General features: G+C 29.0%; 6 protein-coding genes across 12 annotated transcripts in view; 2 read left to right on the forward strand and 4 right to left on the reverse strand.

Annotated features, from left to right (window-relative positions):
* Nucleotides 1-12,046: 12,046 nt before the first annotated feature.
* LOC108766265 (uncharacterized) lies at nucleotides 12,047-14,507 on the forward strand. Its single transcript, XM_018515445.1, has 4 exons — nucleotides 12,047-12,150; nucleotides 12,386-12,517; nucleotides 13,499-13,738; nucleotides 14,259-14,507. The coding sequence occupies exons 1-4, from the start codon at nucleotides 12,106-12,108 to the stop codon at nucleotides 14,439-14,441; spliced, it is 600 nt and encodes a 199-aa protein (XP_018370947.1). The 5' UTR covers nucleotides 12,047-12,105; the 3' UTR covers nucleotides 14,442-14,507.
* A 23,498-nt stretch (nucleotides 14,508-38,005) lies between these two features.
* LOC108766279 (cytoplasmic dynein 2 light intermediate chain 1) lies at nucleotides 38,006-40,480 on the reverse strand. The gene is made up of 7 exons (XM_018515461.1): nucleotides 40,295-40,480; nucleotides 39,844-39,961; nucleotides 39,674-39,775; nucleotides 39,091-39,417; nucleotides 38,596-38,753; nucleotides 38,229-38,472; nucleotides 38,006-38,114 (listed from the first exon to the last, which is right to left on the reverse strand). The coding sequence occupies exons 1-7, from the start codon at nucleotides 40,309-40,311 to the stop codon at nucleotides 38,043-38,045; spliced, it is 1,038 nt and encodes a 345-aa protein (XP_018370963.1). The 5' UTR covers nucleotides 40,312-40,480; the 3' UTR covers nucleotides 38,006-38,042.
* A 1,732-nt stretch (nucleotides 40,481-42,212) lies between these two features.
* On the reverse strand, nucleotides 42,213-47,814 carry scat (VPS54 subunit of GARP complex scat). Its single transcript, XM_018515415.1, has 13 exons — nucleotides 47,297-47,814; nucleotides 46,642-47,020; nucleotides 46,445-46,547; nucleotides 45,807-45,970; nucleotides 45,424-45,623; nucleotides 44,992-45,177; nucleotides 44,756-44,882; nucleotides 44,395-44,649; nucleotides 43,671-44,096; nucleotides 43,305-43,585; nucleotides 43,024-43,241; nucleotides 42,677-42,893; nucleotides 42,213-42,582 (listed from the first exon to the last, which is right to left on the reverse strand). The coding sequence occupies exons 1-13, from the start codon at nucleotides 47,392-47,394 to the stop codon at nucleotides 42,321-42,323; spliced, it is 2,916 nt and encodes a 971-aa protein (XP_018370917.1). The 5' UTR covers nucleotides 47,395-47,814; the 3' UTR covers nucleotides 42,213-42,320.
* Nucleotides 47,815-48,793: 979 nt separating this feature from the next.
* klhl10 (kelch-like protein 10) lies at nucleotides 48,794-54,451 on the reverse strand. 5 transcript variants are annotated; one of them, XM_018515642.1, is made up of 9 exons: nucleotides 53,898-54,451; nucleotides 53,244-53,460; nucleotides 52,671-52,986; nucleotides 52,151-52,603; nucleotides 51,487-51,656; nucleotides 50,989-51,158; nucleotides 50,412-50,570; nucleotides 49,943-50,147; nucleotides 48,794-49,728 (listed from the first exon to the last, which is right to left on the reverse strand). In XM_018515642.1, the coding sequence occupies exons 2-9, from the start codon at nucleotides 53,378-53,380 to the stop codon at nucleotides 49,482-49,484; spliced, it is 1,857 nt and encodes a 618-aa protein (XP_018371144.1). In that variant the 5' UTR covers nucleotides 53,381-53,460; nucleotides 53,898-54,451; the 3' UTR covers nucleotides 48,794-49,481. The 5 variants fall into 5 exon arrangements, with proteins under 5 accessions (XP_018371144.1, XP_018371146.1, XP_018371143.1 ...); XM_018515644.1 differs by having other exon boundaries at nucleotides 52,818-52,986; nucleotides 53,244-53,577; XM_018515641.1 differs by having other exon boundaries at nucleotides 52,689-52,986; nucleotides 53,244-53,577.
* Nucleotides 54,452-56,027: 1,576 nt separating this feature from the next.
* LOC108766256 (mitochondrial basic amino acids transporter) lies at nucleotides 56,028-60,469 on the reverse strand. Of its 3 annotated transcripts, none has more exons than XM_018515437.1 (4): nucleotides 60,257-60,469; nucleotides 59,220-59,443; nucleotides 57,422-57,549; nucleotides 56,028-57,327 (listed from the first exon to the last, which is right to left on the reverse strand). In XM_018515437.1, the coding sequence occupies exons 2-4, from the start codon at nucleotides 59,257-59,259 to the stop codon at nucleotides 56,233-56,235; spliced, it is 1,263 nt and encodes a 420-aa protein (XP_018370939.1). In that variant the 5' UTR covers nucleotides 59,260-59,443; nucleotides 60,257-60,469; the 3' UTR covers nucleotides 56,028-56,232. The 3 variants fall into 3 exon arrangements, with proteins under 3 accessions (XP_018370939.1, XP_018370936.1, XP_018370938.1); XM_018515434.1 differs by having other exon boundaries at nucleotides 59,220-59,471; XM_018515436.1 differs by lacking the exon at nucleotides 60,257-60,469 and adding an exon at nucleotides 59,707-59,721 and having other exon boundaries at nucleotides 59,220-59,471.
* Nucleotides 60,470-66,736: 6,267 nt separating this feature from the next.
* The window catches only part of Hn (phenylalanine hydroxylase), a 7,308-nt gene continuing 6,554 nt past the window's right edge, over nucleotides 66,737-67,490 (forward strand). Inside the window, exon 1 of the mRNA XM_018515396.1 lies at nucleotides 66,737-67,016. Coding sequence (XP_018370898.1) covers nucleotides 66,936-67,016 — 81 coding nt within the window. The 5' untranslated portion in view covers nucleotides 66,737-66,935. The remainder of the gene's footprint in view (nucleotides 67,017-67,490) is intronic.

Below are 67,490 nucleotides of genomic sequence, written 5' to 3' on the forward strand. Positions count from 1 at the left end.
GACAACCCCCCCTAAGAGACTCTAGACGTGAATGCCGAGGGACCAACAGACCCAGGTCGCTCTATCCCACTTTGCTGTTTGTCAGGGACAGATCTAGATCTTCCAGGCCCTTCCTTTAAAGATATTTTCTTGTAGTGTTTATCTCCTTTATATTTTCTAAATTAAGTACTCTTGCATGCGAGATGATTATATGATAAAATTTATAAAATATATTTTATTTTTTAATTTATACATTTTTATACATAAGATTAAGTTTTTGTTGCGAATTTTTCTTGATAAATGTTTTATACGCTTTTAAAATCCTTTATCCATAAATATATATTTTTCCAAATGATAAAGTTCTTCATTTTTCAACCGATAATTAATTTTGTAAAAATTACATATATGTATGTATAATCCATATATATATACATATATAATTTTAATATTAACGTACATATATTCAATTTTAATGTTTATTAATTTTTCGTTATACAGGCTGTGTATAGATATACTTTTTATTTCTTGAATTGTATAATAAAAAACTAATAAAATTTAAAATTGAATTTTACAATCAAAATTAAATTTAATTTAAAAAATTCTATAATACTTCTTTAGTTAAATAAATATTTTTTCCGATTATACAAATATACATTAGATATATTTTATTTACAATTTCAGAAACGTGTATATAGAAAAGACAGCCCTCTCACTTGAAATCAACCGAATAAAAATCCCTCCTCTTTCCTCTAACGTGAATGCCTTGGCCCCAAGTCAGACCCAAGTTGCTTCCTTCTCCCTACCTTGCGAGAGTCTCAGGGATATAGTTAGACTTTATAGTACCCCGATCATCGGCTTCCGCTTGCAGTTAAATCGACGAAGCAAAACCGGTTTTTCACATGATTACGCATCGTTTGAGAGGATGACTCGGGCTCGATTTCTGAGTTGTATCAGAGAAATTTACATCGACGCTGACAATCTAAAGATCGCCGTTACGATTTTGTAGACGTTAGATGACGTTGCCGAGACGATAAAGAGTTCAGGTCAACCCAAAACGAAAAGCCGGGATGGATATCAGAAGTTTACGGTAGTGAGAGAAGCAGCTGCCGAGGCAAATGCTCGTACATCTGCTGAGACCAAGAGAAGTTTACCACGGAGTCTGACACATCTTTCAGACGAGAGAGCTTTCTCGTCGAGCAAAATCTGTTTTCCTTTAGCATATGAAAACATGAAAAGTATTGAAAAACTATGTCATTTCCTGCTACTGAAAATTTGTCGAAATAATTGACTGTATTTTGATAAAACTTTTTTGTTATGTAAATTATAATGAAAGGTATAAAGCAATAATTTATAGGAATTTAAATCTCACTCAACGAGATAGAATTTGTATATTTCGATGAAATAACGGAAAACGTAAAGCAACTCATTAAATAATAATCTGATTGAAACGAGTAATTAAACATATTATTGAAAAAGGATTAAAAAGCTACTAATTTAGTCAAGATTATTTAATACTACTCTGTGTAATTCAAAACTGTCGTATTTAAAACAGGATTACATTTTTATTACGCAATTTTTATTATTTTTATTATATAATTATAACTTTAATCAAATTGCACGGCTGAAACTTTAATTAAACAAAATGTAGGTTGTAGCATCTAACGGAGCTAAAGTTCTCAATGATGTGCGCCCTTCAAGCAGCTGCAATACATGGATTTACTTTCCGCGTTTAAGGGCGTGCGACGAAAATGATGAAAGAAATCCAACATCTGCCTTTGCTCTCCTACGTCTTCCCATACTTTCCGATTTGAAAACTAAACACGATATTAAATATAGGAAATTTGTTATAAAGATTTTTTACGTTTAATGAACGTACTAGTCATATCAAACCTGAAAAAATCTAAATTCTGATTTAGAAGAAATTTAAGAAAATTAAAAAAATGGCTGGTAATTTAAAAATTAAAAATAGCGTTTATAATTTTATTATAATATTATGTATCATTAGCACAAGAAACGTAGTAAATATAATAAAAGAAATACGATAGATAAAGAACATAGATTTAAGTACAGCATTTTTTCCTGCCAGTTTATTTTCTTCGTAAAATGAAAAACTTTCTGTTAATAATACAATATAACAATACAAAAAACTATTTAAATAACTCGAATCTTCTTACACTAAGAAATCTTCTTACGTGTATTTCAAGAGGCACAAAATATAAATGTAGAATTTTTTATTTCTACCACCGCGGTAACAAAAATAACTTCGACTGATAAAATTAAATGTTTCGTCCTTCTTGTTTGCTTCAGCTTGACACCGTATATTGCAGAGCGAATGATATCATTATTTAGCACATGTTGTGATCGTGGCCTTGTCCCTTATTTCAGCATGCAGTAGAAATCTTTGCGGCGGCTTTGAAAAAGGTCGTGAGCCGCAATCGTGCGTCGCCCAGCTGCGACTATTTCGGTCGAATTTTTTTTACGTTATGCACACAGCACACTCAGCTTACGGACAAGAGTTTCACAATACGTCATGGTGCACGCACACTCGGAATACCGGGCGTTATGTGTGAGCACAGGTGTAAAGAGTAACGAACGATAGAGGTGCACTTGTGTCTCGTGATCAGAGGGCGACTCCCAACATCTTCCATGAAACCTGCAACTACGGCTACGGTGACATAGACCATTGCTATTCCGGCAACACCCTTTATGTTAGTCATCCTTTACTCGTCGTGCGAATTACTGAAGCTTTGATATCCGACTGACGTGTCACAATATTGTAAATTGAGGAAAAATTAAAAGAAGAATAGTTAACATCAATATTAGAGAATAAACTGTTTAGTATGATAGATTTATCCGTTTAGTCTATAAATAAGTTATTTATGGATTACATTTGTTTTTTAATAATTATACACAATATCTGTAATTAATTAGAATATAAAGTGTAAAAGGCATAAAAAATATTGCATACTTGTATGAATAAATATAAAATATATACAAGTTTAAAAGTTAAATACACAATTCTAAACAGTTCTCTCTCTCTCTCTCTCTGAAAGCTTTTAAAGCATGCAAAAAATACCATAATACTAACTTTTTCAATTTTAAAAATAAGAGTGATTATATCATATAGCTTCTAGTGCTCTTTTACCGATATCGATAAATTTGATGAAAATACGTTCTTTCAACAAAGAGAGCTTCCGAGAGCAAACTTTTTAATATTTTCAAACTGATAGAAGTTTAAAATTTACTATGTTGATATGTTTTCTCAGCGAGTATCCTATTACTATATTTTCATAATAATAATAATATTTTAATGATTGTATCTACATGGGAATTTTAAGAAGCATAACGAAGATATTGTTAGACTAAGTGCATTCACTTACAAATTATAGGTGACTACATACAAACGAGTTCAAAATACTTGTTCGGCACAAGTTATGGCATGTGACGTGTCGTTGATAATAACCGGTTCCGAGGATCCTGCGTACTATTGCAAAATTTATTTACTACCGTATCAACAGACGAATAATTGCATTACTTTGCATATGCAAAAGTATATTACGTCACTTCAACTGTCAGTTCGTAACTAGATTTATTACGAAGAATACCTCAAAAACATATAAATTTTCATAAACTACGTTTAACAAAGTGAAAATAATAAAATTAATGATTTCTTCGTTGTTAAAACATGAGAAAGAACAATATTCTTGCCAATATTAAGTTATTTATCTTACTTTAAAATAATTTTCGTTTAAAGTACATATAAAGTACAATATATATAAAAATATATACAATATGTACAATATAAACAATATATACTATATAAAAATAAGAATTTTTTTAATTTCTAGCATTAAAATATTTTATCATTAAAATATTGATCATTTTCATTATAAGTGTCAACGTACAATATATGACGGCTTGTCAGTACATCTACCGTTTGAACGTTTTTTCCGTTGTGCGGAAAGAGCATGAGATAATAGCGTTTTATATAGAATGCGTCTTTCGAGTCTCTCTCGCACGTGCGTTCACGGTCGCACCATATGGCTGTGACAAAACCACATGCCGGTATATTCCCATGCATATTGAGCTAGCAGGTACCAACAAAAGCATGTGTTTTAGCGTATATCACCTCTTCATGGAGAATTTCGAATATAATTATCGTACTTCGGTAATTAATGAAGGTATTGTAAGCTCTAACGGTAGATTTCGTAAACACCTTTCCCCATACAACACTACGAGAAGATTATTTAAACTACAACTATTATTAAAATTTACAAGATATTTCTATTACATTCATAAAAAATGGAATTATAAAATATCAATATTTAAGAACTGGAAAAGTCTCAAAACTTCTAGCTTTCTTTTCATAAATAAAATGTGATTGACTAGTTATGTTATATAATTATATGAATATTTCATGATTAAAATAAAACTAATTCCATTCGTAAGAATTTTTTAACGCAAACATTACTGGTAATTACATTATCAATTAGATTATACTTATATAATATTGCAACATCGATTTTTATTTTTGAGGATTGTAATAAATCGTAGTAGACAATTTTTCAAATTTTTGCTATATTAAGTTACCAGAATTTTTCTTGAAACACGATAGGAATTCTATTCTTTTAACTAACTTGGAGAAAAGCTACAATTTTATCAATATCGAAATTCTAAAAATAACTTTGCAAAAATCAAATCATATGTATTTGCATAAAATCCGATTAACGTTATAAATTGACGAAGCAAACCATGATAATATATGGTACATAAGTCCCAGAAGTCGTGTTCTCAATTAAAATTTATCTATTATGAGTATCCGTTGACATACCATTAAACAGGTGAAAGCAATGGAATGCTTGATACGTTGAATACATTCGCTAACAACTATACAGTAATTATGCACTTGTTTTCAATTAACGGTGAAATGTTAGCAAGTCAATTTAAGGAATTAAGCCATTTGATTTATATATATTTAATATTTTCCAACATCATATGCATCTGTGATAAATAATCAAATAAATATTTCAATTTCATAAATAAATTGTTATTATTCGAAGCAACTAAGCAGTAGTATTTAACATTTTTTTGTTTCTTATTTAACATATCTGTTTATAAAATTTGTGTAATTAAGTTTTTTGTTAAATTATTATTCTTTCTCATTATTAACATTATTCTTACTATTAAAAGAAAAAGACAACTGACAGTTTCTCCTTGTAGAGGTATTAATTACGTGAAAATCTAATGTCAAGGCTTGATAAGCATCATGTGTCATGGCGTAATCACATAGAACCTTAATAAAGAAGTTGTTCTTGCAATCAGAAAAATGCCTATTCGTGTTAATAACACTGTACAAGTTACGTAACTGAATTAACGAGGCCTTATTCATCTTACTCGGTGATTGCTTTTGTCGCCTTTTGTTTTGAACATGACAATTTCACCGATTAAGAGATTGCCTGTTAATGAGCGCTTTCTTCTGCCGTTATTCGCTTCTTTTATAAATCAACTGCAATTCAGCAAATTAAGCATGACACAAATCCTAAACATTATTCGATGGAAAGCCATTCCAAATGGACAATGTATTCATAAGAATTTACCGATAATTTGTGATAATCGGTATCAATTATTACAGGAAGGCGGAAGAAATCGAGTTTCGATTTTGATGTTAAATTGTTCCTACATACTTTTTCTTATTTTACTGTCACTGAAAATGGAATGCAGAAGAAGATGAAAGATTTGTCATGGGAATTTTGAGTCAAGGCCCCATAACGGCTTCTTCTCTTTGGTATATGTGTGTGGTTCACACAATAAGTGCCGCGCAACAATGGAGCCACGAAGAGCATTGTTATTTGTACACGGGAATAAACGAGCATATACGTACGCGCTTAATCGCGACGTGAAATCGGGTTATGGCAATTAACGAAGCATAACGTTTCGTCACCGGCCTCCCGCGCGTTGATTAGATAGAAAAACTGATCCCCAAACACATTCAATGAACGATCATTTCGTGGACATACGATAATCGACAGGATAACAGATGGTTCAGTGTTCGACAGCAAACAAATCCGAAAGACTAATATAAAGTATGCCTTACGTGTGCGTTCGCAGTGCAATTTTAACGGAAGTTATTAGACTTCGTGCTGTTGATTTAGTTAACCTGCAATGATCACCTTATCACCTCAATTAACATTGAAATTGTTGCTAAAATATTTTATGCCCTCAATATTATGATAGAGATATTTAAGAAAATAATGAATTTTAGTATTCAGTCAGGTTAATTTATTCTTACGACCTATAAATATCTGTTTAATTTTTTAAAGGTACAATTTACTTATCCAGAGAATCCTAGAATCTTGAGTAAAAAGAAAAGAGAAGACAAGAATATTTCTGTACTACGTATTTTTTAAAAAATAATAAAATAATGCTACTTTTTATAATATTTTAAAATGTAGAATGTTATCAATAAATTAATGCTCTATATCATAATGACACATATACCTGTTTACATAATTTTAAATATTTAAATAAAAATAATTCTAAAAATAATTGTATCATCTTTCCTTCTAAATATGAATATATCTTATAAACGTATTTTACAACATAACTTTACATATAAGTATTTATTTCATCTTATTCAAATAATAAATTACTGTTTATTATCATCGTAAATTTAATTTTTTTAATGCTTACCAATAACATTAACAAATTACTATATAACTTATATAATTTATATATAACTAAGGTATATAATTTAAAGACACATGAAATAAATATTTATATTTAACTTTAAATATAAGTATTTATTTCATGTGTTTTGCATTCGCTATTATGATATAATGTTTATTATAATGTTTCTTAGTTTCAAAAAAATATTTTATTATCTAAAAGTATAGAAATAAATTAATGTCTTTACGTAAATAGAATAGATTTATCATGTAATTTTCAAAATGTATTTTCTTTTAGAATATGTTTTAGTAACGGTAAAAATCGATATATTAAAAAGTTTTAAATAAATTTTTAATTAATTCCTTCTTAATGTAAATTAAACAAATACAGAATCATTACTTATTATAAAAATATTTTTTCATACATCATACTTTAATACAACATACTTAATTAATTAAAATAATTTAATTTGTGTGGTATAAAACAAATTTTAATATAAATTCTCAAGACTAATGTAAAGAAATTTAAATGTAAAATTTTATATTTAAATATAATTATTTTCAAATAAAGTTCAAAAAGAAATAAATAGACTTTATTAATAAATAATTTGTCATGCGTTTAGATTTATATCATATTTACTTTTATATTTGCATGTTCCATACAGATTTGTATATTTTGTACACGATTCCATATAATCTTTATAAGAAAAAATATATATATGAAATACACGTAAACTTGCTATTCATAAGCGCAGACACGAGACATTATGCAACGTTGCATTATTTTTGCATCTAACTTATATCTCTATAACTTATGATCCTATTTCGTATATTTTGTATGAAGAACATATGAAGTATCGGGAGCATATGTCATCGATATTCGAATGTACAGGAAATGAATCAGAATGAACGAGCAGATGTGTAGATTTTACTATCTATTCTATCACTATCCTATTCAGTATTTACATCTTTACTGCAGAGAAACATAGAAATAAGAATTGAAAAATAATAACAGAAAATCTAATATAATTTTCAAAACATGAGATGAAATGGAAATACAACTCTAATAACTTACCAAAAATTTTATAGTTTACTCCAGTAGTTTACGCTTCTTCCTGAAAAATAAAAAATTGTACAGTAAATATATAAAAGAATAATTATATTGCGGTATTACTATTATTAATATACTGTATAAAATAAAATGTTAATTTTAACTTAAAGACATATAGTGGACTTTTTGAGACATACAAAAATGTTAAAATTAGCATTATTATGTTAATTTTAACATTTTTGCATGCTCAGGAAGTCCACTATACGTTATTAAGTTAAAATTTTATTTTTCACAATGTGCATACAAATTATTTCTGACGAAGATAACACTTAATTATAAATATAATATATTATAAATATTGTGTATGTATTTAAAACTCTTACATATATAATATATATATATATATATGTACATATATATGTTCCTTTAACTTTTGCATAGAGCACAGAACCTTTAATGAGATTTCAGTAATAATGGATTTTTTCCGGAATTAAATAATTGTTAGCCTAATGTCCAGCCCCCAGGCTGGAGGATCCATATATATATCTATTGATATATGCGGAATCTACAGTTTAATACCGGATCTGAATGGCACTAGTGATTAAAGATTTCTTAATCATCTGGAGCCATTTTCGGTTCCTTTCCTTAAGAAAAGCATTTCAATATACTGATTAACTATTCAGTATATTGAAACACTTTTTCCTAAGAATTAAACGCGAAAAATCGTATATGTGGGCATAGATGGGATTGAATCCGGATCTACAGATCGCGAGACAATCGCACCGCGAATGACACTTGACGCCTCAAATCTACTATATTTAAAACTTCTTTAAAAAAAATGTTTGCATCTAATGAAAAAACAATTTTTTTTATATGTGAACTTATATGTATATGCGTATAAATGTAAGTCGTAAGTTATACAATAAGTTATATAAGTTATATAAATTATATAAGTTACATAGTAATTTGTTAATGTTATCGACAAGCATTAAAAAAAATTAAATTTATTATATTAATAAACAGTAATTTATTATTTGAATAAGAAAATTTTGAATAAATTAAACTAAAATTAGAATTAATTAAAATAAATTATCTATAAGTTAATACATAATACATTAATAAAAATTTCAAATATGAAATGCTAATATAATATGTAGTGCACGCGTAATACATAAATGTTAAGATTTATAGTTATTATATTCAACTAATTGCCAGAAAAAGAATTTAATTAGAGAATGCTTTTGTGATGTCCAAATGTGTACGAAGTAATTCAATAAATTATCGTTTCATGACAATGCTTTATATATAATAAATAAAGTAGTAATAAAATAAGTTTTTGATATCATTACTTAATGTACTATACAATAACAATTTATCACTTTGTAAAATAGAAAAAATCAGACGGTTTTGAGTTATTATGTATTACACTGGAATTTGATAATTATCTGGCTGACGCGCGCGTACACGCTCCGTAAACTGGAATTGTATCTGTCATGATACTCTTTTTTGGAGGAGGGAAGAAAAATATATTCTCATTGGATTGACTCGATGCGCGACTCCCAGGCGAGAAGACTCGTCGTCGATTCGTTACAAAGGAATCCCCGAGCTACTTGAACGTATACACGTCCCATAAAAATGTGCTTGGCATTTTATATCGAGCGAGACCGTTCCCACGACACCCCGTGCGCCACTCCGATGGGAATATTTTATAGGGGTGAATTTGTACGTACGAGCGCAAATATACATGCGTATGCGTGCATATGTGTATCCTACACATGGATATGTCTCGTGAGGCTGGTTCTAACGGTAATCAACGTGCTCGCATTTTCATCGGCTGTATGCTAATCTTAATAATATGTTTTGTTTTAGAGAGAGAGAGAGAGAGAGAGAGAGAGATTCCTATGCAACTCTATTAGCCAAATAATTGAACATATCAAAATCTATTTATTTTCTTTAAGAAAAAAGTCATCTCGATTTATTATTAAATAAAATTAATATTATAATGAATTTACTTCTTAAGTAGTTTTAGAAAAATTCTATATTTTTAATAGAAATCTATTATTTATTGTAGACCTTCAACAACGAATTATATCGTAAAATTACAAGCTTCGACTTCAAAATCTTTTTAATTCGTTAAGTATCTGCAGAAATTGGACAAATACGAAATTCAGTCGAATTTACTATAGTTTAAACGGCAAATTTCCGAAACTTTGATCAAACAATGTCTTGAGGATAAATCAGTAGATTTCACTAAATATATAAATACAAAAAATGATCATAAAATTTATATTTACATTAAGATAATTTAATTACAGTATATTCACACACTTTAAGATTGTCAAATTCAATTACTAATAAAAAATTATAATAACTTATTTTACAAAGGAGGCTTTTTATATTAAAATAAGTAACTGCATATATCTAGTGTAGCAATCGTGAATATCAATGTTACATTAGCAACAATTCAAGGGTATGTGTATGTCTTACCGCGCGCGCATGTTACAATCGCTCTACAACCTGTCATTCTCCCATATTCAATTGTCAATAGAAATAAAATTTATTTAATACATATTTATAATCCTTGCATTATTTATTCAAAACTGTGGAATACCATAGAAAATGCATACCTTATAAAGTATACCTTATAATATTAAAAAACTACAATTATAAAAAACAAATTTAATGACTGAAGGTGTGATTAATAAATAAAGATAATTAACTTAAATGACAAGTATTACGAAAAGCAACAGAATACAAGAGGAAAGTAAAATGATAAAACAAAGAGTAAAAGAATAAGATTAAAGGAATGAGCATATACTTTATAGTATTATATATAATAAAACGAAATCGTATTCATTTATTTATCAGGAAAAGAAATATTAATTACTATATTTAGCTTGTATATATGTATATATATATATATATATCAATAGAAATGTATGCTACTTTGAATTAAAATTGCCAATTTTGTTGATAATATGAATCAATTTACGCATAATTAACTTTATCACTGTAAAGGTTAAAACGGAGCATATATATGTACCATATATGTTCCAAGAAAGAATTTTGTAGCGTTATCAAGAATATATACTGATCACACGTTAAAGAGTCACAAATTCTTGCAAATCATAAAATATAATACGATTTCAAATAATGACCCAAAGAACTGTTATAATATTCATATTATACTACAATTTCTCTCATTAAAGTTTATTGCATAAAATTAAAAATGTTTTAATGCTTAATTAATAAAAAATAAATTGTTTAAATTTATAGAAATATGTTACCAAGAAAAGAAATTAAACATTCTGATATTAGAAAATAATTTCTCAAAAAAGTTTCAATTTACACCTAATTTTTAAGCAATACTATCTTAAAATTAGTCAATCTTTTGAAATATTCAGAATAATTCTTTTATGAATGTTTTAATCTAATAAGTGAACTATTTTTTTAACATATAGGTTTTCATTTCCAGTCAATCTTCATAACATTAGCAAAATAATTATACTTTAGTCCAGAGCCCAAACAACACACATGTTTAAATCAGGAGATGAGACGATAATCTAAAAAGATTATTATCATTTGTAAAAAATTTTATGTCCCTATTTTGGACATGGTGCTATCTGATAACAACTTATTGTTAGTAATTATAGAATCTACAATAATTGTGTTGCAAATAATACTTATTTGATAAAATATCATTAAAATATTTTTATAAGATTTTATATATATATACATATATATATATAATAACATTTTTTATAAGAAATTGTTTTCTAAAGTTTTTTGTCAAAATTTATATAGCCCATTTATTATACAGGAAAAAGAACCATTTGAACAATTGAAGTGGGGTGCTTTATGCGTACTGCGCTCGTGCGACTATCGTAAAAAGCTGTAACGACCATAGCACGCATCACGTTCTTTTTTTCATAGCGTCCATAGCGATTCTCGTGCCATGATTGCACGATTTCATGCATAAACAGATTGAACGATGGTGCTATTAGCGCATTGAAATAGGCCACGCGATAGTAGTATCGACTGTCCGTGTCAAAATCGTAACAGATTTCTCTCCGTGCAGTTACATATTCATATATGAGAAATATTTAAATTATCATAAGAAAAATAAAATTAGACGGAGCATGGATTTGTAGTAATATATCATAAAAATAAATTATAAAACTATCTTTTAAGTAATACGTTTCGTTCATTACTACTATTTTTTACTTTGGCTAATTAGAGTAATTGCATATTGATGTAAGTACTCGCAGTTTGACAAGTTAATTTGAATATCGCAACGATATCTTCTACAAGTTGGAAGTGAATATCTTATATAAACGCTAGTTTTAAGTGGAAAAAAAGGAGTGTTATTTCAGAAGTCTTAAGAAGTAATACGCAAAAGTTAGGACAACAATGACAAAAATTACAATCATAAATTGCATAATTGCAGCTGTTTGCGTAAGTTTTTTAATTTTTGAATTTAAAACATTGTGTTATTTAGATCGTAAAAAGTTAATATTTAACAATTATAAAAACTTAACAAATTTTATTTTATAATTTATATATAAATATATAAAGTACATTATATGTGTGCAAGTGAAAGTATTCTTCTGTTTTTCGAATATTTAAAATAATTATGCATTTATTATATATTTTACGTATTGATTTTATGAATTTATTCATATAATTCTAGATTTTTCAAACAGCAGAGGCAGGACTTCTTGGTACACCGCTAGTTTTTTTGGATACTATGAAAAATCAAGTTTCAAATACGATTGAAAACGTGAAAGAAAGAATCCAAAATGGAAAGGAAACTTATGATAGAGTAAGATTTAATTTCAATGTGACTAGCTAAATATGGAAATATCAAATCATATAAATTAGTTACATTTTAATATTATTTTATATTTAAAAATAAGCAGTTTTAAATTCAATCTGTATCATAGAGCAAAAATATTATTCCATCAATTATTTTGCAAAATTAAATTAACAGTTTATTACAATACGTGATAGTAAACTTATTCTTTACTTAATAATATTTAATACAAATTTGAGTTTAATACATCTATATTAATTCTAAATGGTTAGTCTATAATACATCAAAAATAAAAAAAGCAAAAATATATAATATGGAAAAATTTAACTATGATTAATGCTGATTAACGTAGATATTACAAATGAATGGTATTCATTAAAAAACAATGAAAACACAAAAAATAATTATATGTTCGCTATCATAATTTCGTAACATATTACGTGATTGTAATTAAATTAATAGCAAAAAATTTATATCTCTTCTACAAGAAGTAAATCCATTCAATTATTAGTATTTTTAATACAATTTTATTTAATATATATTTTGGATCATTTATTTTAGAATATATGCAATATATATGTAAGTATGTATATGCCTGTAGAGAATTATTCTTACATGGAGAGAATTTTCTTTTAAAATTTACTCTGAAAATATGGTAGTTATGGTAGAATATTTTAAAGATTTTTACCATGCACTTCAGTAAAATTGATCAAACTTATTTTATACTTTATTGTAGTTTTATTGATGAATGAGAGAGATTTGCATTAAAATTCTTCGAAATACGATAGTCCCACGAGTATCATATTTTCAGGTTAAATTCTAAAAATTCTCTCCGTGTACATACACACACCCACACACACACACACACATACACACACACACACAAAATTAATTCTCAATTGTATTATTAAAAAAATAAATTTTTTTATGCCAACAGAAAAATTTTTAATGGCAATATCTTATATTGCTAATTTTTGAAATTTCATATAGTTAACAGATGGACTTGTAGCACCCCAAACAGGACTGTCAACAATTACGCCAAGCAACAATATGCAAGAAGCTACCAAGCAAGTAATGAAAATTGTTGATACGTGCATTATGAAAAATAATTTGACTGAAATTGAAGAATTGATTAATGCAACCAAAAATGTGCAAAATGTACTAAAGAATTTTCAAGATGCTTCATTAAATTGTATTCACGATTCGGATGCGCCTCAATGCTTCCTTAATGTAAGTATTTCAATTAATTTTAAACATTCTTTTTATAATAATTTATAAATATTTTTATAATAATACAAAACTTTGGTAATGTAAAAATGTACTCTTGCATTCTAATGCGTAAAGACGTTTATACAAAACTTTGATTAATACATTAAATATATATGTAATCTATCTGCTTGTTTTTTCGACAATGTCGGAGTAAAATTTTTATTATTAAATCCACACACATTTCGCTTAAATACTATTTAATATATTTGAATTATGCAAACTTTTCATGTATAGTATATTCATTATTTTAGAAATGACTTCATTTTAATATTAATTATATTTTTATTAAGAGTTGCAAATATTATTTTGTACAAATTTTATATATATTTTTTTAAATTTAGTAACGCCGGTCAATGCCGATTACTAGTTCGGCAATGAAAATTCAAATGTTGTTCATAGGTGATCAGCACAGCATTTAATGTGTTAAATTATAATTGTTCAATAGACCTTTTAAAAGAGAATTTTAATATATTTTTTTCAGGTTATAAAGAAGATTTTTGAATCAATAAAAAAAGTTATAGATGCGGCATATAAAAGCACCGAAACATTTCCCACTGTAGCAGAGTGTATGAATACAGAAATTAAGCAATTAACCGACCAGGTTATGAGCCAATTCGTCCAATACGTGGAACAATATACCCAAACGTTTAAGCTACCATTTTAATTACAAATTATTTATGGATTAATATAACTCCATTTTTACCTGCATTACAATATATATCAACATATATGTATAGCATATATGTATAGTATATATATATGTATAATATATATTATATATATATATATCGTAATATAAAGCATAGATATATTACATAATGTATTACTGTGTGTCTATCACTGTGTGTAATGTAAAAGGATACTTTTTTCACACTGCACATATTTTTCAAAATATAAAATATAATTAATAAATAATAACACTGTTGTGGCTATCTATCTGAATTTAAAAAACTAAATACATTATATAGAGCATCGTAATATAAATCACAAACAATTATGCAAATAAAAAAGATTTTAAATTAATTAAATTTTTTAATGTTTTATTTTTATAGCTCGTTTAAGAGATTATGCAGGATATCCCAGGAGGAAAAATATTAATATTGGTTTTGATAAGATCAATATTCCGAGAGATATTGATGATATCGATAATTTTAAGCAAAAATATTCATATAAACTATGTTTCGAACAGAAAAATACGTTTATGTTATTATAAACTTCAAAACATATTTTATTTGAACAATCAATTATTAGAAAAAGTACGTAATATTTCTTTTTTAACAATAATTTCGCAAATACATATTCAATCTTGGAAACTATTTGGAATAGAACACATATTCATATACGAAAATTTTTGCTTAAAATGACTGATATTATCACCTTCCAAAATGATCTTTTGTTCTACGATATCTTGTATTCTAAGAAAATTTAATGAAGCAGAATTTTAAAAGATATATACAGTTATCAAAAGTAAATAAAATAAATAATAGATACAATTAATTTTAAAAAACAAAATTTAAACTCCTTATATAAATCAGTAAATGTATCTAAATGTGTAATTGACAAACGAAAAAAAGAGTAAAATGGAAGAAGGATATAAAAGTATCTAGAATAAAAAAAAGCGAGAAACAAATGAGAGAATAAGAGAATGAACAAGAAGACATTCAAGATAAAACTATCACGGGTCTGTGAACACCGTGTTTAACACAAAACAGTCGCATGGGTGCGGCACAACAACGGCACAACATATAAAATCGCCATTATAAGAAGTGACGAAGAACCGATCAATGTCACCATTGAACCACAATGTTTATATTGTTTTCGTTAGAAGAAGCTACACAATAATTAGAATTTGTAAAAGAAAACACTGTTGTTTCACGTTTTGACCGTGTCAACATCAATCAGAAATATAGTTTTATATCGCGTTTCGACAAAATTTATATTTTACATTAAATAATTCTTTCTTCGCAAGACGATATTTAATAATTTTGCATGTATAAAAAGTAGATATCACAAACGTGGCGATTGCATGCAGAAGCAAGTGAATCAAACACCACTACTTCCAGTGATTGCTAAACACGATTACTCATCATTGAGTAATCGTATTAATTATGACAATGTTACTTACGACAGGAACAAAAAGTAGAAAGAGTAAAATAACTATGAATGTGTCATAGAAAATAAACTAGAGAAAAGCGTGAAATATTGTTATAAAAGTAAAAAATGATCGTGAAATCTCAAGCGTATACGATGTCACATAATTAATGACTGGTGATTGCTTATAGTCATTGTGTAGAAATAGGAAGAAAAAGAGATGACATAAGAAATTTTTTATTATTTTAACAGAGTTCACCATTTATTGTATAAAATATTTCAGGTGTATATATATATATATGTTTGGCGTTATATAAATAAACAAAAATTAAAAAATATTATGTAAACATAAATTCATAGAAGATTTATTAAAAAGTTACAATAAAATGAAATTCTAATGGTGTAAAATTTAATGATCTTGAAAACCAAGAGACTGCAGCACAAAACGCTCTAATTGCATTCATGCCATACATTACGAAAATTATATATTCATTATGAAAATGAAAAAAAAATTCTTTTTCATACCTTTATATTAGTCCATACAATTATTTCTCAAAAACAATCTTATTATTGCAGCTATTCCTTCTATTTTTGTTATATATTTAGAGTTAAATATAGAATGCATATAAGATAATAAAAATAAGTATATACCTACTTATTTTTTCAATAAGATTACGTCTCTTAAATTTAACGTTTATATTTTCACAGCAAATATTTAAAATTACATGAATAAACATATTTCAAAACACAAAACAATCGCGGCAAAGCTCTTTGTTAACAAAATTGCAGCAAGTAGTGACAACAAAGCAAAATATGAAGTTCGTCAACCTCTTGTTTGAGTCATTGCACAACGCCTTAGTACAATCAAACCTATTTACATCGCGTCATAGGAATAAATGGTTGCCTATAATACAGGGCATACATATACCTTAGCATCTGCTTACCATACCTCAATACATAAATAAATATTGCGAATTTATTATATAAAACGTTTTATTTATTTTTCAATATTACTTCTAGTAATAAAAAGTTTTTATAAGTTTTTCTCTTTAATTAAATAGCGTAATATTTAAAGAAATAAAAGTTTTTTTTTTTAACTGCATATTTCGATTAAACGAGATTTCTTTAATTTAAGTAATTTAACCAAGAAATATTGTAATTTAGCTGAAACTATTTGATGTCTGCATTCATAATTTTTCAAAAGAAGATGGTTGATAATGATGAGAAAGTATTCTCTTTTAGGCATGCTTATATTCAAACGCAATATGCATTTTTCTTTTTAACAAAAATTGTATTTCAGTATCCTCTTTAAATAAAAAATACTAAAAATTCATGTTTAAAAAATTTTAACTAGACATATACATATATCTACGTTGCGATATATATTTGCTTCCTTTACAAGTGCTGAGTCAAACATCAAAGTAAAAGATCTGTTATCGAGATCTTATATTAAAACAGAAATAAGCGCGCAACTGTTTAATAAATATTACAAATTTCTGAAATAAATTTCGTCAATTATATTATGCAATTTGTAAAAATATGAAACATGTTCCACATGACCATATTAAATTAGTCTCGAATTGTATATACAATAATGTCCATATGAACCATATTCTTTTCCATAGAAAAATTAAAATATTATTTTTAATTAATAATTTTCTACTTATAATGAAGAATAAAGAAAACTTCTATCTTAAAAAATAATATGTCATTTTTTTATTAAATTTTTTCACGAATGATGGACATACTACTTTTAAAAAAATTTAAATTTTTTAAGATTTTTTTAGATTCAATCTATTCTTGGAAAATATTTAATTTTAATTCTTTTCACTACTTTTCAAATCACCTCTATAAACGTTAAAACAAAGCACCATATACATTCTGCATCTGCACGACAGTTTTACGACATTACCAAGAACAGTCGCGAACAAGGATGAAACCGCAAATCCATGCAAACCACGAGATATGTGTTGCGAAGTCGGCGTCGAGGTGATAAAACGTAGTCAACTCGTTCACTCTATGCAAATGTTCTATTAACTTTTGTTATAGTAATATAAAAATAGTAAAATAAACAAATAGTGTATATTTTAATTCTTTATTTTGTGAATTATGTATCTTTGTAGTATAAAAGGATGGAACGATAAATGAGTCTACAGCTTCATTTATATTTTTAATAAAGTTACAGCTTTAATTTTGAAGTTCGTAGCGCTACAAACTTTTGTTCCAACCTAATATTTCTCAAATTTCTATTTATCCAGAAATTTATCTGTCTCAACAAATCAATAATTAAAATCGATGCTTTAAGCAATATAAAAATTGTTAGCTATTATTAAACTATTTACAATATCTAAGAAAAATATTTATTTTTACGTACTATACATATAATATATCACAATATATAATAATGTGATATATGTGGTTAAAGATGTTAATCAATAAGAATATTTCAAAATAATAATTTATTTATTATTTGTTCTATATCTTTTCAATATTTTTATATTTTTGAGAGTACTAATATTTCAATATTTTTTAATTATATAATACTAGTATGATTAAATTAATTGGCAATTGTAGTCAATTTTGCTAATAATATGATTAATAAAGGTAGATTATTATTCATAATTTATATTATTTAATCCACATTATTCATAAATTACATTTTTTAAATTTATTTTGTACAAAAATAAATTAAGAATTTTTCTTATAATTAAAATAATTCTTCTTATATAAATTCTTTTATAGAATTCTATAAATTCTTTAAAAAACAAACATTTTTCCCAAATTATTAAGTAATCAATATATATTAAATAAGATAAAAGATCAAAATTTGTAACATACTGTCTAAAACTGTTTAATTTGAAAAGCTGTTCATCGATACATAATGCAATTTCTAAAAATGAAACACAAACGGAAAAATTATTAATATGTATTCTCAAAGGAAACCTGTATTTTTCAATCGACAATATAGATTCAACAACATTTACTTGCTCTGACAAATTTCATCAACGAGCAAGAAGAAAAGCATATCTTGCGTTATGATCAAAAGATAGTGGCGAGACGAGAAAAGACAGGAAAAAGAAGTACTATAGATAGTAAGAGTTTCCCTACGTTCATCTCCTCGACGATCTCGCAGCATCAACCTGCTCTGAAAATCAATACGCCGCGTTACGACAAATTTATTCGAGGAAAGAAAATAGACGTAGAACAATGAAATAACTTAATATAACTATGCTCATTCTTAAATTATAATCCGAAATTTTTGTATTTATTAAAGTTTTTTGTGTTTCGTATAAAAATACAAACCTTTATTAATTTTTATAATCGATTGTTTTTTTTTATTATATTAAATCAAATTAGACTATCTGTATGATAACTGTAACTCTTTACACAAAATTTTGTTACAAGTAAAAAAAGTAATTTTTGTTATAGCATTTATTTAAATCAAAGAATAATCGCTAATATTTTTACTATTGATTTGTAAACTTGGTCAGATAACAAAAATATTCAAATAACAAAGTTATAGTTGAATCGGTCAGTGCGAGCATTACTAAATCAAGTTTAGTACATTGAAAAGTTGAAAGAAAACAGATAAATCTGTGCACATGGCAGAGTTAGGAAAATACATTCTTATTTGTGAAATAGCTATTCATACTCTTTTTGTTGGCGGCACATATCTGATTCAATACATGTAACACAATTGTGTTGATAAATAAGTACCTTCACGTAATGCAGTATTTTTTTAAAGAATAAATACGAGTAATACGAGAAAGTGGCAAAATGTATCACTGGTAAATTGTGAATAAACAAATAAATAAACAACACTGTCGACGTTTCAAATTCAACAAGCACAATTTTATGATACGCAATATGGAAAAATCAGCAAACAAATATATCCAATACAAATATTCCAATCTCAGCTTAACTGCAGATCATTTCGAGATACTTCAAATGGTTCCCTGTAACGCAACTTACGGTTTCTGCTCATCTCATTATTATACCGATCTTATCTGTCAGGAATTTTGTCATAAATCTCCCTAGAACATAGTTGACGTAAAATGTGTCATAGATTGTCATCATCAAGTTTTTGTATTTCACTATCATGCATTATTTATGTGTACGTCTAGTTTAAAAAACTACGGAATAAATTTTAATAAATTAACTAATAAAATTTATGATGTAATAGTCAATATAATAAATGTATCAATAAATGTCATCAACAATTTAGAGATGCTGAAAGACAAACGTAAAAGTAAATATCATTGCATAAACATCAGGATATCTTTTGATTTATTTTAAGCAATTTTCCTATAATACAGGCATCTTATTCGAAGCAGTCCATTAATATGTGCTAACTTGTGATCTATATTCAGAACTATATTTAGATGAATTTAAGCTATAATATCTACGCACTATTCACGTAGATACAATCCTTGCAAAAACTAAGTTGCGTGCAGCTCTTGCCTACCGATTGCGCCCAACAGGTCACTCGTTTAAGAGCAGTCGAGTCCGACAGTTATTGTAGGAAAATAAATTCACGCTTGAATCTTGATCTTGTAATCTTGATGATTTCATTATTGTAATTAACATTATTTGCGTAATGTTTTTTTATTTGTTCTATTTCACAATTTACCCGTATACATTTTGCCTCCAGCTTTCTCGTATTATTATTCGGTAATGTTTATTCATTAAAAGCTGTAGTATCAGATGAAAGTATTTATTTATCAGCACAACACAAGTGTATCAATTGGACAAATATATTCAGTGAAACTAAATATGTAAGAAACAGTTTCTTTGACTTTTGAGCTCCTTTATAATATTTTTGCCATTTTATAGATTGCAGAAATATACAGGATGCGATAGCAATGGGATTGCTTCTAGTATTCATTCCATTAAAGATAGAAAGAAATGGTATAGGAAACAGATGAATGGTATAGTAATTCTATTTTACTATTAACTTATTTTCTTCATAAGAGCAACAATACGCTAAATAAATAATTACAGTTTTTCTTTTAAAAAATCATATGTTTTTCGCATAAAAATAGAATCTTTTAAATATTCTGTGTATGAAAGTATTATAAAAAGAAATATTTCACAAGATAAATGAATTTTATATTTTATTCTAGCATAAAATATAAAATATCTTGTAAACTATTTTATAACAGTATCTTAATACTTTTATGCACAAAATAATAAAATTAATTAATTAGTATAAAGGAAATATTGCGCTGGAACAAAAAAATTTTATAGCGCCATACTAAACAAACTGTTAGTTAAAAATAAATTAGAAGATTCTTATCATATTAATTAGAATTATGATTTTTTTTCAACTAAAATTATAATAGATTCAACCAGAAAATTCTGATTTGTCCATTTTTAACCAGAATTTCAGTTAATGCGACTAAACTCTTTCTAGTGTACAAACTTTAAAATTCAAACAGCTGCAACTTTGTTAAAAATGGACGAAATTTAAATTTAGGAAAAAGAGGGGTTTTAAAGCTTAAAATCTCTTTTTAAAAAGTCTCTGTTTTTCAAATTTCTGTGTATTTGATAATTGTTGTGTATAGAAAATTGCTGAACAAATTGAGCAATTTTCTTTTCATCATTTTATGGGCCTGTCACGTGTCAAAAAAATTTACAAAATTTTTTTACTTGTTAACGTGAGAGCTTCTCTCAAGTCTTCCTTACAAAATTGCTTTTTTTAAAATTATCAAAAAATTAATAGTTTACGGGGTATTTGATGATTCATATCAAAATTACATGGTGTATAAACTATATAAACTATATATACATATATATATGTATCAAAAAATATATTCAAGCAATTAATGAATGTATTATATAATTTACATATGTATAGTACACACACATCTAATATCTCTTGTATTGAATTCTTTCTGGTTTCATTCATCTTGATCCTGCAGAGATATACTTGCGCACGTGTATTTCATGAATGTAATTGTATAATGACTTCAACTCAACTTCGAATAAAAATTAAATTTCAGAACATTTAGTGAAATATTTCAGGAATTACTAATATACGGATTAACAAAGTATTAAATTTATAAATTAATATATAAATAGAACATAAATAGAATACTTTTTTTTTCGGATCGCTTTTGAGTCTTGCAAGAACTTCCACCAGCTGGCCATCTCGTTCCACCGGCCACTCCGTCCACCCGGCAAGAACAGTTTGTTTATTGCTTCAATTGTTGTAACGATTTTTTTTATGTTTGATTAAAATCAATTTAAATGTATTCCAAATTTTAGAATTTTTTATCTTTAATAGTTCTTTTTCTATAAATTCTTAAAATTACCTATTTTTCCTGGCCAACAAAGTAGAGACCCCTCCTTAATAGCAAGTATAATACAACAAAATTCTTATTCTTTATATATATTTGTGATTTCCTGAAAATATAAAGCTATTAGATAAATTCTTTTATTCTAGAATTTTCATCTAATTAATATTTAAAAAAAACGAATTTAATATTTTCTCAATAGAAATAATGCCGAGAAGAATGAAACCATATAAACACTTACATAAATAATGCATGTGTTACAATCAGAAATTAAAATTAGTTATTCCCTTTTTATTTTTTTATTTTGTGTATCCGGGATAGCGCGTACGCAGATCCCGACTATCAAAAATTATGCGCTCGATATACCCACATTAGGAGTATTCGGAAGGGTCAGCCTCGCCGTAGTGCAATGGCAAGGCCTCGCCCAGGAGGAACCGCCTTTATGATCACGGTGTCCTCCGCGCCAAGTAAGTTATAGATTAATTTGCTCGGGAATCGGTTTTAATTGTATGCGTGACTGTTTTTTGCATACGAGAAACTGTTTATCAATGAGCGTCCCCTAGCGGTCGCCAAACGATGTATTACCAGCATACTAGGAGAAATAAAAAATGCCATGGCAATAGTTGAATTGATATATTATAAAAAAATTAAGGATCTTTTACAAAAAGGACATGCTTGTTAATTTTCACATGGATTATTTCTATGTAAATAGCTTCCTTATGGAAGCTATTTAAATACATATAAATAACCTAGAAATATCCGGAGCATTTCTGTCATACATGTCACATGATAACAAGAATGATATAATGCATTTTTTATTTTGGTTCTATTATTTTGGATCTAATGTCTTCCTAAATCATCCATACGTTACAGAAAAAGATATATCATAAGAAATGTAATAAATTTTTACACGTAAATCTACTAATTCACAATAATTGTTTGAATTAACCAAAGATCTCTTTCTTGTTTGAAATAAAATTATAATTATGTTGTTTGATTTATATATCGTAAATATTTTGTGGTCAAATTCTATTTTCATATAAAATTCTCCAAAATTTTCATATTTATTAATTATTAAGGAAGAGATACAGAAAACTATAAACGCATAAAAACTCAAAATTTTGATTCGTTATAGGCATAAGAATGAATTGAATATAAAATTCTTTTATTGACTATTCATATTATATGTTAGCAATAAAAAATTATTTGGAAAGCTGTAAAATATTAACATATATTTAAAGCTGCAATCTGAAGCCTAATCCATCATCGCGATGTAAATTACACAGTCGTTTTGCAAGTATAACTCGAAAACGAACGATATTGAGATACATTTCTTTTCATTAAACTTTCTATAAAACTAACTACCACCATCTATTATTTATTTACATTTTACAGCAACAAAAAGCATTTTATTTCTATAACTTTTTTGTATTTTTTCATTCAAATTTATTTGAAAACCTTCCTAAACACAACCTCATTTAATTCAATTAAATATATGATAATTATTGCGAAAAAGTTACCTCACTAGTTGCTTCAATTTTTATATATAATTAAAGTCGATATTGTCCTGAGTCACACGGCAAATTCTTTTACTTTCTAAAATATGATTACTTCAAAGTTTCCTACTTTTCAAACTTAAAAATAGAATATTAAGTATATGATACAGATAAAGAGACTTAAAAAACAGTCAAGATCAAATTCATGTAAAACTTCGTTTCGCATTGAAAAGTGTATGTATGGAAGTGGTGAGTTCTACTCCCTCTTTTTTATGAGGTGAAACTCCATTACCAAAAAATTAGACACATAGGTTTAAACTTAAGATTGCTTTGACAGGCAACGAGTTCGCCGGGAAATATACTTTTGCCAGTTCGCGTTCTCGTGCCAGATCATTTCGGGTGTTTTAATTGCACGAGAAACAAATAAGCTTGGAGAGTTGAAAGCTATGACGCAAGAGGAAATAGAGAAGCGATAAACGAAAACGTAACATACTCGATTTACTGTAAATATTTATGGAGCCATCAGCTCTTTATACTGATTGTGAAGTTTATTTACATCCTACTTCCAGTATAGCTATGTATAGAATAAAGAAGTTTCTCTTTTCCTTTCTTTTGTGTATTAGAAAAACTTGCTGTTATTTTAACAAAAAAAAACTAATCATTTTTTTAATCAGCACATTGTTGATGGGAAGCAGTAAAACATATTTTGTACTTGCGATAAAATCGGGGTTAAAATTTGTGAATTTTTAACATATCAAAGTATTAATTTAATATAATATAATTATGTTATTTTTTTAATGGATGCTTGACATTTCTTAATATTAAAATAATACATAATACAATAATATATTAAAATAATATTAAAATAATACATTTTTTTATAAGTAAAAATAATATAAAAATAATGCTTTTTAAAAAAATTTTAGATCATAAATTCTAATAATATACGTGTTAATTTAACATATTAAAGTATTACCTTTACTAAAAGAATATACTTTCACAATTTGTTGCCAAATCAAAATATTACATTTTAAGGAAAATTTTTACCTTCTAACATATTCATGTTGTGTTAAATTAATACAAAAATTTAAGTGAACTGTTTAGGACATGTGTTAAATTTAACACAAAATTTCCAATTGTGTACTATTAATTACGTTATTAAAGCTAAAATTCTTTAGAATATTTTGTGTCTAATAATACATACAATTATTCAGTAGATGTCAATCATTTTATAACGCATTTTATACCAAAGTAAAAACATATGATAATACCCTTATATCAATATAAAAAAATAAATTCGAAAACTTATAAGACCAATATAAAGTATAATTGCATAAAAATAGTTTTTTGATGACTCAAGACGATAAACGTTAGGATCGAGTTCTCTCAAGAAAGCTTCTCGAGTTTCCACATGTTGCTGCGACAGCAGAAGTAACGTTTGTAGTTTCAATCATTTCTTGCGGACGAGTCTATTAAATTTCCTCGATCTTTGTAAAAAAAAGTTTATTAAGCAAAAAAAGAAACTTTTCAAGTTTTGATTATTTGCAGAAAGAAAATTACTTGATTCACACAATATTATTTCTTTATTATATTAAGAATTTTCTATATTGGAAATAGAGAAACACGTCTACATGTCAAATTTTGATCGAAAGTATAATATATATATATATATATAATAAAAAAATATAAGAGGAAAAATTTTAGAGAAAGAAAATACCTAACGTTAAATAGTGAAACTATCAGTTTCAAAAGATATAAGAGAGAAGTAATTTAACATAAATTATAACTCTCTGTTGAATTAATTTGAGTCAAATTCGTACATGATCGTGATGTTATGCAAGAAAAGAAACGAGGTAATTCTTGCGATAATCCTCGACTAATATTCAACGAAAGTAACGAAGCGTAAATTTTCCCGCTGAAAAATATGATTTCAGCAAATTCGCGTGCAAGCACGTCCTTGAGACTCGCGACAATGTAACTGCTTAGACATTCGAAGGTGGCGAGGTGTCTTCATTCAGTTTCTTCCCGCACATACTTTTATTGTACAATAGAGACTGAGAAAGATTTACTTAATACCGGATCGCATGCCAACAAGGTCAATGCTTTACGGAACTCACGTTTTCATCATTCGTCAAATTCTATCCGTCATAAAGACGACGCATATTTTACTTTTCCTCACACTATAAGGTGCGTGCCAAGAATTCAGAGATGAAAACACTTTGTATGTATGCACGAACTATGAAGTATAGCATACGTTAAATCATCTGCTACAATGTATATATATAATCGATATTGCGGATTAAAGCCTGAAGTTTCATTTGTGTTACCATATCGCGTCTGTTTGATCAGAACTACATAGATAGAATAATATTTTAGTGCACTCCAAATACATATCGACACGTTTTTGTATTCGTTTCATACCGGGAAAAATTTCCAATTTGTATTTCAGTATATTTAATAATTATTTGTAATTTATTTAAAGACATAATATTATATTTCCCAGAATTATAAATCATATTTTCAATTATATAAATCATGTTTAATGACGTTTTAAATAAATTACTTTTTTAAATAAATTAATGATGTTTCAAATAAATTACTTTGCCTTTTTTGAATTTTTATGTTTTTATCACTTGAAATATTTTTCTAATATTCTTCCACATTATTTTTGTGTTTTAAATTAACAAGCATTATTCTTTAATTACACTAGAAGTGTTGAGCGATCATTATTAATCGTTTCTATAGTTTTTACATTAATATTATATTTCTTATGTAAAAGATAAGATTCTGAAATTGTTTTACTTATCAATATTTATGTCCTTTATACAACGAAATATCTGTTTTTCATGACTTTCTTTATTTTCATAACAATTTATTTGCTTTTAATGAATAAGAAACATCGGTACTTCTGATGTTGAAACTATATTGTGCAAAAAATATAATTCAATTTCCAGTTCAATTTCGATTTACAGAATGTATACCGTATACGGTGCAAGACTGTGTCAACATTATAACTCGATATGTTGAGACATGATGATTTATCCATGCGAAAGGCATACATCCTCATTATCAAACATACCACGCGATCAAGAAGTTTCAAAAGAAAGCATTTACTATTAAAATAAAAATGTCGATATTCATGTTACGTGCTCCGTATGCATATACCAGCCCATACATAATATTGATTTATCGACGATTTGATGAACTTATGAGAAATGTTCGTGGTCATTCAAGAAGAGGAAAGAGAGAGGCAGACGGTCACCCCCACATAGCTCGGTTACCGTCACGCTTTTACGATTAAGCAGAAATGCGAGAATGCCTTACGTAAACATATAAACGAATTGTAAATGTAAACGTAGGTATACGGTAGAGAAGCCCATGTTATTTTTCGTGAAACTCAGGTGACAAAGGGTGTACCGTATTCTCCCGGTTGAAAACGATAACGAAGCCAGTCAAAAATTGCGACAAGCATTGTTTGGCTCGTAATACACATCAGACATGTAGTGTTTCACGTCGAAAACACGCAACATTTTCATACTAACTGCGCACTGCGATGCCAGATGTATGTTGAACAATCGTTTTATTATTTAAAAAGCTGTTACAAAAGTAGTCGGAAAGCACTCTTGTATTTATGGCAAAAAAAACCGTAGCAATTCTGTTAAGTTCGTTAAATCCAGTTTAGATCTGTATCATTTCCGATATTTCATGTGTTACATATGAAGTGTTATCGAGTTTCGAGAACAGAACGTACACTGGAACGCTGATACTGCATTGCAGCGCGCCACGGATACCTGTGTCTTTTGACGCGGTAATGTAGGAAGCATGTATGACTGCAAAATAAATGTCACGTGTAAACAGAGATACTGCACCGCGCATTATTAAACGAAATTATATACAACATTATCTATTGAATCGAGACATCTTTTTACTAAAACAACACTGTTAAATATCAAAGAAGCAGTGGTAATTCCATTTCTTGAGTTAAATAACATTTTATTTTTAACTTCCATATATACGTATGTCAAAAAGTAAATCAATTCACTTGAATTGCTTACAAAGTTTCAAAGTAAACAACATCTATACTAACGCACTTAGACGCACAATTGGGTCATTCGTGTTCTGCACATTTCTTTTCTTTAAAAAACTGTAGGAGCACATCAAGTAATTAGTTATAACATTTACATGCAATTTTTTTAAATTTACAACAAACACACTTTCTAAAGATGTTATTTCAGTAAGATGAATATTATTGAATATATGTAAAAATCACTTAATAATTTTTTTTATATTTGTTAAAGTGATAAAAATTAATTTCCGGGACACGAATAATATGTAGTAAAGGATAAAATTATTGTGTGTACAAAGGGTTAACGCATCTCTTGAATTAAATTGTTTTAATTCCTTTGCGACATTGCGACAAAATAAATTAGCGACATATTAAATAGGAGCAACAGCAATCTACAAAAATAATTAAAAATAACTTAAAATAGATATAATTAACATTATGAATTATTAACATTATAATTTGATATAATTTGGGTATAATTTGATATTACATAATTAAATTTTTATATATAATTTGAGTAATTTTTATGTAATATAATTTGACATTACGAATTTTTAACACTGAAAGTTTGCTTGCTAGATTGCTTCTTTCCGTTGATCAAATAGCACGATAAAGTAATTTATATTCAATATTGTATATAAAATGTGAAGTAATGAAATAAAATATGCCGAATATTCGTCGCATTTAATCGTCTGACTAGTGCAATCTTTTATGACGACGACTCTTTTCTACCATCGATATCTCATTGTTATCAATGGCAGGAATGTTCCAATTGTTTTGATCTGCATTTGTTTCATCAAAGAATGTTCGACACGGTGAAGAATGGTGTGTGAACAGTAGGCCAGAATCAATTCTACGGCTCTACTGTCCATACACAATATTGAATATCCAGCATCCAGCATCCATACACAATATTGCATATCCAGCATCCATGCTCATTATCAGTCGTAACCAAAGAGTTAATTTAATTAATCTACAATTTCTTTAATTTTTTAAGAGTGTTGCTATATTTGCAAAAATTCAATTATTATCTTAAGTATGTATAAAAAAGTAAAATATTATATAAAATAATATAATTAAAATAAATAATATAATATTAACTTAGATATACAAGATATACAAGAATACTATAAAAATTATACAGAAATGCCAATTACTTAAAAGAAACAAAAATATAATTAAACCCAGATCAACCCAGATAACATGCATATTGCATAAGATATCTAAAAAACGTCTTGTAGACATCTTTTATACATAAGACATCTAAAAGACGTCGTTTAGAAATCTTATGCAACATAAATGTTATTTAGGAAATATTTTATCAATTTTCTTTACGAAAATTATATATATCGTGAACATCTTCCTGAAACAGCAAATTAAAGCAACACAAACATGACTTATACCAAGATAACGAAATGATAAATGAATGATATATAAACGATAAGGCGTTTCACGTTTAAAAAATATCAAATTCAATCACGTCACATAGATATTCTTTTAAATCTAAATTATGAAAATATTTTGTCCAAAATATATTACATAAATATGTACAAGATAACTATTTAAACTTTCGGACAACCATTTTTAAAAACGCCAAATGATGACTCATTGTTATACCTTAATTATCACAATTGCTTGATAAATATTGGTTATTAGCAAACAGAAAATACGTAATAATGCTGACAGTAGTAGCTAAAGTCAATGGTAATTACATTGAATACAAAGCTCTTCGGTCGTCGGCCGACAATATCCAAGCTTAGATTATAGAGAAAAGGGAGTGCCTGAGTAAATGTAAACTTGAGATGCCAAGGAAGGGCCCCAGCCAAGCGTACAGTGATTTCATACGGAACATTGCAAAGTGTTGTTATGCCATCATGCTCTGCTTCATTTAAAGATTTCCTTTCATAGTATCGTCCTATACCGAGACACTTATTTTGTACGTGCTCTATCACTGATAAACGCTGATGGCGCCCGTCGAGACCACACTGGTAATTCGAAACTGGTAAATATTCGTAGATCATAAAGACGTAAAAATATAATTAAGACATTTCTCTTATGATCAAAATTCAATATAAATTCTGTTATCATAGACCACCTTAATTCTTTTATCGTTGATAACGTTTAAAATATTTATCGTACATAAATAAAGTAATTACTTTATTCCATGCCGATCAAGTTACAAGTGATTTCTTACAATCCTATGACAAAAATACTTGCGAAGGAACTACTACAAGTGAATCATTTAAAAATAACACATATATTGTGTTATTATATGTAAATTACTTATTATATTTAAAAATAACACATATATTGTGTTATTATAATTTACATATATTGGCCCTTTTTACATACTTAATATCCTTAAAGAAAGTTATCAATACAAATGTAAAATAACTATGATAGAAATAATATACAACTATCAGAGTTTTGTGAAAAAGTTCTCCTTATAGATTGTTAAAATAATAATGTAACAGTAATTTCGGCAATTTAATTTTAATTCCAATAAAAGCTACGAACTAACAACTCCCTCCCGTTTTTAAAAGAGCGGCGTGCACTACTGCGCCCTTCAAGGGCGAGCTTCATGCTCTTCGGCTCTCGCCTAGGACAACGAACCAATTGTTCATGGGGTAACGAACGTTTGCTTCGTTATGGAACATAATTGTGCTGATCGCCACGTGCCGGAACGTGCCTTTAACTGCATTGAAAACACCGACGTGGTATTAATTCCTATATGCAAGAAAAAATAATCAATATCGCTATAGAAAAATCTTAGCTTTACTTTGACAATTCATTATATAAATATCACAATTCAACAAAGTATAACTTTTAGATATAAAACTACATATGATCATTTTATAAACTAATTTTAACATTATAAATAAAATTTTGATCAGCACTATTAAATTCGCATGAATATTAGCGAAATATTAAATAAATCATAAGTATTATATAAATTTATAAAAGCAACAAACTAGTTACATAAAAAATTTGTTTCTTTATTAAATTAATAATAGTTTAATATGTTTGGTATCTTGGTATGTTACTAGTAATATTTTAAATCGTAAAATATTCAGAAGTTATTAAAATTATTTTGCGCAGTTTAAAACTATTTTTTTATTTTTTTTAAATTATTTTTATCGCTGGTAGATATCATAATTGCTTTCGAAAAAGTCCGGAAAGCATTATTTTGAAAAAAAAAACGCTTACGAAAGCTAAATTAAACACGATAAAGCCTGAGCCTTGAACGTCGCGAATAATGCGCCTGTTAACTTGCAAATGTGGTGGCAGATAACGCCCTCCCTTGCTACCATCTTCGGTCAGGTTCGAAGAACCTTTCTTTCGTAAGACATTGGCACCCCGGTGCCTTTCCCTTGCCGACTGAACACTCAAGAATTATTCCATGCACACCTTTCCTTGGTGTGTGGGAGGACATCTTGCTTAATGACGGCGAGACTTCGTTTCAGACGAAGGCACACTCTCTATCTCAAGATGCATGCAAATACATCATTTCCCGGTAGGCGCACGTAATAAGCACATTAGATCTAATGAAAGTGTTGTAAGTCATGTAGTTACGCAATAATTACAGAACTCATTATAAAAATAACATCAACATTACGAGTAGTAATCGATCGAAACTCAAGCCATTTAAACAATTTATTTCTCTTTGATATAAATTGTTTAAATGGCTTAGGTTTCGATCGATTACTATACGATACGTCTAATCTCTTCTTCGTAGATAATGCTTCTCGAAAAATATATCTTACTTGCAAAAATAAAATGAATATTTTTAAATATTATCGATACATATTCTAATGCTAATTGTAAGCACAAGTCTATTCTTTTTTTATTCGTATCACTAAATGTCTTATGTTGATTAAAAATAGGATTTATGATGTAAATATAAAAATGCATTATTTCGACACGATTATCGTTGAAATAGTTGTCCTAGAAGAGAGAGAGAGAGAGAGAGAGAGAGAGAGAGAGAGAGAAGGTGCAACAATAGTATATATAATCACGGAATCAATGTTACTAGAGAGATTTGTTCTTTTTAGCTAAACTTTTTGATTTCTTTCCTCTTCTTCTTTTTAGGTTGGAGAGAGAAAGAGAAAAGAGATGAATTGTGCAAAAAAGTTCAGTTGAAAAAACAGACCTTATTACTCTACGCGACGCTATGATCTGCAAGTCACGGAAATAATGTCAGAAAAATCCAATAATCACTCTTCAAAGTATCCGAAATTGCTTCGTGAAAAAGCTTGTTGTTCTATCATTTACTAGAACTGATGTGTTGGCGCGTAATATGTCGCTCTCTCTCTAGCATATTTTTATGAAAACTTTCTTTAATATGTATGTAAAGCGAGAACATTTAAAAATATTTAAATTATATTAAAAAGGTTTTTAATATTTACATAATTAATAGTATCGCTTTATTTCTTATTTTAATTTTTAAGATATCACAAAATTCAAATTTTTGTCATGCATATGATATTACATGATAACTCGGTGCGCTATTCTTTTTATATATTGTTGTGAGCACGTGCAATAATGAAATAAAAAGTGTTATTTCTCTTCTGTTTCAAGTGATTTTATCTTATCATTTAAATAAAAATTCTAATGCTTCAAAATAGTACTATATTATTCACTACGTGTAGAAAAAGTTAATAACTAAAATCACTTGAGTGCTTTGAAAAAGTTGATATCCAGAAAAAAATACTGCAATGGCGTGCGACCTGGTGGCCTGGTCCCACCAGGTACGTATCCACATTTCCCTCTGTGGCACCGCTTTCCATGTGCAACCTCGCATTTGTTGACTTCGCCGCTCACAAACACGATTGCACGTTCATCGTCGCACCGGCGCACAGTTCTACCTGCGATCGATAGTCTACAAGAGAGCCGAAACGATTCCCGTCGCAGTGATATATACATGCGGGCAACATGACGTCACGATGAAATAATCTACGTCGTGAAATCAAATTCGCCGGTATGAAGGCCGGGGTCCTTCACTGTCCCCGAAAGAAGGACAAGGACACGCCAGAGAGAAGCAAGAGGTTCATTTCGATTGATCTCTCGAACGATGTTCCTCTCAAGACCAATGTAACTGAACAGCAATCATACCTTTAAATGGTATATTTAAATGTAGAAATAGAACAGAGTTGGTAAGGATTAATGTTTTTTTTTAAGAATAAAATATATTGTGTTTCTTCTTGAATATGTTTTTAATGCTTCAAATATGCTTTAAACAGTACTATAAAAAAACATATTTAAAACATATTAAAAACATCAATTAAACATGTTTTAAACTGTTTAAAACGTTTTTTACTAACCCTGCAATAGAGATAATTAATAAATATATCCATATCTTTAAGATTCGAAAGAATAGTATTATTATTTAAACCGGCATATTATTTAAACATACATTATTTAAACACCAATTTTTTGGTGGGAAAGAGATACAAAAATAAAAACAAGAACCGGTCTGGAATATTTTGAGCTGCGAAGAACACAACAACTTAGAGACAAAGGAAGAAAAAAGATGTGCTTTCAAACAGGAATTAAAAATATACTGAGCGACACGCAGAACCACTAGCGAGATCAAGGTCGACAAGATCACGAAAAGTTTTGCGGCTGAATAAAAACTTAACAGTTAAATACGAGAAGGGAAATTACAAAGTAAGGAAACTGAGAAGAGATCCATTGAAACAATCACGTCATGAAGCGTCACTATGAAGATTTGGAGTATTCTGCAATAAAGCCTGGTACAGAATAATGAAAATAAAAATATGATATCGTATTTTTTAAGAGCCATCGTACGAAAGATCATTATTTCGATCGACAATAATTACTCCCGAAATTTCGTTTCGCTGAGATCAGTCGATCAAGTTGGGAAAGGTTAATCACGATGCGGAGAGCACGGCATTAAGGATGACCTCGACTGCACAAAACTATATGCCTCTGTTATATGCTTCACAATGACGCATGGGGCAGAATACATGTAGTTAGCAATTTTTCATGACTAGGATAGTATGCTAATACTTATTGTTGGTGACATAGTGATCAGATAGTGAATCGTCTTTTCAAATACACTCGTATCACTTCTATTAACTGAGATATTTTCAATGTAGTAAATATAATATGTTACTAGATATTAATTTGATTATATAATTAAATGCCCGATCGCAAAGTAAAATGCAAGAATATGATATGAAGAATATGATATGTCTAGCTTTTATCCAATTATTCAATTAATCCCAATACGTCTATCGAAATAAATCGTCAATTATCACCAATTTTACCTTCGTTTCGTTCATGGAAATATAATCCGTAAAAAGAGTAGCAAACCGCGTCATCCCAAAATTAGTTAAACCAGTCTATTATTGCGGCACCTCTGCAGTGATTTGCAATGTTGCAATACATATGTCTAGCAAGTATGTACAATAAACTAATGTTTCACTATATGAGTTTCAATTTTTTTTAACTATCAATTTTAATTAAGACACTGCCTTATGTAAACCATCATTTTCAAGTCTCTTGCTTACGATTTGCTGGCCTTTTTAGAAAGTACATAAGAATTGTCAGTTTAGTTTCTCTGAAGCAATCAAGACATGTTGTTCAAAATAATTAATGAAGATATTCAGTATGCGCATATCGCACGCACGGTATTAGAATTACTAAGAGCAAAGACTCGCGTGACCACAAAAAGGTGCCTGGCCCAGCGTCCAAAATCGTTGCGAGGGCAAGCACGTAATATCCGGTCTTAAGTGATCTTAGCACGTTCGCTTGGGCATCCGCTTATGCTCAAGGAACAGTTATCTTTTTATATCGCAGAGAAAGATAGAAAGAGAGGAAAAAAGAAAACGAGAAAGAAAAAGAGGGGAAGAAAATGCACTATCGTAAAACTACTATGGTTAACGGAAATGATAATTTACACGATGACTGAGACTGCCTCACAGTAATAAAAGTATAATAAAGGTGATATTTCAAAACAGATTGTTGAATAAATGCGAAAGTGTATGAAGTATATTTTGTAACAGAGAATTTGTATCACTAAATAACCATGCGCATCAAAAAATCGTCAAATAATATTTTAAACTTCATCCATTAAACTTGATATTATAATTAAATTTCATATAAAAAGTAAAAAGAGATCAAAAATTTTCTTAAATTTATGATTAAATTAAGATTCTCTTACGAGTACGTTCTAGTATACTCAATCGAGCGATGCGATCAATAATCGGTGATAATTAAATATTGAAAACGCGGCATTCAATGAACAATCTATTCCATACTTGGACGATAACGTTGTTGAATGATAATTTATATATAATTTACATATAACACAATAAAAGTAGATATTTATATCCGAAATTTAAAAAGAAAAATATATATATATGAAAACGAGTGTAATATAGAAAATCACGTAAACTAAATTAGCTTGCGGTAACGAATCACAAAGAAGAACACATCATTTTTTAACAAAAATACAACAACAAAAAATAAAACAAATTTCGGATAAATATCTATTTTTATTGTGTTATACGTACATCATATATAAATTATCATTCAACAACGTTATCGTCCAAGTATGGAATAGAATGTGCATTGAATGCCGCGTTTTCAATATTTAATTATCACCGATTATTGATCGCATCGCTCGATCAAAGCGGATCTTAGTGCTTAATATTTTTATATAAATTTTACAATTTCCATTTCAAGCAAACAAGGCGCCGATCATTTGTCAATATTAAAACAGTTCTAAATTGCAGCTGGAGTACATAATATCACAAATTAATTGATAAGCAATTTAATATTACACGAAAAAAAAACGGTTTTACTAAAGAGTATCTAAAAATTTAGCTAAATAGAGATATGAAAATCATTTTATTCAACTATGAAAATAATTATGAAAAACGCACAAATTAATTGTTAAAATGTCAAAAATTTTTGCCACATTGCACATCATGTTTGAATTTCCTATATAATTATTTTGATGATCTCCAACAAAATTATTTTCAGATCTGCACACATCTAGCTAAATTTTTAAATACTTCAGCAAAATCTTTCTCCCCGTATACTAATGTTAATGAACATCTTTAAAATACTGTATATAATTTAACAGAAAAAAGAAGATAATCGTCTTAATTTCCTGATAAAATAACAATTGTAACGAATTCTTCTCCTTTCGCGACAATTTATCGAAAGAAAAAAAATACGCGGAAGGCATCCATAAAGAAATCTCGCCGGCATACGATATTATTCAAAGTACAATCGAGCCGGATAATCTCGGTGAGCACAATCTCACGCGTGGCCGGAGCGTGTTGCATAAATCTCACGTGTTCACGCGCGCGTAGACGTCATCGATCGCCGATTGAGCCGTACGCGTGCCGATTCAAAATTCAAGATTCGCGCTAAAGGAAAGAAAGACGGCGAGATACCTGTCCGCGGAGGGCGCGTTCATAGCAGAATCGATAACGGCGAGGAAGGTAGCGGCGTCGCGGGGAGGCCACGACGACGATCGCGACGCACGTCGCAGGTAAATGGGTCGTGTGACGTGACCCGCGCGCGCGCGCGCGCGCGCTCGCGTTCTCCACAATTCAGCACTTGGCTGATGGCTCCGATTTTCGCAAGAGCGCTGAGAATCATCGCGACCGGTTTCCGTCGATTACCCCTCGTGCCTCTGGCGAATCATAATTGTCGTCTCTCTTTTTCCCTTTCTCTTTCCTTCCCTCTCTCTCTCTCTCTCTCTCTCTCTCTCTCTCTCTCTCTCACTCTGTCATTCGGAGTTGCTACATGTCTCGCAACTCACCTGACTACACCTGTGCGCCGTTCTCCGGAAGCGGCGTCCACAGTCCGCGGGCGCGAAAAACGATCCGTGACACTCGCGGACTGTCAGAGCGTAGGCTTAGCGGTGCGTATCGCGCGTGTAAAAAGGAACGTAGAAGGGGGAGGGAATAAGACGGAAGGAGGGCGGTGATAAGGGCCGACAAAGAACGAAAAGGAACGAGAAGGCGATGCGCGGAAGAGGGAAATGGAGCAAGGAGAACGTAAGACAGCGGGAAAGAGAGGCAAGATTAAATCGCGAGCAACACGCGTGCGATTGATTAGCGTGTAGTAATTAGCGGGTGAGTATCAGCGTTGGTCTCGCGAGTGAGCTTCTATCGATAAGACAGCCGACTCTTGTCACGGGGGGGCGCGACCAGAGCTCGAGGAGAGCACGCGCGGCTCTCTATCGCGGCGGCATTTTCACTGAGGAAACGATGGCAAGGAAACGAGAGAGCTCTTCGTGGCGAGACCCCCCCAGCCGGAGCCCCGTTTTCGTAAATGCTCGGATACCCTGCGCGTATCGGGAGCGACCGGAGCGGGATACGCATGCGCTTCCATTTACGACGGGCGCACGCGAACGTGCGCGGCGCCTCTTATCAGCGACACCGACCACCGTCACGTCGGCGCGGTGCAGCGGTGCTGCGGGACGTTTTCTCCCTACCACCCCTCTTGACTATTGTGCGTGGGAGGGAAAAGGAGACGGGGTTTCGGGGGCACTACGATGAAAGGAGAAACGCGAACGGAGCAGGAGCGAACTGGGTTTCTAGATTACCCTGAGTTTTTATTAAATGTTAATTATTTCTATGGGAGAATTTCTTCGAACAATGTGCAACCGTTATTAAGATTTAAAGTTAATTTTATCCGAAGGAAAATAGCAAAAAGAGGAAAAGAAGAGAGAAGATTTCTAGAACGTGATTATTTTATCTGGAGCAAAAGATTTCAAGATCTTTATATAAAAAATTGTTATATTTAAAAATGTATAAAAATACAGCACACGAAAAGGAAATTAATCATCAATAAAGTACGAGCAATTTAAACGTCTAAAAAACAATCTCGTTTCTTCTTTTAGAAATACTTTTAAAACGCCTCTTTCAATAAAATGTCAAAAAAGACGTTAGTCATAAAATTATTATCTAATGAAACATGTTTATCTTATCTTCATTATTATTTCTTCCTTTCTTCCTCGTTTTAAGGAGAGAGATATTATTATTACAGTCTTGTTATCAGTTTATCTCAAGAAACAAAGCTAGTGACAGTTTGTTTGTTTTCCTTATCTTTACGTATTAAGTTGTAGAAGGAAGTAATGCGGTTTTGATGCATTATGATCTTGAGAAAATATATATCCCATTATTAACATATATGCATAAATAATTTATTAATTTTTATTAATTCTATATATTATGGCTTATAATATAATGTGGCATAAATTATCAAATAAATTATCTATTTTCATTTACTGCTTCAAAATCGGAATAGAATACTTAAAATATTTATACTTTCTAAATTGGATCGGGTACAGGAATTTTCGGCATACGGCCTTCCATCATGTCATTCAGCAGTACACTGATCTCCTGGAAGAAAATAATTAATTTGGTTTACTTGTAATGCCTAAGATTAACAAATCTTTTACGCTAATATTTACTAACTATTAAGTAAAGTTAATGAACAGATAAACATATATATACCTCTTCCCGCTGCATTCTCAATCTATCTATAATAGGCTCATTAAAGTTAGGATCATTACTGGGATCCTCCAAAGTACTTTCATCATTCCTCGACACTTGCGGTATACGTGAGACGTAGATCTGTTTGATAGTATCTAAAATTGCCGATGGTCTTGTTTGAGGGAATTGCAAATCGATTCGTCCGAAAGAATCCATACCCGCCGGCATCATTAACGGTTTCTCATAATCCGTACACTTATCCTCCCTTGCGTTTCATTTCGTACAATGACATAATGTCGAGATTAATCACAATGTAATTTATAAAATATGAATAAGCTCTCGGTGAATAGTAAAACTTATTAAATCAAAAATTATTATCAGAACTTACATAAATGAAGAACCAAATCCATAATAAGATAATAAATCTTTAAGTCGTCGTACGAGAAATTTATCTTTAGAGGAATAGTAATAAAGGCTCGCACCTAGATTATGAGCTATCGCTCTCAATATCTTTCCAATAAATTCTTTTTTACTCAAATCAAATTCCTACAAAAATTAATCACAGAAAAAAATTAATAATATTAAAATAAATTTACTCTAAGATATTACAATATTACAAAAAGTTATAAAATTTATGATATAATAATTGTCTTTTAAAATATTCAAAGTTTAAAACGAATATTAATAATTTTTATATACACTTTTTGAGTTTAATATACTAAAACTTTTTAATTTTTTTTATAATATTATTATCATATATAGCAATGAATTAAAATTGTTGTAACATTTTTTAATTTTATCTTTGTACAGTGCAGAAAAAAAAATGTCTCTTTTCACTCTTTTTATAATATTTATACATATGTATTATATATTTATCAAATACCTTAAATTCATCATATCGTCCACCTATAATACATATTTTCATAAAAAATGGATCAACTCCACGTTCCAATTCTTTCTTTCTATCTGCTGCTCTCTTATCTCGTAATTCTTGAATCGTGTTAGTGTCGTAACTCATTTTCAAACCATTTCGTATTACAGAAAGGGCTTCCTCAAAGGAAGACCATAATTCTTCTGGTCGCGATAAATCTAGCATTATTAATAATACGGTGTGATGAGGGGAATGTGTTAATGTAGAACCCGTCATCGCAACAGATACCAAAGAAGAAGCCAAGTAACCCACTTCCCACACATGTACTATATTTTTCACCTACAGCAATATAATATTTAGAAATTTAATTTAATAATAAAGTAACAAAAAATTTTTGGTTTAGTTAATAAATATACTAATATTTTTTTATGATAAAAATATTACAATTATTATTAAATAATTTCATTTTTATAAGAATATAAATTTATTTTCTAAAATTAATATATGTTTATAATTCTTCAGTGCAAAGAAATTAAACTTTATCACCTCTGAATGTATTTTTGTAGAAAACTAAGTACATATAGTCGTCACTTACTAAACTTTTCACAGTTTTGCGACCAAATGAATAATCCATCGCTATAGTTGCTTTTGGTCTTTCGTCTTTTTCAAGAAATCGATATACCATTGTTGTTTTACCCTACAAGTGCAATTTGAAATGCAAAGTACATCGCGCGGTAATAGTATGCTCCTAATTTCATCACTTACAACTCCCTTGCTGCCAAGGATAATAATGGATCGTTCATGAGTTTCATTTGGATCAGTTTTGCGTCTATTTTCTTCTTCTATTGCGAGCTGTAATGCAGTTTCTCGCATAGACTCCTCACTAGAAAGTTCATTCTATCGTAATTAGTTTTATAATGTTAAAAACATATGATGTTAGCTGCTATGAATAAATATTGTAAATAAAAAAAGCAAATAATTACAAAACTGAATTATATTTGTATTTAATAGTTACAGATAGATTTCTTTAAATCGTTTATTTAATATTATTCTTATATTCATTATTTCAAAATTAGGAAACAATGAAAAGTATTTTTTTAAATATTACTCATCGATGTAGCTTCAGATTATAATTATTTAATAATATATTATATTAATACATTTCTTTTTACAAAGCTGTAACAAATTTAATATATATCTATAATAAATTAATTACCAGTTTTCTGCAGTCATTATTTTTAAAACACAATAAAAAATGATACTGAAAACTGTAGTTCTATTCGCACAATTCCATGTTTCTTCAGGTTATGGATATGTTTCACTTTGTATTACCATGGAGACGAAGGTAAGCGCTCAGTTCATGGTTCAGCCACTCACTTGCATCACTTTTGTATGACATGTAAATTACTATAAAAAACAAATAATAATTGTAAACATACGCAATAAAAACCTTTTCGCATATAATATAGAGCAATAGAGCACATCTGTCTTCAATATATAATTATTTATTATGTGTAATATAAATAATTAATTCTTATTAATCCAGTTCTTACTATGCAATCCTAGATTACAAAATTTGATAAACATTTTTAGGAGCAGTTTATTTAAGTAAATAACATTATACTGTTTCCAGTTAATGACAATTAATTTTTAATTGTTTATGTTAATGCTCAGAATACATCACGATAGTACAAGATATAATAATTTACACCTACGTTAATCGCTCGTCTGCGTAACGTTCCAACTGTATGCGCGATGATCTAACGGAAGATCTCATCAGTCTTGATAAAGAAATCTATAAGGATATATCTTTTGTAATCATCGACTCTGAACACTTTCATTTAGCTTCTTTGATTTTTTTGTGATATAAAAATGTTTTCAGAGCTTTATAACATGTTAGTATGTCTCCGCTAAATCATGACGCGCATAACACATGTACAAATTTATTTATGAATTAAATTAATTACTTTTCAATATATTATCCTTGCATACATTATGTACAACTTGGACTAGATCAAATCAGGAATGGTGTATATCTTACAATCCGCAATAAAATTCAACAATTTATAAATTATTATGAGTGAATAGTTTCTAAAATAGCCAAAACATTTTCTACAATTAGAATAACATACTGTCTTTCATATTTAATTATAATAATAAATTAACAATTGCACAGGAGTCTCATTAGTATATGTATATAAACTAAAAACATTAATATTATGCATTTTTTTCTGCCGAAATATAAATGATAAGCACATACATTTTATTATAATTTCTCTTAGATGTGGACCATATATTGTACAAACTTTTATTTTTAATTAATTATAATTAATGTACAATTAATTTATATAATAATAAATACATAATAATTAAAACATTTGTCATTTTTAATTTGTATGTACATACATGTATGAACTTGGTTGAATCTGATTACTGATATGAAATTTTCATTATGAAAAAAAGCCTTTTAAACAAACGTATAACTTTAAAAGTACTGCACACACAGTAAATCGGTATCATACAAAATCTTACAAGTTACTACATTTGGTCCTGTTACATGTATATCGAAACGTTTACGAAATGTAATGTTAAATTATAAATAAACAGACGCTCTTCTTTCCTTCAATTTTTGTCTACGTTTATTTTTGTCTATCCTGGAAAATAATATTCTCAAAGTTTCTATAAATATATCTATAATAATATATATAGACATATGTACATTCTATACTAATTTTGTTTGAACACTATGGTCAGTAAAAGTACTTGAAAGAGAGGTGAACATATTATGACAGATTAGTTAAATGTATCCACATAACTATAGTTTTAAATATGAACGATACCAAACAATATTTTAGCAAATTAATATTGTTTGACTTAATACGAAATCAGCTATAATTAGCGGCAAATTCTTTTTTCAATATTAAATATGTATTTTGTAGAAACTTCTTATTTCTTTTCACATCAAACTAGCAAAGCTATGTCGTAATCTGCTAATATGTATAATAATTATTTTTTGTCATATTAAATTATCAATAGTTATTTAAAGTACTCATAATGTTCAAAATTTAACGCAAATAATATTTCTTTCATAAAATTCATCAAACAATCGAAGAACATTGTTACTATATGTTTCATATTTTAGATATAATGAGTAAAGGAAGACAAATGCACTGATTTTTTAGTCATCTTTTTCTATAATATTTCATTGCTTCTATAATGCAGTATATTACGCGCTCTGCATGTTATCTAGTCCATATGTCGCTCATCCAATTGTCATTTAACTCCTCATTCGGTAGAACTTTTAATTTTCTTAAGGCTTCAAGATAAAATGTAAGTTCTGATGTAACCACACCGTGTTGTGGACCACCATTGTTCACTATATTCATTTTAACTAGTTGCTCTCTAAGTTTCTCCTTGAATGATGAATTTACCGTACGGTAAAGAGATTGTACTTCGACAGTAGGCAAAATACCAGAAACAGCTTCATGAAGTTTCATTAGATAACTACAAATAAAAATGAAGTTTTGAAAGACATGAATGTTAGACATCATAATCGTTATAAATATTGGATATTTATAAACATTATCCAAATATTTACCTAGAAATGTTTCTGAAAGATTTGGATGGCACTGGAGGTCTTGCTGTCCATTTGGATATTTGTCCACCTAATAAATTATCTACAATAATGAGGATTTTTCCTTCAATTTCACGAACGTGTGCGCGAATATCTCTTTCAACGCTATCTAATAGAGCTACCCCTCCACTGATACCAGACGTGCCAATAAGTCCTCGACTTGGATTTTGTTCCGTGAGTGCTGAATGTATTAGAAGGGTATATAGAATATTTTTAAGTAAATCTTTTCATATTTAACGTTTTATTTGTTGCTAAATTTTATATGTGTTTTTAAATTATATTTAACATAATAATTCAGCATGTTAAATCACCTTGAAAATGTGCCTTCACGAAAGGCATAAACCACAATACAAGCTTAAGACTTCGCGCCGCCAATACGAGAATCGTGCTTGTAATGGTTTTCAAGCCCGCAACTTCCATTGCACCTGCACCCAAAACTAGTTGACAACATCGTGAATTATAATGTCTTAACAATTCGGCTAATTGTCTTCCTATAGTTCCAGACAAGGCAACTAATTCATTACCAGTCCTAAAAACAAAGTATGTTATATTATGAAAGATTTACGAACAATACTTTGTAATTTAGCTTTACCTGCAATATTCGTGTATCATCTGTATAAGCATCAGAGCAGTTCCAACAACAGCAAATTTTTCATCACCAACTAGGATGAAATTTCCCACGCTTTCATTCTTCGTGCTGTCCTCACATGTGGGTATTTTGAGTGGAAAACGTTTTTTCTCGTATACATACGTTACTAATGACTGAAATTCTAATGGTACATCAGCTTGTTTCCATCTTTCAGATTCCAATAGTAGCGTCAACTTAGTTTTGCGTTCATTATGAAAGCGGTGTACAAATTTACTTGCTTGCGCCTGTAAAAATATGAATTATGCATTGACAAAAGAGTTACTCTATTTGATAAGTAAATTTTAAATGACATGCACAAATAATAATTACTTTAAATGCCGATCGTAAAGCAGTACACTGTTTGCCGCAAAGTTTCTCACAAGTGTGTGTGAATTCTTCGACCATATTGGCTAATTGACAAACTTGAGCGGCTGTTGCTCTCTCACTCAACCAAGAGTTCTTATCATTCCAAGTATGATGGTCTTTATCCTCTAATTTATTCTGTGAAACATCAGCAATTATCTTGTCCTTATCGTTGTGGAATTTATCCCTCTCACTTGCCCCAGCTGAAAGTAGATTTCCCATTCGCTCGTGGCAGTAATCACACACAGAAGTAATCATGTCACAGAGTTTAGTAATCACTCGCGAATGCTCTTCTCGAGTCAATAAACGATCAGGTACGGATTCATCAAACGAGCCATCGCATAAACGTCCTGCTGATAAATCCGCGGTGTCTTTCATTACATCATGAACTGCCTAATATAAAAGAACATTTAATTATTATATATAATACACAGGTTTCTATATGTATAATACACACGTTTCATTTATTCCACAGCGACACAATTAAAAAATCTTAATATCAATTTTAATGCTCAGTTACACAAGACATTTAATATTAAAAATTAAAAATTCACAATAAATAATATAAAGCAGAAGATAATAAAGGAGAGCATAAGTGTGTATATACATATATATATGTATATACATATATATATGTATATATATATATATATATATATATATACATAGATAGGTTTATTAAATTATTTACCTTAACTCGTAATAGAAGAAATGTGAAAGACTGTATAGTATTGTGGAGCAAAGATAATCTTTCCGTCAATGAGAGACCTCCGACTTCGAGAGCTGCTGCTTGCTGATCACTGCAACAATCACTCGCTGCCAAAGCTTCTATCACCCGTTGCTTTGTTAAGGCTCTTACAGTAGTCACAGCTTCTTCTTTGTATGTATCCACGAATTGAAAATGTTTCTGACGTAGTAGACCAGAAATGATGGAGACTAGTTTATCCTGTTCATTAAGAATGTATAAACAATCTCATTGGGAAGAGATGTACAGAGGTTTGTTTGCTAAAGACAAAGAATATAATGCGATGTAACATTGTTTATGTACTTACGCCATCTAAAACGGTATTCTCGCCACCTAATGGCCTATTAAGATCCGCTGTTGCATATCTTTGAAACTCAGTCGACAGCATCTTATCCACAAGCTTCTCCATTTCGGTTAGTTGAGAACTTAAATGTCTAGATAATGTTTATAACAGTTGTAAATATTTCAATAATTTTTTATCAATAAAATCATACATAAATAATAATCATTAATTATAAAAATTTCTTCAGAATTTCTATTTACCTAAAGCTATGTATTCCGTTCAGTTCCTGCAAGAGAATTTCTTGCGTTGTAGAAATAAGGTCTAATGCCGCAACATAATCTGGCGTAGATAACAATAATTGTATCATCGGTTGACTTTGATGCACAGTTGCCATAAGTTTTAATTTTTCTTGGACCAATAATCTATTAGATCTGGCGCGCTCCAAGCTACATAAAAACAATAAATATCAAGTTAAATGTATAAAACTAAATATATAATTACATAATTATTTTAATAACCCCACATTATTTTCAGATCTGTATTTATAATAAAATTTGTTTACTTTAGCAAAAGCATTCCTTTCTTGTGTTATTAATTTATATTTCTATTTCACTTAATTTTATGTTTCTTTAAGAAATACTAATATAGTAAATTTGTTAAATAGTTCATACGTTACATGTATACAAACTCACCGTAAAATTTCTAAAGAATTCTTGACTAGATGCTTATCGACTTGGTGAATATTTTTCCTAAGTGCTTTTAGAACCGTAATAGTTTGTGTGAGTTGTTCCATAAGCACATCATGAGATGTCATTGCATGGAAAAAGGCTTGAGATTTTGATGCAACCTGCTCTGCTATTCGGACTTCCACAACATCCAGATAGTGACTAAGCTGCAGAAACATATTTTGTATAAATTAAAAACAGATAATAAAACATCAAAAACTTCATTTTTATACGTATTTGTGTATTGTGTAATTATTTTTATAATATAATAAACATTTAAATTAAGAAATACAATGTCAATAATGAGCTTTATAAACTGAATCTGTTTTTTTTTCTTATGTTTATAATACCTTCTCTTGCATCTGCTTCACGTGCATAACAATATTGCATTCTTCAGTTAAGAGGCCATCTTTCGCAAACGGGAACACAGCATCAAAGTTATCTTTTTGTGAAAGATCTAAGTTTGGAACTAAGAAGATCTTTGGAATATTAGTTAAATCAAACTGTAGCCGATCTGAAGCAAAAAATGTTGCAATTTTGAATGATAAAAAGTTATATTTTATAACTAAATAAAAATTAGAAATATCAGTTATAAGTTTACATGGCTATTATTATATCAATAAAAATCCAATATAAAGTTATTTAGTATTAAAGCTTAAAGAGCTGATAAATTAAATTTATGTATAAATGTATAACATATGATTTGCATGTAAAACATATCTAATTAATATCTAATTAAATTTAAATAGATTAATTTAAAATGTAATATGTAATAATATGTAATAAGATATGTATTAAAAATACATTAATCCTTTAATTATAAAAATATTTATCTATAAAGAGTAAAATATGACACATGAAATAGAATCTAAATCCATTTTTTGCAAAAGTAAATTATTCTTTTACATTTATTTCAAGATGTATATATTCCTATTACTAAATTCTATTTTTCGATATCTTTCATGATATAAATATTAGAGAATTTTACCCAATGACTTCACTTTCTTAAGATTAGGAAAATTTTGGAGCAATTCATTTGGAGTGGTTGGTTTGTTGGCATTCAAATTCATACGTGAATGTTTTCGATATCTCTGAAAGAACAAATAGAAAGTATAAATAGTAAGCATGATGTAAATTATTACAGGTAGTATTTATTAAATACTGTTGTAGTGCATAAATAATTACCCTCGCAATTTTTTTCAGATACATTTCAAAATGTTGCATGGTGACTTCAGGAAGATATGGACTTTTTGGAATATCAATTTTCTCTATAAATCCATCTCCCCAAGTACGAGTTAAAAAGTTACTCTGTTTTCCTTTAAATGGATCGTTTAGAACAGCAGGTAGATTTTGTACAGCAGAATACACGGTCCACGATGAGCTTGCCTCAGATAACTCGCCATTGCTTTTTCGTTGCTGTTGCATAATTGCGTGCTTCATGGCATGCGCTATATAATCCTTGTCAGAAACACCTTCCACAGGAAGACTAGTACATACCCCATTATAGCCATAGAGACAAACAAAAGATCCACCTTCTCTGGAACAATGTTGATCTCTCAAATGCCTAAAACAAATTATAAAATAACGCACTGTCATATAGTTATAAAAACATTAAAAACTACACTTATCAAAATAGCATACGTCATCAAAAATGCTTTACAAATATTGTTTTTCTGATTCATATAATATATCATTATTGAGAGAAAGAACATAGATGCTCGTGTCATTTTAAACTGTGTCTCCAAACCGCTAATAAATTATGAAAAAAATGTTGTCTTGAAATAAAATCGTTGAACAAAACCGAAGCATCGTAATTGATCGATGAAGCAGATGGACTCACCGAACGAAGTCTTGAATTTGTTTGAACGTCTGATTAGTACAATGTTCGCACAACAAGACCGTGGGCACCGAATCGGACCCTCTCACGACTTTCGCCATTGCCCCCTGTGTCACCTCAGCTCACCTCAGCTCACCATTGCGTCGACAAGCGCGTTTCGGAGCACCAATTCACCCGGAGTCGGGAGTCCTTCGGTTCTCCGACTTTGAATACACAGTCACTTAGCGATTACACGTCCCCGCTTACAAATGCACACGTTTTATCATATACATCGATACACGTTGGCTAACTCAGGAACGGAACAACCGGTGCGGCGTGGCGAAGGTTACCAACTACTATTTCGCACATGACTGACATGATATCCATCGTTAAATAAAAAATTTGATTATTTATAAACAGTGCGTGTCTAGAACATGTCAGTGTGTCATCTGCTTTAATACAACGCGTATATTCGATGACTCACAAATTATAATTCATCTCTCAACACGAACGGTTTTTCTCATTACTCTGTAGACACGCGTCATGCGCAGACTAAACTGATGATATCAGGTGGCCTGAAACCTGAAATAGGCTATTAAATGAATTTTACTCTTAGGTTTAGATCCGTTTCTTCAGAGGGCGTGCGGATCAAAGAACCACTACTATCAACACTTTCCATCCTATGTTACTCCAATTTTCCTTGCCAACAATGCCAATATGTAGTTACAAAAGATACGGTCATTATCTGAAATATTCAGCACCGACGATTGCAAAATAAATATTTTGCTAAACACAGCCCAATATACTATTTTCTTATATGATTTTAATTAAATAAATTTTGTGCATTATATGTATATAAATTATTTGAGAGTCGATTTAAATATTAAAAAATTTGATTTAATAATAATACAATTATTACTTATAATTAGTATATCTATTAATTTACTTTCCTAGCTGTTAAAGATTGTAAAAATATTGAAAGATTAACCATTCCCAAAAATTATAATATCATAATTGTAACTTTTTTAACTATTTTACAAACAATAAATTTTACAATAATAAATTAGTTTGTTTATATATATATGTTTAATCCAAATATTGAAATTTTTTAATATCTTAAAAATATATCTGTCATTTCTGAGATTTATCGCTAATGTACTTACATATCTTATAAAATTTTTTGTTTAAATTATTATAACTCAACAAAACAAAACTAATTTAGGACAATAAGCATTTTATATATGATATATATGTATACAACATATGTATTACATCGCGGTTTTATATTTTACAATTTTGCAATATTTGATATTTTAGCAATTTTTAAATGGTTATAAGAAAATATATACCATTTTATAGTTATTTAAATTTTACAAAAATAAATAAAAGAACATTGTCATCTTACAGATTAATCTGTTTACAGTACTTGTTAAAAAGCAATTATATAAGTTATGCAGTAGACTTTCACTTACATGATAAGTAAATGTCATAAATAAATGTAAACAACTGCACTTTCGTATATGTTACAATTATTTATTTTCTGTTACATGCGGTATTGCTGCACACAATTGCTTATATAATGTCATCTTAAAAAAATGCCAAATGAATGTCTCTTACAAGAGTAATTTCTTATATTTATCACAAAGTTATTATCTCATAAAATTTTATTTTTACTTTTCGCATTTCATGATTTATTTTATCAATTGCTGTGCCCTTTTTATATGAACAATTATTCTAATTTGTATTACCATTCTGAGCTTTATATTGCAATAATTAAATCAATACCATTAATCTCCAAAACGAAAAATGAATAACTTATTTCGTCGTTAATCTTAATCAATTTAATTATTTGAAATAGCACTATATAGCGTACGTGTAAAATCGCAAAAAGATTCAATAGAAATATCTGCAGTATCAAAAAAGATTTAACTTAACAAAGAGGGGTAAATGGCAGTCTGAAAATTATATAAATATAATAAAATATTCTTTTTGTAAGTAGTCAAAAATAATCATTGCCAAATATATAAACGGTTTTCTGTGTTATTGACAATTGATCAGTTAACCTTCATTTTTCTGATTGCATCTCATTTAGCAATAATCCAAAATTTGTATCGCAATGAAATGGAACAGATGTTATACATTTGGCTGATTTACATAATAATGATATTTGGTTTTAGCTGCCGATTATTATTATTATCTTTCTCATTTATTAGCGTGGTAGAGGTGGTGGTATCGGTATGATTTGGCCGAATTGAGAAGTTTGCCTTGTCTGCTGTTGCTCCTGTTGCTGTTGCTGATGCTGACTCCGACGTACTTCGTGTGCCAGTAACTTCTGACGCTTTTCTTCCATCAGGCGCTCACGGTGCTTGTGAATATAATCGTATACATTTGGAAGACCCATAATCACACAGGCCGACAGTGCTGATCTGCATATATTCATGTCTGTCGCTTCGTACCTATGTTTACAGTTTTAGAAACTAATATAAGTATTGTAAATATAACATATGCTTGAAAAATGAAACTTGTAAACTTCTTACTCAGGTAAGATTTTTATACAAAATTTATTAAATCGTTGCTGCAAAATATGCAACTATTTTTGGCTCCATATTAATCTGTCACATAAATTTTATAAAATTCAATAATAAAAGATTTATGCAATGGAATAATTACCACTCATTTGTTTTCTCGTCGTAACATTCCACCTGGTATGTTGTAGTAACACCATTAAAACCACCGATAGCAAAAATCATATCGTCAATAACTTCAATGGCGAAATTGCTACGTGGATTATACATATCAGGAATATGGCTCCAGCTGTTTGTAGAAGGTTTATATTTTTCCCCACTGCACATTCTCGATATTCCATTAAATCCTCCTTTATGAAAAAAATTGTTAGCTTTCTCATAATTAATAAAAATAATAATGTAAAATGATATTGCAATGAGAAAAACAATTATAAGAGAAGTGAATAATTATGAAATAAATTAAGCTATATATATAGATATATGTACACGCATATATTAAAATAGTTTTGCATGAGAAAGAATACTTTAAAATTAATTTCCTTATGCATAAATGCGTTTATACATAAATAGCGCAAATGCCGTAATGAAATTTCTCTTGTAACAAGTTTTAATACCAATAACATAAACACAGCCGTGATAAGATATGCACGACACACCACTCCTTCGTGACCTCATTGCTGTTATCATTGTCCACTGGTTGGTGCTTGGATCATACACTTCGGCCGTATTCATACAATCATGTCCATCAAAACCGCCCGTAATATATATCTTATCTGTAGCATATAAAAAATTTACCAATAAGCTTTATAATATTTTTTATATGATATAGAAATAATGGTTTTTCAAGCATTCAAAATTTTAAAAATTTATGACACGTACATATATATTTATACTTATTTCTAATTTTCAATAAATAATTTTATTATAATATGTATTCTTTTTCCTTTTTTAATGTATATATATTTCAAAATTACTTGTACCTACATTTATTTTGTTTTTATGCACAGGAATGAAATTTTTACATTTTATTAAAACATTCAAAAAGTTTACAAGATACATTTTATTATCACAAGACATTTTAAAAAATCTATCTCGTATAAAATAGAGAGATTAATTATGCAGTTGCAAACATTACTTTTTAAATAACTAAAATAAACATATCAGAACAGTTTATAAAAAATCAAATAATACCATTTAATGTCGTTGCACTCGCGTCAGATCTCTGCACGTTCATTGATGCAATAAGGGACCATTGATTTGTCTTGTAATTATAGCGTTCCGCCGTTTTTTGCCGATGGTATCCATCATATCCTCCCATTGCGTAAACCAGATTGTTTAAAACTGCCACGCTGACATAACATCTGCGACAATGAAAAGATTCTGATGCGAGCTTTCATTGCTAACGACATTATCAAGGAGCTAGTCACTAAATTTTAGTTCATATTTATTTAATGTTTGCATACAGTTTTATTTATGTTTTTATGTAATTTTCTTTTGTCTATTGTGTACGTACCTTATTAGTGTAACTATATAATTTAAAAATAATTTGAAAATATCTATTTAAAGACAGCTGTAAACGCACATTTTATGTTTCAATACTGTTTCTTTAACTGTCTTTATCATAAATAAATCAATTAAAATTATCCAAATCACAGAGGTAGTGACTAGCCCCTTCGAAATATATTTGACCTTCTAGCGTTCATGGGAGCAACCTCTCGCCACACCTTGGTCACCGCATTAAAGCAACGGCAGCTATTGAAATAATCGACGCCATCAAATCCTCCGATAACGTAGATATCAAAACCAACTACCGCAAGTCCATGATAAGCTCGCGCACCAGTCGGATCTGTTTCTTCGATCTAAAAAACTCAAGATTTTACATAAATAAATTGTTAAAATTTTATTGAAATAAAGTAAAAATGTTCTTTAATTTTAGTACAGCGTACACGTTCAAGAATAATACGAAGTTACAATTAATTTCTTTTTTAAGGATTAGATTAAAGATTCCCAAAATATATCACGTCCCGCTATTTTTGATGAGTCGCGCGATATATAAATAAGACAATATAAATAATTAATTAATTTACCTCGCCTTTTCATATTTGTTAAAACTAGATAGGTCGCAAATGTTTGCTGCTTTAAAAATTGTGTCACAATCGCAACACATGTTTGGGAGGCTCCAGACTGGATAAACAACAATCATTATATTCATTTCTACATTTTTTAAATGTTTACACCTTACTTTTCTTTGCCTTGTTGCATTACAAATGACAACAAAAATCCAGTCTAGTTATATCAATATTTACAATTTATTAAAATTACGTTGAAAAAACTGTCAAGTGTCTAATACTACCGGAATCCATCGATCTGCTCTTGTATCATACGTTTCGATATAATTTGTTGGAGAGCCACCGCTCCATCCACCAATGGCAAACAGAATCTCATGCGGGACTCTGGGTCGTGCAATTTCCGGCGTTGGTACTTCTCCATCTTTCTGAGTAATCATCTCTAAATCATATAAAAACTTCAGAGTTTCGATGATAATGGGTCTGCACGCATCGTTGCCTACGACATAAGGATGATCCTTGACATTCTCCAGAAAAAACTGCGTGTCTAAGAGACCGAGTCTGATATTCTTCATTAGATCGACGATATAATCTTTTCTAGATTCTGGATCGTGATTTATCCATCTCAGAACTAATTCCCAAACTGTTTGCTCGCTTTTAACATTTAATTCGTCAGCGCCGACTAACGATTTCAGTTCCTCGATAGGTAAATGTAAAATTTCTTTGCTTCTTTGTGACACCTAATGTAAAGCAAGAGAAATTATATTATGAAGAAATGATATATGTGAATTATTATACTAGCCGCACCTCGACAAAATGTCCTACAATAAAACGGTAAGCATCATTTTCTAGCTTCTTGCAAAAATGTTGACGGGCGAATCTCATCACTCCGATACAATTTTCCGGTGCTAAATTATCTCTTAGATAGTCACAGCATAAATCGAGTACACCTACAATGCTTAGATAATCCGCCGTGGTCAATAGTTCACATACATTTTCACGACTCACATCAATGGATCGTAAATATGCATATTCCAGCAGAAGATTCATTATTGGACTTGTCACACCTGGCAGAAGGACATCAGTTTTTTCACGAGAATGCAATGTAGTTGTAAATAATGTCCTGTAAAATTAATTTACTAATAAAGATTGTGACAGTAAATGTATATAGTTATTTTATGATATTAATAACTTTATTACAAAAAAATGTAATAACAAATCCGAGTAACAAATTATTAAAATGTTATCATTTTTTATTATTTTCATAAAGAGTAATTATTTTATTATTTTATTATTATTAATCAATTATTTTGTATATAAATTCGAATAATTTAATATAAAATTCAGAGGAAATAAAATTAAACCTGATTAAAATTAAACCTGAAATAAGTACTGCATGCCGAAAGTATAGCTCGATGAATTGGAAAGACACCACCATCTTCTAATCTTAATATTGCATCGCAAAGTAGATTATTCTGTCGGAAATCATAAAGCGATTGCATTGCTTGTGTGCTCATACAACGGCCACCACTTTCAGCTATCAAACGTTGGTTATTTGTATTATATTTTTCGTTTTTTTTGTTACTGGTAGTAGGCTCTGCATCCATATCAAAATTTGAATAATTGAAGGGTTTAGCTCCCGCAAAGATAGCGATACGATTTATCACAACATTTAAATAGTTTAATTAAATTAATTGATTTCTTCAAGAGGAACCTATGAAAAAACAGCTAGTAAATATTAAATATAAGATGTATTGCAATATTGCGATAGATATAAAAAGGCCAGAAATTTTATAATTAAAATTAAATTATCTTACTAAAAATTTGAAATTTTATGCTAATGTCGGAAGTAAAATAATATAGGAAGATATATTACTCAATAAATTATTAATAAATTACTAAATTGTATTGGTTAAATATACAAGTACAATATTATAAATATAAATACATTTAAACTACTTCAAAATTTGTCTATATTAAAACGCTTTTTCAAAAATTTTATCCTATATTTATTAATTTAGCTTGCATACTTACCCAGTAAGAATGTTTCCTAAAAATTTAGAGCAATCGCGCAGGAGGTTAACAAATTGTATTGATCGTGATGTAGATTTAGTGGCAACAGTTTAAAACTTGATAATTTTTTGATTTGGAATAAAAACGTGGTTACAACAAAGTCTTATTTGCGATCAATTGCTGAGAACAATTAGCAATGGTTGAAAGGTACTGCCGTGTGTGTTCATATGTGCTGAGAATTTGGAATGTGTCAAAATTTTGACACGTGGGCGGGGGAGGATTGAAGACCAATTCGTAGACTGAAGAAATGCAGAAGAGTGTGAAGGAGGAATGAGATCGGTAAGGGGATTGTAAGAGAAATACAAACTATTTTGTAATGATTTTAAAAGCGAATAAATATCGCGCTGGCAGTGACATGTGGTCTTACATGTCCGCCAATCAATCAAAGACTGCTGCTTGACAAAAGAGATCCTTCTATTCCTGCTTCATAGCGAGCTTGTGCAAGTATAAATTGTGTTAACTCATTTTAAGGATACAAATCAATAGAAATTATAAAAATTTATAAAGCATGTCAGTCTTAATATATCGATTAAATCAAGCAGCTATAATAAAACAATAGAAAGAAGATTAAAACACATTTTACAAATTTCATTAATTATAATATAAGCGTCTATGCCCAAGTATATCAAATATATATACATATATAATACACCTACATTCAAATTTATAGTCATTTCTTTGCTTACTCAATTACTTCAATTGTTGAATTAAAGATATACATACTTTTCTAGCAAGTTACTAACTTTAATTCAGCTGCAACTTTACATTCTTAACGTAAGAACATACTTCAATTAAGCTACCTAGGTTGAGACTTACAAGTGGCCCAGTATCGGATATCGGAATTTTAATACTGGCAGGCTACTATATGTCAATATTGATTCAACATTATCATAATATTGGAACGATGTATCTAATCCAGTATTGATCGTCAACGTCGTATCTATATTAGAAATTCGGTATTGTTTTAATATTAAATATATGCTAGCCATTGTTAGCTCAGTATCAATTAACGCAATGTAGAATCAGTATGGCTTTCAACAGTATTATCCCAGATAGGACAGAGAGATTAAAAAATAATTTTTTTTAATCTCTGAATTATGAAATCTTTTCCATCCCTTTCCATTTCTGATTCAGAAATATTAAGAGTTCCAAAAAACTTTCATTTTTGTATTGCCAATTCTGGATTCATATTCTGTACACATCTATCGACAGTTGTCGGTGTCGATAACTAACGAAAACCAATGGCAAGGGCTATCCTAGGAAAAAAGCGCGGTTCTCATTGGCTGTCGCTACTTAACGATATCGACAACTGTCGATAGACGTCTACAGAATATGGGCCCTGTGAACTCTTGCACAAGTAGAAAAGGAAATTTTTTTTAGTTTATATGAATAGATTATATGTCAATTAACATTTTATTTACTTTTATAATATCTCGAAACCCAATTTTGAGGGCCTACCTTCAAAACATCACCTTATTATCATTTTATTAAAACATAATAGTTATTTATACATAATACTGCATCTTTTTATGTTTGTGTTCTATTTTGTATAGTTTACATTTACGGAAAATTAAACTTTAACCGCGGCAAGATTCGCTACTAGTACTGTACTAATATAAAGCTAAAACATATTCGATATATATATCAAACAATTAGTGTAAAATAGTATTATTAATACCTGATGGATATTCGACAAACAGAATTGCCAGTATTACACCGGTATCATTCATGGGTGTTTTATTGTCGACAGCAGATCAATATGTCTTTTTTTTATGTTTGTAAATCCCACCTAAGAACTCCTCCATTCTATGCGTTGTCATATATTTATGTGCATATCATTCCCTTATTTCAAAAATGACACAACTCAAAGAATAAGTTTCCTAGAAGAAAGGAATTATTATTTTTTTTTAACTTGAAAGTTATTGAATAATCAAATAATATATTCCTGCAAAAAAAAAATATTTTTAACATGATTAAACTTCATTTCTTGTATCATGTTCATTTCATAATCCTTAAAAAACCATCCTTTTTGACGTTTTAATATTTTTTTATGAAATTAATTAACTTTCGATGATTGATAGGATAATGTTTATCTATCTTATTCATTGTAATAACTCAAAAATAATATTTTTTGTTGTGTCACTTTTTAGGTAAGGGAGCGATATGTATATGCATTCGTCATTAATTAAATTAATTATAAAAGGAAAATCTATTTAAATAGATATTATATTCCTTTTTTACACATATTATACTAAAAATACAAGTCACGTGCTAGACTTCGTCAACTGCAGTAACATCAAATATTATCCAGATTTGTGACATCGAGTACGTGTTGCAGATTACAAGTACACGTGTTTATGACTGTCTTAACGTTGCCATAGTCCTTTCTTTCGTCAACATAGTCATCTTCCTCAACTCCTTCATCGTTTCTCGACTTTCTTTTTCTCTCCTCCCAACCCTCGGATATACTCTTCTGCTTCAACGCATTCTCGTACTTACAACCCGATTGTCTGTAGTTGTGGACCAAGCAGGCACTATTATCTGACATTAGTTGCCTGCTAATCGGCAACATAGATCCGACGGAGTATGATGGAGTAACAAAACCATTACTTCTCGAAATACTATCGAAGAATACGTTCCATTTACTAGCGAAGGATTCATATCCTTTTGTCGTATGGTTTTTCGTTTGCATCGTTCTTGATATGACATCCTCCCTCTTCGATACCTCATTTGGTTGTTCGCCAAATAATCGGAACGTCCATGTAACTACAGCGAAAGTCACCGCGTTCGTCGGAAACGCTCGAAGAATCGTCGAATTCAAGCCTCGATACAAGCAGCTATATCCTTCAGCGCGTACAGATTTCTTGAGACAATCCAAAGCCCCCGAGTAACGATTACTACTTTCCGCTTGTATACGCGACTTGATGACATCGATAGGATAAGAAATCACCCAAGAAGCTGTACCAGCAAATCCTCCGGCCAACATCATATGAAACGTCGAGATCGGTTGCTTCGAGGATGTTTTGGTTAGCACCTCGTAGGTCACGAAGTACATACCATAACTCGGTCCTTCCCTAAGGAATGTAATACCTAGACCCTTAAAGACGCCACGATAACCATCCTGCCTATAGATGTTCCTCAAGCACTGCATTGGTCCTTGAAAATTACCTCGACCCGTGGATTGCAATTGCAGACGTGTCTTTGCTAACTCTATTGGACTTGAAACAGGAGTTTGAGCAAATCCGGCAGATGCACCAGCCAAGAAATACGATGACAATCGATCAGGTTCAGACAGGTTCCGTTGAGTATATCCGTAAACACCGAAGACGATGGCGTTTACCACAGCCACCCCTGCGATTGGCGAAGTCATTCCTTTATAAAGACCAGTCACCTACACAAAAATATATAAATAACAATATTAATAGGTTTTACCTACAAATGTAAAAACGGCTAAACTTTAAATCCAATTTAATGTAATAAATTACCGATTCTTTCGCGAGTATGGTTCGCAAACAATCCCAGGTACCCCGATATTTTGGATTGCGGCAGTCTTGAGTCTGCATGTGGACCTTGACCGTATCCAAAGGATATCCCACCATAATACCGGCACATCCTGAAATTTATAAGATAGATTTTATTATATGTTTCCCAGATAACAAGCATGTCTCGAAGACGTCTTTAGATAGAGTAACTCAAGTATATGTATATGCCGTATTTATTATACATATCAAAAACTTAATTTATCAAGTATTATTTACTATGTTTAAGATAAATAAAATATATTAATGTGCGTATATCAATAACATATTTATACTGTTACTACTACAAAAAAGATTGGAAATTCAAATAATACATCCCATAGGGATAGGAGTACAACTACTCATGAAGAAAATGTATTACTCATAAAAAATTACAAATAATGTTTATAAATAAGAAGTAAAATGACACAATAACTTATAAAATGTGTTTACAAAGTTTTATTAAAAAATTAAAAAAATAAATGTACATATACATATATAAAATAATAGATAATACCTTAGTCTAATTTGTTGCATATATTACAAATGTTAAGATATAAGATATTAAGACACTATTAACAATTTAAGTTACTAACAATTTAAATTAATAGCAATTTGCATTTGTTATTAAACTTTTCACTAAGATGACTCAGCCAGGAACGATACGCAACACGATGGAATCTATATTTGTTGTAAGTAAAATACTTAGATGCAGCAAAAATCTCTCACTCCTTTTTTTCTGATTTCTGTATATGTGGCGTAAATATTAGCTGCGTTTAGCAGAAAAGGCAGCTTTTTTGCAACAGTCGTAAAATTCTTCAATATGATTAGTCTTGCCCTTGTCCCTCATTGGATCTAAACGTATAAACCAATTATATTCAAGAATTTTACAACAATTGCAAAATTGCTTTCTCTACTGAACGCAGCCATTGACTTTACTCTATCTTTCAGAGATGTCTAAGAGAAGTTTTTATGACATCTTTATAAAGTCTTTTACTCATTAATGTTGCCTGGATTGCTGTATTGTATTTTTTGTATTTATTGAAACTTGCTTAATGCAATAAAAAGATTGAATGATTTGGCAATAGATTTTTTTAAAGATATAACTTGTTGTTCTAATGTTATAACAAGTTAAAGCGTAAACTGATATGAATTAGCAGATTTGTTAATTGCGTCAGTTTGTTAAAACAGAAAATTATAAAGTTTTCTAATGCCCGTTTCCACCAACGTGTAGTTTAACCTTAATCTCGGTTTAAGTTACTCTTCATCTTTTTCTAGTTCAAAAGATTAGAAAAAGACGAAAAGTAAATTAAACCGAGATTAAGGTTAAACTACACATTGGTGGAAATGCGCATAAATGTGTTAGTCTTGATTTATCTATGATAATCAAGTCATATGATAATATAATTGTTTCTTATTATTGATCATTTTTTAACTCAAGTACAAATTATACAGGGTGTTCCACGGGAAAATGTTAAATCTAATTAGCGTAATTCTCGAACCTTGTATAGAAAACAAATAACTTTAACTTCCATTAACACAATTGAATCTTTTTATTTAAACAACTTATAAATATTATATGAAAAGTGAATGATGAACTTCCATTACTAACTGCACATTTTTATCAAGCAAACGACAAATTTTAAAAACAGTAAATAATTGTAATAATATAAATTATATCAAAACGCTTAAAAAAAAACATAATTAAGGTTTCAAAAAATATATTTAAATCAGTAATTTAATTTGTATATATACAAAACTTTACCTCCCAAACATCCAGCAAAGAAATCAAGCGGGTAAGCCATCTTTGCCCCGTACTATCTGCAATAACCTTCCACTTGTAATATTGTCTGCTTCTATAAGGCTTGTCTTCAAATCTCGTTGCTTTTAAATATGCATCGAAAATTGTATAAGTTGTAGATCGGTTAATTATAGAGGCCAATAAATTCGAATCCATGAAAGACTGATAACTGATTCCTTTAAATTAAACTTTAAACAAAATAATATCCACTTGTTCCTGAAACAATTAGTCAACATAAAAAATTTTAAACAAGCTAAAGTCTATTTTATGTTATAGAAATATTATAATTATCAGTTTTAACGTTATTTTATAATTTATTTTAAATATTATAAAATATTATTTACTTTTAAGTGTTTTAAATATTATTAAATGGTTTATAAAAGTAAAAGTAAAATTATTGCAATATTTTTAATTAATTTAATAGAGTTAGATATTTTTTATTCCTTTTTACTTTATATACATTTTTCTAACATCGATTTAAACTAAGTACGTTTAAATTTGTTATAAATTAATATATCCATATATTTTGTTAGATACATATTGTATGATTACTAAGGAGCCGTTCACACTACTTTTATTTTTCATTGTCTCAATTTTCGCCTCCTAGAAGCTACATTTACGCTTCTGTCACTCTTTCTTCATATTCAACTTACGCTCTGATTTTTATTTTCCGAGGTTACATTATTGTAATGAATGATTTGCTTTCTCAGAGGTGTCAAAGAGTTTACGGGTTATCACCGTGTTATGATCCATTGCTAATGCCAACATTTCGTAAACGGCAAAGTTCACAGAAACGTTGACATTGGTAATGGATTACGACACAGCAATAATTTGCAAATCTTGTGGCACCTCTAAAGAAAATACCAGCGAAAGGTTCAAAAGTATTAATAATTTGTTTTAAATAACACTGTTTCATCCAAAGTTATACATTTTGTCAAAACTTCACTTATCAGATGATGCCAAATAAATTCTAACGCATCACTTTTTAGTTTGTTTCTTACCAAAAATCACATGTACGTAACGTCTAAACAAAAATAGTCGTTCTGCATGCTTTCTTCATCGAATCTTCTTTCTTACTGAAATTGATACTTCTTCCAGCTTCTCCTTGGTACACAGATCATCATTTGCATTATCAAACCACTGACATATCCACACAAATGATCATTGTAACAGTGTACTAAATATTGTTGAAAAATATGTTAGTAACATTTATACATTCGCAATAAACTACCATCGTGATCATGTGAAGCATGGGTCAAGCATTCCACGATAAGACTGATTGAGTCTCAGTATTGCTCAGAATATATTTATTTCGTTTTATATTGACATCATTTGCAAGTGTATATGTGATTATTACAATCAATAGCGTGATACTAATAAGACGAGTTATTTTGGTCATTGCAAAGATAAAACATGAAAGACCAAAAATGCATAAATAATATGTATGATCTAAGATGGCAATTGTGGTATTGAGATTTCTCAATCCATACAATAAAGTTAAATATTTTTTTTAATTTAATTGAAAAGGGGCGATATTAAAATATAAAAATATAATTATGAAATATATTCAGAAAGATATTGAGAGAGAACATTGATCTTTTACTATAAAAAAAAATAATTATCTAAAACGATGTACTTTATACATCACTTGAGTGTATCAATTAATAGTGTTAAATTTACGATTAACTTTATGAAATTGTGTTATAATTATAATTATTTTGCATTACATTCATCTTGTTATTTGAGACTATGTATTGTTAATAAAGTTGTTTCATATTGTAGCTACTTCTCATATAGAGAATCATCTTATAGAGATCATCTTGTAGAGAATCAAAATTTCAGATCAAAGTTTCATTCATAACATAGTGCAATATAAATTGCAGACAACTTAAATAGAGATATTCTATTTAAAAATGTTGAATAAGATCTTTTATAAAAAATAATTATTTATTTTTGTTTTAAAGAGATAGTTATTAAAAATATTTTCATATACATTTTTTAAATTGTTAATTGTTTTTATTTGTATTCTTATTAATAAAATTTTTTTAAACAATTTATTAGATGCAATTAGTCAAGCAAATGCGATGCGACATATATTGAATGAAGAGACAATTCAAAATCAGAATAAATGAACATTGTTCGAACATCAAGAAAAAAACAGGTTTTCTTTGATTTAGTCATCGTATCGAGTTTAATCACGATTTTGATTTGCAAAGAGTAAAAATTTTAGATTAAGAAACATCATATAATAAAATATTTATATATTAGAAATAATCTACAATAATCTACATTAAAAAACAGCAGCATGATCTTAACAAACAAAGCGATACAGAGAAGCTTTCCGATAATTATTTCCCTATATTAAAAAGATTATCCTCTTCTCAAAACAATTACTCTCTCTATTTTTCCCTCTCCACAAATTTACTGCCACTACCCTTCCATTCCTTCTCTTTATTCGAATGCTTATGGCTTATGCCATTTAACTGAAGACCCTAATAATGTTATCATCAAATATTTAATTTATTAAAAAGCTACCTAACATAATTAATAATTTTCAAATAAATAATTTTCTCTTCTCTCTACTTTATTTTCCCCCTCTTATGTTCCCCTTTCTTTCTAGTTTATCACATCAATCTTTTTATCTTAGTATGTCTAAGAAGTATTGTCTAAGAATAGACGATTTCTATATTATATTGACACACAATCATAAGGTATTTATTCTCATTTAATTTAGCTGCTACTAAATTAAATATATTTAATTTATGACTGTACATCGCACAATTTCAATTCGTATTAATGATTTTAGTGTACATTTCTTATAATTAGATTTTTTATTTTTATTCTTGCTTTTTTTAGTGTGTATTTCTCTTATTAGATTGTATTTGATTACTTATTCCTATTACATTTTTACAATATATTTGTATTTTTTAACAGAAACAATTATTTTTGTCTATAATCTACATACATAAACCAAAGGAATACATGGTTACCGATTACACACAACATTCTTATAATATTTACTTCATACTGAGCGAGATTGATACTATTAATACTGTGATTGAGAGCGAATTATAATTTATATATATATATATATCTTATCTTTGTAATAATTCCACTGTTATTTTTGTTAACTGTTGGATTGATAATAATCCAACAGAGATCGAAACGTTTGTTTTTGTTTTGTTGTTTATTGCCGACAAATTAAAGTTTTATATTTTAACTAAATGACAAGTTATTCATTAATGGTTTCAAATTTTAATTTTTAACTATTAATCTTAAGCTTGTAGCCCTTTTTCTTTCGGTTTTTTAATTTTCAAATAACTTTTATAATCGTAGAATAATGTTAATTTTGTAATTCTGCTGTTTCTCATCAGGTATGTTTTTATTTAACAAAGAAGAATATATATTATGTAAGAGTAAACGTACATTAAAAACAAATTTGGTATATAATTTGTTTGTATCTATATCAATTTTCAATTATAATCTTGAACTTTACAATATTAAATAGACAAAAAACGAGACTAAACATTTTATTGAATTGATGAAATACACAAAGTGTTTCTCAGCCAGACAATAGAGATGTTTCTTTGCAATACTGCTTCTAAAAATGTTTAACATTATGTTAACGTCGAATTAAGTGTATCTTTGTGAAAAGTTTTTGTATTAGAACAGATACGAAGGATTTTTTATTATTGGACACTAATATTATAATTCAAAGAATTTAACTTCATCAAATAAGGATTTTATTTTTTTGACATCTATAGTACACTCTATACTATATCATTGAGGACGTAAAATCAGATTAACGACAGGATATGAATTTGCAACTGACAATTTAGTGACCAGTTCACACTAGATGTTTTGTAATTTATTTTCCCGGGTTCACAAGTCGATTTGAAATTTAGGATCGTTTGAATTGATATCTACTACGTATTCTATTAATCTTCGAAAGAAGATCGATATTTTATCGATGCTGCGTTGATAAAACGTCGATCTTCTCGATGCAGCGTTGATAAAATGTCAATCTTTTTCGAAGATCAATAGAAAATATAATCGATATCAAATCAAACGGTCCGAAAAATCTATCGATATTAATTTGATTTCGACTTATGCCAGGGCTGTTATATTAGTTGAACCGTTTAATTTAAATATGTTTTCATGTAACGTTGAAGATGACCCGATCGGGCTCGAAACAACGTTTGTTATTAATATTTAGTTCTTGATATTTTTTATTTACATATTTACGTTGTTTTTTTGGTTTGCAGCCTTTCTTAACATGTATTTTTAATTTTTATTAATTGAACCATATTACACGATGTATTTTATTTAATGTTTATGAAATACAAACAAACACAGTTTGCGCGCAAAATAAGCATACAATGCATTGTACTTACCTAGGATTCGTCTTCAAGTAATTGGAACCAAGCATCGCAGAAACAATCACAAGCACTCGATGTTTGTCCTTTTAATTATGGCACAATAACATTTATACTTTAGCAATGATTTCCACTATGACATAAAAGCATAAGTTATTTCATATAGAAATACCTTGGGTATCTCATATACAATTTCTACACCTTACGATTTTACAATTATCAAATCTAATTTCTGTAATTAAGCAATTCAACATATCTCGTATTTTTCTGTTAGTACGATCTTACTTCATCACTACATGAAGAATTTATTGTTAAATATTTACTTGTTAAATAATAAACAAGGCTTACCTCAATGAAACTTGAAGACATCCAAATTCTAAAAAATCTTTTTACAACGACTACAGAGATGATTTAAGAATGAATTTTACTCTAAAAAAATAGTTTTCAATCCAAGAGGAATAAATCCATAGTGGAACCAATAGATAGTATTTATTAGTTTAATCGAAACATTCCTATCTCATATTAGACGCTTATTTCATAATAGGGAACTTTCCTCTACTAATTGTATACGTACAAGAGCTATAAAAGTGGCTTTCCCGACAGTCTAAAAGTTAAAGTATATTGTTTGGAATGCAAACAATATTTGGAACCAGAGTTTATCTAATGTACTTATCTTACTTTCAGCTGTTATTTTAGTGATATCAATTGAAAAATTTTGTTATGAAGTAATTATGGTCATATTTCAAATACTAAGATTTAGATATGTTATATAAAATTCTTGTAAAATCTAACGAGACATCGTGCACGTGCATATGTATGTGATTCAAAACTTTAATTATACATACAATTCAAATAATTAAATAAACATTTAATTTAATTTTTATAAACTAATTATTGAAACAAATTATTATTTCCGCAATTTTTTACAGAAATAATTCTATTAACTTAATTGACCCAAAGTTGGTACAATAATACTACAATAATAATGGTTTTTCACAAAACTTGATTGTAAATTAACAATTTCTATTGTCGTAAACAATCAAATAAATAAATAGTGATTTTTAAATATCTTGTTTCATTATTTTTTATATTTAAATCAATTACACTCATAGAATTATGATATTATCAATTACACTCATAGAATTATGAATAAATATCTTGTTTCATTATTTTTTATATTTAAATCAATTACACTCATAGAATTATGCAAAAATTGATTTTAGGATATGAAATTATGTTAACAATGTAAATTATTATTGTTAATTCCATCTATTATAAAATAATAACTAAATAATTAATTGCTTCTTTATTTTAAACGTATAATTCTTTAATTACATTTTTGAAGTAACTTTGGAAATAAATTTAATTGTTATATTATGTCTAATAAACAAGAATCTTAACTGTTTTAAACAAATTGATTAATAGTACGATCTTTTACTTTCATACAATATACCTCATCACGAGTGATTGTATACAGTGACATCTTTTACGCTTGCAAGGTGAGACGTGTGATAGCATTCTTGCACACACGACGTGTTAACGCGTGAGGACCTGAGGACAATGTAAGCCCTCACAAATATTATAGTTATATGACTATGAATACATGGTTAATAAGATAACCTTAAGAGTCTATACTTATTTCAAATAAGATATGTTTCTAAAACACAATAAGACAGTCCAAAAGATCGTTTTTGACAAGTCACGTTGTATATACAGATTTTGCTGACATGACTTCACGAAGATCACCTTATTTAACAATATATCAGCAATATATCATCTTATTTAGCAATATATCAAATAAGATGACCTTATGTGATTATGAAATATTTAATAAGATAATCTTGAGCTTAAACTTATTAACCATTAAGGACTGTTAGTCGATTTTTCGATCAAAAAAAGTAGGTCAACTTTGGGACCAAATTTGGACCAATGGTCGTAAAATAGACTATCCCCTACCCCCTGCCTAAACGATCAACCCCAGGGTGAAAATTTTTGACAAGTAAGCTCCTTACTGGCATAGTAGCTTGCCATTAAAAGGATTTTAAATTTTGAGAAAAAAAATTTGTCTTGGTCCTTAATGGATTAAGACAAAAGTCATGTATATAAATTTTGATCAAACTTTGCTTATTCTCCAACTTTAATCTAGAGAGTGCCTTAAAACGAAACTTATTAATGTGGTCTTCAAAATAAGGACTATGAATACGGGCCATAATCGGTTCTTATTTTAATATCTCAAGATATTAAGCTAATTCTGTGATTGACTTCTTAAGACTGTACTTAAGACGATCTTAAGTATAAGACCCAACTACGAATACTAACTTATGAATATCGGTCTCTAGTCAGTTCTTATTTCATAGTCCGTTCTTATTTCAAGACCATCTTAAATAATGTCTTAAGGTACTAACATGGTTCTGTAATTGGTTCATATCATTTTAAGACTTTACTTAATAAGACCATTAAACAAAAGAGACCAACTATGAATGTCGGCTTATGACTCATTTTTTAATACAAAATTTTCTCGCGACTGCTTTGTAGATCTCATAATTCATAATCCACTTTTTATTTTTATTTAAATATTTATGTACTCTTTTTAGACCTTTTTAATTCAATATTTGCTATACTTTTTCGTAGTGAAGAATACCAAAACCATAAACATTTACGATTACTGATTACAATACCAATGTAATATTTTAACAATGTAAATGTTAATTTATACACTGAACTCCGACATTGGCTGATATTGGCACTTTTTTTCTTCTTTTTTTATTTATTCTTAAAACATTTTTTATTTTCATTTAATTATTGTTTAACCTTGATGTTATCTATAAACTAATGACAAAGTTATTTATTCTTAATAAGACAATATTGAAATAAGAATGGACTATGAATATCAACCTGTGCACGTAAATTTTAAGACACCAGTATATCAGTAATACGTAGAGATAAATAAGATTCGTATAAAAAAATAGATATATACTTACATACGTAAAAAAGATAAATGATTTCATAAAATCCATAAATAATATTACATTATCGTACGTGTTACTTTTTTGATAACTCTTTGACCCTTTACGATGAGTTTACAACAAATTCTGCAACGCACTCATTGCATGTATCAGTTAATGCTTTAGTGTTTCACAACGTTTAGTTCGTAACGATTCTTCTATTAAGAAACTTATTAAAACTAATAGCTACGCCGTTCCAAGCATCAGTTCTTCCGCGTCGCTGAACGAATGAAGGACAACTGAATCATTTTAAAAGAAAGTTTATTAATTGTCTGTATTTTTTAATTTTTAATGATAAAATGTACACGCAAACAAGTCACATTTTTGACGAGAAAATAGAAAATAGCAACTCATCTCTTAGCAAATCAGCTCCAGATAAGGTAATTATAAAAAAAATTATTATTATGAAATAGTAAAACAAGATGTATTATTATTTTCTATGATATACTTTTTAAAATGAAACGCTAACTATATTGTAGAGATACTTATTTTTTATTACAATGGTTAGATATTCAACTTACTCTTGGACCAGAGAAGAACAGAAAAACGTTTATAGGATGTAAACCGTCTACTTTTTATCGTAATATAATTTTAAATATATGACTTTCGCTTAAAACATCTAGTGCTGTGGCTGTATATTCCCTATTACTTATATTTTGTATTTTTAAGCCACCTCTAAAAGTTTAAGTTTATAGGATAATTTGTAAATAAAAGCAATCCAGTTAAACTTATAAATAACAATATAACCTACGTTGTTAGAAATGTTCTTAAATTTCATTAACTTTTAAGTTACATAATTGAATTTAATTTGAATTTAATTTCATAACATTACATTAAATTTAATGTATTTGTAA

This window comes from Trachymyrmex cornetzi, unplaced genomic scaffold (genome assembly GCF_001594075.2).
Source record: "Trachymyrmex cornetzi isolate Tcor2-1 unplaced genomic scaffold, Tcor1.1 scaffold579, whole genome shotgun sequence".
Classification (NCBI taxonomy): Eukaryota; Metazoa; Arthropoda; class Insecta; order Hymenoptera; family Formicidae; genus Trachymyrmex; species Trachymyrmex cornetzi.

Excerpts from the sequence above, each read along its gene's own strand:
- LOC108766265 (XM_018515445.1), top strand. The coding sequence starts at position 12,106 with ATGACAAAAATTACAATCATAAATTGCATAATTGCAGCTGTTTGC. Across the intron at positions 12,518-13,498 it reads GAAAGGAAACTTATGATAGA|TTAACAGATGGACTTGTAGC; the intron begins GTAAGATTTAAT and ends AATTTCATATAG. Across the intron at positions 13,739-14,258 it reads CGCCTCAATGCTTCCTTAAT|GTTATAAAGAAGATTTTTGA; the intron begins GTAAGTATTTCA and ends TATTTTTTTCAG.
- LOC108766279 (XM_018515461.1), bottom strand. Across the intron at positions 39,776-39,843 it reads TCCTTGGCAGCAAGGGAGTT|GGTAAAACAACAATGGTATA; the intron begins GTAAGTGATGAA and ends TTGCACTTGTAG. Across the intron at positions 38,473-38,595 it reads GGATTTGGTTCTTCATTTAT|GGAGGATAAGTGTACGGATT; the intron begins GTAAGTTCTGAT and ends ATGAAACGCAAG.
- scat (XM_018515415.1), bottom strand. The coding sequence starts at position 47,394 with ATGGCGAAAGTCGTGAGAGGGTCCGATTCGGTGCCCACGGTCTTGTTG. Across the intron at positions 44,097-44,394 it reads TTCTTCTATTACGAGTTAAG|GCAGTTCATGATGTAATGAA; the intron begins GTAAATAATTTA and ends CTTTTATATTAG. Across the intron at positions 42,583-42,676 it reads TCTTTCAGAAACATTTCTAG|TTATCTAATGAAACTTCATG; the intron begins GTAAATATTTGG and ends TTTTATTTGTAG.
- klhl10 (XM_018515640.1), bottom strand. The coding sequence starts at position 53,470 with ATGGATGCAGAGCCTACTACCAGTAACAAAAAAAACGAAAAATATAAT. Across the intron at positions 52,604-52,670 it reads TTGTAGGACATTTTGTCGAG|GTGTCACAAAGAAGCAAAGA; the intron begins GTGCGGCTAGTA and ends GCTTTACATTAG. Across the intron at positions 51,159-51,486 it reads GCTCCCATGAACGCTAGAAG|ATGTTATGTCAGCGTGGCAG; the intron begins GTCAAATATATT and ends TCATTGTCGCAG.
- LOC108766256 (XM_018515437.1), bottom strand. The coding sequence starts at position 59,259 with ATGGCTTACCCGCTTGATTTCTTTGCTGGATGTTTGGGAG. Across the intron at positions 57,550-59,219 it reads CTTTGCTGGATGTTTGGGAG|GATGTGCCGGTATTATGGTG; the intron begins GTAAAGTTTTGT and ends TATAAATTTCAG. Across the intron at positions 57,328-57,421 it reads CCATACTCGCGAAAGAATCG|GTGACTGGTCTTTATAAAGG; the intron begins GTAATTTATTAC and ends ATTTTTGTGTAG.